Source organism: Haliaeetus leucocephalus, unplaced genomic scaffold (genome assembly GCF_000737465.1).
Source record: "Haliaeetus leucocephalus isolate CR32 unplaced genomic scaffold, Haliaeetus_leucocephalus-4.0 Scaffold362, whole genome shotgun sequence".
Lineage (NCBI taxonomy): Eukaryota > Metazoa > Chordata > Aves > Accipitriformes > Accipitridae > Haliaeetus > Haliaeetus leucocephalus.
In genome coordinates, this window is record NW_010972798.1 from 2,487,641 (window position 1) to 2,559,381 (window position 71,741).

General features: G+C 40.4%; 2 protein-coding genes across 2 annotated transcripts in view; one reads left to right on the forward strand and one right to left on the reverse strand.

Moving 5' to 3' along the window:
* Positions 1-3,243: 3,243 nt before the first annotated feature.
* On the forward strand, positions 3,244-33,993 carry ECT2 (epithelial cell transforming 2). The gene is made up of 24 exons (XM_010572905.1): positions 3,244-3,382; positions 6,255-6,408; positions 7,464-7,543; positions 8,695-8,877; positions 9,440-9,529; positions 10,584-10,691; positions 11,906-11,979; positions 12,128-12,258; positions 13,239-13,354; positions 13,550-13,612; positions 14,001-14,223; positions 15,786-15,922; positions 16,609-16,728; positions 18,471-18,539; positions 19,526-19,636; positions 20,678-20,774; positions 21,514-21,595; positions 22,534-22,612; positions 22,801-22,920; positions 24,282-24,420; positions 25,943-26,097; positions 28,078-28,185; positions 29,315-29,461; positions 33,218-33,993. The coding sequence occupies exons 2-24, from the start codon at positions 6,279-6,281 to the stop codon at positions 33,305-33,307; spliced, it is 2,652 nt and encodes an 883-aa protein (XP_010571207.1). The 5' UTR covers positions 3,244-3,382; positions 6,255-6,278; the 3' UTR covers positions 33,308-33,993.
* An 11,459-nt stretch (positions 33,994-45,452) lies between these two features.
* SPATA16 (spermatogenesis associated 16) overlaps positions 45,453-71,741 on the reverse strand; it is an 84,455-nt gene continuing 58,166 nt past the window's right edge. The window contains 5 exon segments of the mRNA XM_010573090.1: positions 45,453-45,569; positions 58,948-59,028; positions 63,513-63,677; positions 70,762-70,874; positions 71,111-71,257. Of these exon segments, the coding sequence (XP_010571392.1) occupies positions 45,453-45,569; positions 58,948-59,028; positions 63,513-63,677; positions 70,762-70,874; positions 71,111-71,257 (623 nt within the window).

Consider the following 71,741-nt stretch of genomic DNA (forward strand, 5'->3'; position numbering starts at 1 on the left):
AAAAAAAGAATGAGCGCTTTTTTGACAATAACATTGCTTTTAAAAACAAATTCGTAATACTAAAAAGTCACACGGAAATCTAAATAGAGTCCTGGAAAGGACAAGTTTCCTTTAAAAATTGACATGAAAAGGTAATAAAAGAAAAATATGTTTCTAAGAAGTAAAAGGTCAGCTGTTAAGACAGCTTTACTGAAATTGAAGTAAAACCTCGCTGATTCTAAAGGCTGCAGAAGAAAGTTTCTGGAATTTGTGAGGAACTAAGACTCTCGAGCATCTTTAACCTTTTTTTGTAACAACAGCAGATGGAGTTTCTGTAATTTTCACTCAGTTTTGAGTAGACTACAGATGTGAAAGGGCTGTTTGGAAAGAAGCTTTGTGAAGAAGGCAGCACATGGTGAGATTCCTGAGGTCTCAAGCTTTTTATACTGAATCATCCCTTTGTGCATTATTTTGCGCTCACACCTTCTCTTTTACCTTGTGCCCTGCTCCCCTGCCTCCTTTCCTTTGCGTGCTCCCGTTCCCTTGCTTTCCCAAGCATCTGCCCCTAAACTCCACACCTAGGATCCCTGACTGTAAGAATTTGTACCTGTCTCTTTCAACAAAAAACAATGTTCCCAAACCTCTGGCGAAACTGGGTCTAGTCCCACTCCTCTCTCATCTACTTACCCCTTTGAAAAAGAGATAAACAGGCTAGATGGACTTTTTCTGAGGTTTCTCATGTTCCCACTGACCCCCACATACATCTTGTGCTTGATCTCTCCCCTTCCTTGCATTTTGAAAGCTACTGCTCTGGCTAAACTGAATCAATAATAGCTCTTTGACAAAGCTGTTTTTTTCCAGGCACTTATAAAGAAGCCAGTTGGTTGAAAAAATAAAACACTGTGGCCCGAGAAAGATTCCTTTCATTAAAAAAAACCCAACAAAAAACCCAACAAATTTAAACCCCCAAACGCTTGCAAGGTATCTAGGGGACAAGCAGTCTACCGACATAAACTCACACCCTGAAGAAACAGTTGCTAGACAGCCAGCTTCCAGAGAGGAAGCAGGGCACCAAGGTCTCCTTCAGGCCCCTTGGGGTCCCATCAGCTCTTCTGATGTGGCCTCATTGTCTTTTTCCACAAGGTATGAGATCCCCGCTCCCACAAAGCTGATGTGACAGGATTCACATAATGATTTAATCTCCTGGAACGTTCTCCCTGTGGGTGTTACTGTGAGAGGGAACTATTTAACTATTAAAATAAATGCTATACTCCTGCGTTACTGATGTCTAGATAACTGGGAGGAACAGCAAGTTTCAACTGCATGTTACATTTCACACAACAAAAAATAATAGGTGTTTCTATTTCAGAACCTTTTATAAGAAAAACACTTAGACTTTTAAATGTCAGACATATAAAGAATAGTAATTAGTCTTGTCATCAGTCCTGATCTAAACTTCAGTGAGAATAAATGCACTTGATTAAAAAAAATCTTCCCCTCTTAAGTTGATTACTACCTAAAACAGACTTGTCTAAGTTCTGTCGGTCCCAGGAAGGATAGCTTAAGATGGTTCATCAGAATACCCTAATTGCTTTATGAGATTGTAATTCTGGATCTTCAAGTATATTAAGAAAATGGCTAATGCCCAAGCCACTCTCCATATGCGTAGTGAGCCTCTATTTATGTACCGAACGTTTAGGTATCACGTTCTTTTTAAACTTTAACTGAGAAGCAATGCATATATATCACCTGTTAATCCTCAGCCCCGATAAATATGCTTCTCCTGTCTTTGCAGGCACAACATTTTATATAGCTTTTTTGAGGATCTCGAGGTTAAGTGGAAATTAATGTACAATAACCAATACCTTTCCCAGAAACTACACTGCAGAAACAATGTTGACTCCAATACTGCAGAACTTGTTCCAATCCTAGGAGAAACCTGGTCCGTGGTTCAGGGTGTGAGGGAAACTGAAGACCTGGCTGAAAAGGACTTTGTAAGAGTGCAAAGAAAGGAGAGAACAGGGGCAAAGCCAGCGAAGGTTGGCCTGACCTGGAACTGCAAAATGGTGGCCCAAACTGGTACTTCAAGGTGACAAAAGGACCTCGGGTTAGGCTGTGTTTTGACTGTAAGTCATTGTTGCAGTTACTCTATGTGAAATAAAAGTAATTGTAGGACTGTGTAATAATTGGCTGACTCAAGTGTCAAAATAGAAATTACCTCCTTGGTTTGCAGGATGTTATTCTGAAATCTTTTCCTCAAGAAAATAGTCCTAATTTACATGTACATCACCGGCAAATCTTTATTCACATAAACAATGCTTCTTCCGCTCTTTCCTATTCTGCTTTTCTTCCAGATCATAAAAAGTCAATGGACTCTTACTGGCAGTAACCGCTGCTGGATCAGTCATGAAAACACCTGAACTAATAAAAATCTGTAGTATAAAAAAAAAAAAGCAAGATCTACAGATTCAGTTTGGCATATAAGAATTTAGCATATAATAGAAAATTCTAGATATAGAAAATCTCTCTCTCCTTCTTTTTACATTGGTCCAGTGGACACTGCTACATCAGGTGTCAGAGATGCTGAGCCCCTGTGAAAGAATTCCTTTCCAGATCAGCAAGTTTTAGTACGTGAGAAAATTAAGAAGGACGGAGAAAGCATCTGGTATAATTAATGTGTTTTGGGATTGGTGCCACTGAGTCAGCTGGTTGACTGTCATCTTGACCAGTCATATTTTCTCCTGTCAGCTCTCTTCCCTCGTTTCCAATGAACTGATTATTCTGAAGCTCAGCATAACACACGCACACAAACACCCTCGGCAAGGCAGCGCTTACTGACTTATTAACAGCATTAATATTTCTACGGTGGCCACAGCAAGTCTTTATCCTCCCGTTTGCGCGGTGCCCAAAGGTGGTCGGAAGGCCAGCTGGACACGCTGTGCACGACACGACGGCCTCCCTCAGGAGGCGGTGAGGGGAGCGACGGACAGGCAAGGCAGGCCCGGCGGGCTGAGGGGAGCCGGGGGGGGGCCCCCCCCCCCGCCAGTCTCCGCCGAGGGACGAGCTTCCCCCCGGCACACGCTGCGGGCCGTTAACCGCTGTCTCCGTGCGGCCACGGGACGGCTGTTCAAGCGGCTCCGGAGCTCCCCGGCCGGGATCCGGGCAGCGCCTCAGACCGGCGGAGGCGGCGGGGGAGCGCCGCCGCCCCCCGCCGCCCCATCCGGGCCGCCGCCGCTCCATCCGGGCCTCTGCGCTGCGGCCGTTGGAAGCGTTCGAACCCCTCCAGCAGCCAATCAGCGCAGAGCGCCCACCCGTTCAGCAACCGGCTCCCCCAACGAGGCCTGTTCGTCTGCCTAGGAAACGTCCCACCGCCAATGGGAGACCGCCCAGCCGTGAGCGCCAGGTGCGCTAGCCAGTCAGAGAGGGCAGGAGGCGAAGCGCCGTCCAAAAAGGGCGGGGAAGGGGGCGGGACATCTCGGAGAGATGCCGAATGAGGTAGTGGCTTACAGAGGGGCGGCGTGGCCGGCAGCCAATGCTTGGCGCGGTTAGTCCGGCGGCTCGCTTTTTGAATTGGTGGTGGCGGTCGCTCATGGCGGAGGCTGGTTTTGCGGTTGGCGGCAGGTGGCATCGGCGGTGAGGGGAAAGCTGGCCCTGGGCACCGGGAACGGGCGGGAAGCTGGCCCTGGATACCGGGAACGGGCGGGTGTGGCCGGGGTAGGGCTGGGGGAGGCCGAGGAGGACAGCGGTGGGTGCGGGCGGCCTGGGCCGGGGCCGGCTGAGGGGGCCCGGGGGTTGTGTCTGGGGGTCTCTCGGGGCAGCCCCGCTGCTCGGTGCTGCTCCGGGCCCTCTTTAGGCCGCTAGCGGTCTCCGCTGGGCAAGGCGGAGGCCCAGGCCCTCTGGCACCTGCGAGCTCATGAGGTGAGAGTAGCCGGCGGTATCTAATCTTGCCTCCGGCCACCTCCCAGCAGGGCAGCTCGGTCAGGCTCCTGGGTGGTTCCTCGGGAGGGAAATGGGCAGCGTGGGAAGGTTCTTAGTGTCGTCTCCTTGCTTTTAAAAACGTATTTTGGCGTGTGGATGTTTTGTGGCCTTCAGGCTTCACGGAAACTATTGGGAGGTCGTTTGTAAGTGTAACGCTGTTAAGGGCGTTCAGGTCGGCCTGAATGCTGTAGTGATGGTGTTCTGCCTTTTGTTCTTTTTTATGTGAGGGGAAACTGTTATGTTTGTATCTTCTGTGTGCTGTTTGTTCTCTTCCTTATCTTGGCACTCCCAGTGTGTAAATCTAGTGACTAGGATTATGTTGTTAATTAATATGTGACTATTAAAACAGGGAATATATTTTTTAAAAAATACATCCAGAATGGAACTCCATAAATAAATAAATTGGAAAAGCCATAAAGAAAATCAATGCCCAGCCCAAAGTATGGGCTTCTCCCAAAGATACTGTGAAGTTCTGTGTAAGTGTGCGTTCATATACGCGTTGTTAGGTAAAACAACAGCAGCATGACAGGAATGATAATGATGTCTCAGTCTTTTTAAAAATAATCTGTAGGATTTACTTTTAATGGTACCCTTAACTGGCGGGTTTTTTTTTTTTGTCTCATTTGACTTATAAATTATGTCTGTGTGGTAATCATTATTAACAATATGGTTTGACTCTTCCAAGATTATGCTTCTTTCCACCCTTACTGCCAAAGAAGAGGTAATTGTGTGACAGTTCCCTGTGGTACCTTCATAACCTTCTGGATAGGTGATCCCTAAAGACTTTCCGGTTAAAGTTACTTTCTCCTCTTGCTAGGTCTCAAGCTATTCTGAGATAAACTAGCTGGGTGACTGGGACTTACTGCTAGGAACCTTAATTCTGTGGAGCCTCCACAGCTGTGCATGATGTCAAAATGGCAGCTAAGGTGGCAATTTTGATGACTGAATATGCTTAGAATTATGATAGATTTGTAGTGTTGACTTATTGCTCATCGCTACAGTAGGAACTTACTTGATGTATTAGGAAGATGTGAATCCTGTCCAAGAGTCTCAGTCATGATCTCCTAAAATCTAGAAGATAAACTCTTTTCTATATTGCTGTTATGCCAAAACACCCATTGTTTTTTGTCTTTGGATTTTTACTTTGCTGTGTAATCAGACAGGCATTGCACAACTTGAAAAATAGTATGTGCAATTCTCTAGGGGTTTTACTACCTTGTCAGTTCTCTTTCAGACAGTGCTTTAATGTGTTATTTGGGGGGCTACTCTTTTAAAGGGGCATTTACAGTCATGAGGAGAATGACTTCAGCTCAAGTGATACAGAGGGTTGTTATACTGCAGCAGTTCAGATACAGTGCGTATTCTAGGTAACTTCTGATATCACAGTGCAAATATTTAAATGTGTGTGAATGATGAGTCACAGGAAATGTATGTTTCTTGCTTCACGCACAAAAGAAAATGTGCTACATGTTGGCCAGGTGTCTTGGAACAAATTTTCTGGTACAAGATTCAGGTAGCTACCTGTCACATACTGGAAAGGCAGAATTCTTTTTCCTCTCATTTTGTACAAGTTTGTTTGCGCAGGGAGAGCACAGATATAGTCTATCTGAGAAGACAGAAGACCTCTTTATCTGATGATGAATGGATACTTCTTCTATATTATAGTTAATCTAGGACAAGAGACTAGATCATATGAATAGACATATCCTTATTAGCTTTGCAAATACTCATGCATTTTGAGAAACCTAATTTTTCTTTGAGTAAATACTGCTGGCTTTACTTCCTGGGTGGTCATTTTTATGCAACCACAGTAACTCTAGCCAGTTGACCTGAAAAATCAAATTTTAGCAAGCTGCTTTGTGTACCCTAATTCTTCTGCTAATGTTTCACTTTAACAACGTTAACCTTGGTCTCAAATCTAGCTTATAATAGTTTATCACTGAAGCAAACAAGTGCTTTTAGTTTGTTGGTGTTTTGTGATGAAACTTTAAAAAATGAACACTAGAGTTAGTGCTTCCCTGCTGCTCAGAGTTGAAGTATCCTCTCTGCAGCTTTCTGTGTAAATAATTTCTGTGCTAGGCAGCCTGCTCACAACCATTTCTGTAACAGGTTTGTTGTCAGTCTTTCCTACCAATTGTGTGACTCCTAATACTCTTTCAGAACCACTCTTATCAGTGTGAGTGGTCTAAATGTTTTGTTTTCAGAAGTCTGAAGTTACTTCTGACTACCTTGGTCATAGGGCTCTCATTAATGAGCTTTTTGCAACTGTAACTTAGTTTAGCACATCCATCTTCTAGCTGTTGAAGAACCAAGACATAATCATGGCTGACAACAGTACGCTGGTGTCTGAAACTGGGAGGAGCCTCTTGGCTGATTCTTCTGTTCTTGATTCAAAAATTATAGAAACCTCCAAAGACAATGCGTTTCCTGGATCTGTTTTGGATGTTGAAGGTAATGGGAGAAGCTTATTTTAAGACTACTATGTTTTTGTAGTGACTGATTAATTTGTACGTATTTAGTAATTTTGAAAGACCAAAAGCGCTTTGCTGAACTACAGAATTGTATGTAGGGTAGCCAGTATGGTGTTGGTTTGATATCCTTTCAACAAAAGAAAGGAATTGTCTTAATTTTTAACTTGTCTTGTTATAGAAATTTGGGGTTACAGCCATGAGGTCAAATACAGAAGATGAGTCTTCTGGCTGATGTATAGAAAACTATTAGTTCCATTTGATGACTCTTCTGTGGAATAAATCATTCCAGGTTATATTTTGACACCGGTGTTTGGAAACGACAGCTGCTCCGTTGTGTATGGGTAGACCTTAGAGAGATGAATAGTCTTGAGCTTGAAATTAATTCAAGAACAAATCTTGAAATTAAAAAAACAACAGTAGCCAAAGTCCAGTGGCAGTCTTCTGGTGCAAATGACGTGGAGCAACGCTTGTCCCTTCCTCCTAATACTTTGAAAGCTTATTAATACATGGAGAAAAAGAACAAGATATCGAACTTCAGTTCTGATCTTCCTTGGTGAAACTGAGCAGTTACTAGGAAGTAATGAGCATTGTCAGCCAGGAACTCAGAAACTAGACGAGATACCAGCTGTCTGTTTTCCAGCAAGTCTTGGTATCTAATTCTGCTAGAAACATTAAGCCAATAATTTTGGTGGTGTTACGTCTGTTTTTTTTTAAATTTTATTTTTAATTTTTTTTTTCCCTCTCACTGCCTCTCCTTGCATGTTCTTGCTTTGACTGTGAGGTAAGTGGTCATGAATTGCAGGATCTTGTTTCACCATATACAAGAAAGTTTAGGCTCTGTGGTCAGTTGGGTATGCCTTAATTAAGGGACAGGCTTTTTGAGGTAACATTTATTTTCAGGCTTGTTTCTGATAAACAGGGTATCTTGAAAGGATGCAGTCTGCCTGTATTCTTCTATATGTTATTGCTTGATTTAGACCTAATGTGGATTTTTCTATTAAAATACGAATATTATCCTTGTTTCTCTATAAACAGAAGAAATGCCTCAAATAGAAACAAGAGTGGTTTTGGTTCAGGAAGCAGGGAAACGTGAGGAGCTTCTGAAAGCCTTGGAGGTACGTGGGTCTAAGATAAAACAATCACTGGAATGAGACGGTATGCTTTTAGACTTCTAGTAACCAATTTGGTTCTGTACTAAAGTTCTGCTCTTCCACAGACCATTAAGATAATGGAAGTACCAGTTATAAAGATAAAGGAAACTAGTCCTGGTAAATCAGAAGAAAAACTAATAAAAAGTATTATTCATATGGTATGTCATGCAATTAAGCACATGTGATTGCATGCAGCATGTTGTACTTCACTGGGACTGAAATGTGCACACGCTTTAATTTGTATTAATTGGGCATAATGGTCACAATGTATGTTAATCTATCTGATGGTGTCACTTAAGCTTGTCAAAATTGGCCTTTTTTACAAACACTTTCTCGAATATGGAAGTACTATCTGCAGCTCTTAATTAGTGGTGTTTTCTAACAGGGGGGTAGAAATATTGACGGAGACTTTCAACTGCATGCTTGTATTGAGTCAACACATAAGTTTTTGCTATGAACTGACTTCGTAATTGGTTAATTGACTTCTCTTTCAATTGAGAGCTCCATTTAAACTTAAGTGTAAGAAGTGGTTCTCTGTTTCTTGATGTGAAAAACCTAGAAAATAAAATTTGGAACTAATGATTGTAATTGAAACAGACCAGATTTTTAGAACCCTTAAAAAATACCAAGCAATGAACAAAATTGACTTCTGTTCTTTAGATCTTATGCAGCACGGAGCTTGCTGTTGCAAGCTGGATACTACTTTTTAGTAGTATCTGGAAGTACCTTAAGCTGTTCTGACAGTCTGAAATTTCATTTCTCTTTTGTGCTTAGTTTGGTGCTTTTGTTGTGTTTTTTTCCTTTTTTCTATCTGTAGATATTTCCAATACTATATTATCAGTGTGAACTGATACATAAACTACTAAAGTAACTAGAATTCTTGTCCTTCAGAAGCAGGAATTGCTTGAAGACATTTTTTAGGTGCAGTTCATAGCTATTCTTATGCTAGCGATCAGTGCATCTCATTCCGCTTTCACAAATTCTAAGAGCCTGTCTCTGTTTAAATCTGAACTGTACATTTTTCTAATGGTCCAAAATAAACATCAGTTGAATTTTAACTTTGGTGTAAGTATGTTGCCTGAATAATGCTTTCCCCTTCATCCCCATACATCAAGGAAATTAAAGTGCCCTACATAAAGACAGACACAGTAGAAGAGCTTGGAGATTCTGATTCCCCAGAATTTGAGACTATCTTCATTGTATCAGACTTCCAAGATTCTATCTTTAACAAGCTCTGCAAAGCAGATTGCCGTGTCATTGGACCTCCAGTAGTACTGCACTGTGCACAAAAAGGAGAGGTATGTGCTTTCTGTTGAAATCAGCTGAGTAGCTCTCTGGTGCAGTGAGTTCTAAACACGAAGTGTTCAAAATAAAATCTATTTTGCTTTGTCAATCAATCGTAAATAGTCTTAGCAAGAGAATTTTAAGAAAAGCAAGTTTCTAATACCATGTTAGAATACTGCATGTAGCGAGAAAGCACAGGCAGACAGTAGTAAGGCTGCAATTACTGCAGTAGTTGTGGGAGTTGTTGACCTGCTAGTTGGGATTGTGCCATTAGGAGAGGCAGCATACAAATGATGCTCCAGCAGATGCTTGATATTTCCAAAGGTTGTCACACAGAGGGGATGGATTGGGGAGGAAAAAAAAAGGATGGAGTGCGACCTGTGGAATTTGGGGATGCTCTGGTTACTTTATTAGAACACTGGCAGGTCTGGAGCTGCGGTATAACTGAGTACACAGACTTGGAGTAGTGTCTGATGCATTTTAATACTAGGAACAATAGTACTGTATTAAAGGTAATGATAAAACTTTAACAGAAGCAGTATGCTTTTGACTAATAAGCTTACTTCTTGCTTTCAGCCTTTACCTTTCTCCTGTCGTCCACTGTACTGTGCAAGCATGTTGAACTTGGTACTGTGCTTTACAGGATTCAGAAAGAAAGATGAATTAGTAAGACTTTTTTTCCTTTGGATTGGTAAAACTATGTTAACTTTATTTTCAAAATACTCTTCTATTCTGTCACTCATAGGGTTTAACCATGACTGGAGCTCGTATGGGAGGAGTGAATTGTTTGTTCTTTTGTTTTGTTGCATGTGCACAGGCAGTGATATTTGAGGATGGGAACAAAACTGTTTCCATGTCCAAGTCATTTTGTCCATGCTGGGTTTGGTTACTTTTTTGCTGGGTAACATTAAACAGGTCTAATTTAGCAGGGCTAAAAGATTGGTAGATTGAGGCTTCAGCTAGGATGATATTTACCCAATAGTGTCCACTTATTTGTACAGCTAGTAGTGTGGTCAAATAAAGCTTTGTAGTCCTGTTCGGAGCATTTGCAGACAAGTTACCTTGCTGCCATGCTATTTTGCTATTGTGCTATCAGGACTTTGGTCTTGCACTATCTAGGTATGAAGTGGTTTGATACTCTAGCACTTTGCTTTTCCATTCCAGTGATGCAGTTGGCACCTAATTTCCCTGTTGGACACCTGGGAATCAATAATATGGCTCCACATCTTCATCTGGGGAAAAAAAACCAAACCCAAAACAAAAGCCTTTGCCCAGTGTTAGGTATAATTAGGTCTGATCTGCTAGATTCACACTGAACAAATGGCAATTTTATGTAAATTCTGGCAATTGCCCCTTCAGGTAGAATTGACTAAATCAATGAGGAAACCATGCTTCAAATCTATTGTGTGTGAAAAGTTGAAGGCATTATGTATGATTATGACGAGAGTGCTGGTGGCTTGGGTAGTCTTCCTCAAGCTACGTAGCAAGGCTGTATTAAATGTTAAGAAAAAAAAAGTTAAGAGTTCTTTTGCTCTGTCAGCTATATCTTCTCCTGTAGATGTAAACAAGTTGTTTTAAGAAGAAATCGGAGCATTACTATTCCTAGACATTTAATGTAGCCTCCTGTAGCTTGCTGTGTGAACTATTTTTGTACTGCTCTCACTCTGCACTGTACACTTCAAAAGATATCCTGAAAACTTATTTCATTTTTATTTTTCAGGTTAAGCTAGTGACCTTGGTCCATCATATGGGTGGAATTATTCGAAGGGACTTTAGCTCAAAAGTTACACATCTGGTGGCTAACTCAACGCATGGAGACAAATTCAGAGTATGTAAGCTTGAGCTGGTACTTCATGGAAACTTTAAGAATTTGGCTCTTGTAGACTAAGTCTGTAATTTATACTTCAGCTTGTAAGTTGCTGCATTTTCTCCTGTACTAACAACAATGACTTGTAATGGTGAGCTCATCTCTGGTGTTGAGCTTTGACATGTTTTTGCCTCTGTTAGAGATCTAAATAATATAAATTGCCTGAATGCAGAGATTTTGAAATAGACAAGTATAGTAAATAACAAGAACCAAAATGTTTCTTAAGTACTGATGTTATCAGTACTTAAGATACTTAAGCCATTCATGTACTGATATTATTGGTACTTAAGATGTTGATGAACAATCGTTCTTCAATGAACAAGTGTTTATGTATCAACATACCTGCTTTTTCTGTCCCTCCAAACCATAAACTTCGAGGTAACTTGCAAAAAACTTCAGTACTCAATTTGTGTGCATCTTCTTTCAAAAATTATTTTTAACTTGCTATGTATAAGTGTTCAAATCATCCCTTATGTATAAATATATGCGAGGTTTTTGTTTGTTTGTTTCTGACAACACCAGAAAGGAATCCTTCAGGATATGTATGTCCAGTTGACAGGTAATTACAAATTTATAGGTTTTTGTACCATGGAACATGACATAGCAATGCCTATGTCCCTTGACTCTCCCTTGTTTGAATTGTTAGTAGGCTGTTGCTTTTTTCTTAGTCTGTCTTATCTTCCAGTTGGAAGAGAAGACCAGCTTTCTAACTCTGTTCAAACACTCATTTCTGCCAACTCAAAGGGAAAAATTAAGAAAACTTTACAATCTCTCAAGCAGTCATGGAAGTTACCTTTGGAATAGTTGCTTCCTCTTTGGTAAAAGCATGCTAGGATATTTGTTGTCATACAAAGTATCAAAAGCAGAAAAAAGATCCCATATTCCACTGCAACAGAGACTTGGTTTTGTGGGTGATGAAGGTGATCAGACTAACAAAATGGTGCACTTTTGAGTAAGTGTCAAAATAGCTATTGATCTGATCTCCTAGTTGCTGAAGAATTAATACATTCTAACTCTTGGGAGTTACAGTTGGACATGATTCTTGAAGGAATATGTTCACTTTTTGTAGTATCTGTTTAAAAAAGTAAAAGCAAGGTTACTAATTTTTCTTGGCATGGGAAAGACTTAAATGGAAATACTTACTTGGTACAACCTGTGCTTTTCCTGTTTTGTAGATTGCTGTAAGTCTTGGTACTCCTATTGTGAAAGCTGAGTGGATTTATAAGGCTTGGGAGAAAAGGAATGAAATGTAAGTGTTTATTTTCCTTCAGCCTGAACCTTACATCCTGTTCACCTGTAGTGTTGTGAGCTTTTGTTTAGTGATGTAGCACTGATTTAGTGACCTTTTTGTGCATCTCTATCTTTTTTTTTGGTTTTTCTTTTTTTTTTTCTTTCAGTGACTTCTGTGCAGCTGATGATGACTTCAGAAATCAGTTCAAGGTTCCTCCTTTCCAGGATTGCATGTTAAGTTTCCTTGGATTCTCTGATGATGAGAAAGCTAACATGGAAGAAATGACAGAAATGCAAGGTTATTGTTTATGAAAGTAGACCTGTGGAAAGAATGGGGTTTATAGCTGATAAGTGCTTCAGTGAAGCTGAAATGCTGGATCATGAATACTCTTCAACTTGGAGAGCTATAAATTAATTTTTAGGTGTCGTGTGCATGTAAGTTCTGGTAGCTGTTGAAGACTTCAGACTTCCTAGGCTGATTGAAACTAGGCAATTTAAAAAGAAGTAATTATGGGATGCTTGAAGATATCCTGGAGAACTTGCTACGTAATGTGTATATTCTGCATCAGTTTTCATAATCACTGTTGTGGTATGCATCTTTACATAACTCACAGAAAGCATCCACAACTTTGATATGAATCATCACTGGTAAAACACTTGCTTGGAAGTGTTCCATTTTTTGATAGTGTAGTACAAGATCAATAATCATATTGACACTAATGATGGAACAGATAACTTTAAAGTCTCCAGCCTTGTATTGCTAGAGTTGCATGTAACAGAACTGTAGAGATGGGAATGGGGCAAACTGGTAGGCTTTGTCTAAGGAGATGAAAGTTGACTGGGTTTGCTTTTTTTTTCTTTTCCTTTCCCCTCACCTGTTTGCTTAAAGCTACTTATAGTATTGTGACATGCACAGGGTCTAGCTTGGGGTTGTCTTTAGGGTAAGTATTCCTGGCTTGCTCAAGAAACAAGAAAAGCTTTCCAGAAGAATATTGCATTTATTGCCAGACAGGTTTAAGAACCCTCTGAACTCCAGGCACTCTTGACTTTTCAGTGTGTACTGTACTACTGCGTGCTACATCCTATTTCCTAAAAGCTATCCACTGCTGATTATATCCAGGGTGTTATGTAAGCCCCACAACTGATCAGCTCACCGAATAGTTCATCTCTCTTTGGCTCTCCTTTCATTAATGATAGGTGCCACAGAACTATCAAATGAGCTACTAATTTCTAACAGTAATATTCTTCAGTCTTGCTAACTTGCCTTTTTTTATCTAGGAGGGCATTATTTACCAGTTGGTGATGAAAGGTGTACGCACTTGGTGGTTGAAGAAAGTACAGTAAAAGATCTTCCATTTGAACCTTTAAAAAAACTTTATGTCGTAAAGCAAGAGGTTAGTGCTGACAAATTTTTGAAAGAATATTGCTATGTAATACTCAGTATGTGAGATATTTTTCCCCTGAATAAACCACATGTTTGCATTTAGTATGCAAGCTGCCTTAATATTATATGTATTATTTTGAATATTTTTAACTTTGGGTGAAGCACTGTAATGTGGTGTTAATGCGTGTTTTCTTTTTTCCTTTAGTGGTTCTGGGGAAGCATTCAAATGGATGCCAGAGCTGGAGAGTCCATGTATTTATTTGAGAAGGTATGTTGAACTCTCTCACATAATGTGTAGCATGTATTTGGTGGTAAAATTAGCATACATGGTAGTATGCATGGGGCCAGAGATAAAATGTTTTAAAGTAGCATTTTAAGTTCCAGTTAATTCATTATAAATTCTATACATAGAATACTAATTTAGAAGAAACTTTTTTTCTGCTTCCCAAAGGTTGAACTTATTTTTCGTCAAACAAAATATTAATGTGGCTTCCAGTTTCCAGGAAAAAAAACAAAGGAGGGCTTTGCCCTTTTTCCCTTAGCTTCCCTAAGAAGACTGGTGTTGTGTGCTGGTCTCTACAATTAACTTACCTTTGCACTGACTTGAGCTGGACCCAGCGGGTAAAAACGCTGAAATAAACCTTCTTTTACTACAGTCGGAGAGTCCTGGCCTCAAGAAGTCTGTGTCATTACTTTCTCTGAACACTCCAAACAGCAATCGCAAAAGACGCCGTTTGAAAGAGACTCTTGCACAACTGACCAGAGAAACAGACATGTCGCCATTCCCTCCTCGGAAGAGGCCATCAGCTGAACATTCGCTTTCTATTGGGTCCTTGCTGGATATTTCTAACACTCCAGAGTCGAACACTACCAGTGGAGGTAGAGCTAAAAACTTTCATCCAGATACACTTGCAATGTTTAAGAGCTCTCTGCATACAAGTGCTAACAGTAGTGGTAGGGAAGTCTTGCAAGTTTTGCTACAGATCTGCTAAGTTATTCCAGGCTTTCGCCTTTTCGAAGTGTGCAGAAAGCAGAATTGGAGTGAAGAGTTCAGACAGAGGCCAGGCTGCCTCTTGTCATCACAGTAAGCATATTCATATCTGAAGGAAAAGATACAGAGTTGATAAATATGAAGTACAGTATAGTGTCACTCTAAAACGCTTCAAACACTGTGCTGAAAATCTGTAGCAAAAAAGAAATGTAGTTAACAGTAAATCATCTAAAAACCTCTTCGGTAAGATACTTGGAGAAAGGAGGACAAAGATTCTTTCCTAAAGGAATTAAAGGGAAAACTCCTGCAAGGCCCACTCCCGGGTCTTTGAAATGTTCTGTTGAGGTAACACTGTTTGTGCCAGCAAATTGTCATGTCTAAAACTTCACAAGAATATAAATTGCCACCTGATTTTGAGTTAACTAGCAAAGAGCTTTTAATATCTCTGCACATGGCTCTTGTGGAAGAGTGGGCACTGCAAAATTTTGGATAAGTCAAAAGCTAATACCCAAGGCTTTAAAAAAAAAAAAAAAAAAAAAGCCCCAGTTCCATTATATAGAGGAGGTAACTGCAGTTACTACTGCTTTAAAAAGGCCCCTATATACAAGTCAAATAAGAAATCTCAGTGAGGCACAACCTGTAAGTGATAATTCAGAAGGAATACAGGAAAAATCTGCTTAGTCTCAAAGATCAGCTTTCTTAGATTGTGCTAGCATACTTGTAACCCCTGGGACGGAGTTTTCTTCTAATCAACATCAGCAGACAGTTTCAGAAAAAGTGCTATTTTGAAAACAACAGGTAAGGTACTTATTTCATATTAACTGTGACAGTAATGAACTTTGACATCAGAATGAGTGAGTACAGGTCTCTGAGGTCCAATACATGAGCAAATATTTAAAGCTAATGGACTGTTCCAGATCCACCTTGGCTTTAGCTTTAAGAGAAGTTACTTCTTTGTGTCTTCCCCCCCAGGATGAAATGTAAGTGTTGCATGCAAGGACTGATTTTAATAAATGGTTTTGAGCTACATACCTAATGCAAGTTTGGTAGGCAGCTGAAAGGTAATTGTTTACATAGCAAAGTGAAAGTAGAAAAGTATTTTTGTACATAGTGTATGTATAAATAATCTTAGGCACCTAATCTTCACTTCCTACTAAACATAGTAGGGTTAAGTCATTGACCTGCCCATGAATGGCTTATTAGTTTCAGACTAATTTTGACGAATAATATATTACTGTTGTTCTATCATTAAGCTGTAATAAAGCAAGCCATTTTCTAGAAAGAGCTGTGGCAACTATAGAATAACCTACAGAATAGCCTTTAAAAAAAACAAAACAAAACCAACTATCTTTCCTTAAAAATTCTGAAGGTTTTTTTTTTCCTGTCTTTGAGGGTGAGCTTTTCTATTGTGATAAAGCTCTATTTTCTTTTGGGAATATCTCTTCATCAGAAACACCAAAACCCTGTGCAAGGCCTTCCAAAAACTCAACTCCTCTTCCACTGAAGCAGTCTGCAAGATGGCAGGTTGCAAAGGAGTTGTATCAGACAGAGAGTAACTACGTTGATATTCTAACGACAATCATTCAGGTAAGCTGGTTTTAAAGCAGTTGTAGGTCAATTGTAATAAGACATCTAATGTTTACATGAATGATTATTTTCAGCCTGTGATCTGCAGGCTTTTGAGGCCTTGGGTACATCAAAGGTTTGTAAAAAGATGACAATGTAAACAGTCTCCTGTAATTTTACTGACATAAAAATGTTTAGTATCTGTTAATAATAAAGGTTGGAAAATACCATTTCTAATCTGGGATCTGCAGTGGAATTGCAGTTTGTATGGAAATTCCAAGCTTCAGGAAAATGGGATCTTCATGACTCGGATTTTTAAGATATTAGTGAATAGAGAGAGATGGCAGGGGAAAAAAACTTGTTTTAATTATTCCAAGAAGAGCAGAATAGCAAACAGCTTACAGGAAGAGTGCAACTTCTAGAAAGTCTGTTTCCATTGCAGCTGATAATCTACTTAAAGAATGAGGTAAGATGTGTGTGAGGAGAAAGGTAGATGAAAGAGGGTTATACTGTAGTGGTGTATCAGACTCTGTGTTTGTATCTTAAAACGACTCCGTTGTAACCCACTCTTGCTAAATGGGAGTATCTCAAGATTGTGACTGCACGAAAGTATGATCTGGAAGGAAAACACTGTTGCTTTCATAACTATTTCTAACACAATGTGTGGTGGTTGGGAGGGTATTAACTTTTTTTGTCTAATTCATCAGTTATTTCAAGTTCCGTTGGAGAAGGAAGGACAACTTGGAGGACCAATCCTTGCACAGGAAGAGATTAAGACCATATTTGGCAGCATTCCAGATATTCTTGACGTGCATACTAAAATCAAGGCAAGCTGCAACTTCTCCCCTGCAGGGGAAGCTTTGATACAGACTTTGAATCTTTTCTGCATGCGTTAAGTTCTATCTGCAGGATAGGTGTAGAGCCATCCTGGTGCTGTTACATACTGTTCAACCTGTGGAATTATGTGCAAATCAAAAGTATGCTTTAAGATTTAACGCTTATTTATAAATATCTGAGGTCTGAGTATTGTACATGTAACTAACATTGCCATTCGTGAGCTGGCTTCTCCTTTTCACATTTTAATACCACTTCCTGTAGGAGGTTTTCTGTAACTGATATAAAACTGGTCAAAAGGGCCAGTGGTATCAAATGGTAGTCTAACTCTCACAAGTGCTTATAAAATACATGTTTCTATTAAAGCAGTAAGCAAGGACTCTTGGAAGGATAGCTAAAGCTATGGAATTCAAAAAAAACAAACAAAACCACAAAAAACCCCAAAAAAATAAATCACCCCTGGTGTTTTCCTGGGCTATAGACATGTTCATATAAGGACACTTCTACCGTTCAGTAGGAAAAACTAATCCCTTGTTAAATGGCTTTGAACCAATTGTCAGAAACTACCAGCTCATAAATCTGGCTTGCACTTCAGCCTGTGAAGCAGTTGACCTGGTACTGAGGCCTAATAATAATTGATTAGAATTCCCTTTGAGATTTGCTTTCTTTATTTTATATTTTTATCTGGATTGCAAGCACTCTCTGAAGTCATCTCTGGGTCTCACAATAGACTATGATGCAAGTCTTCCTCAAATATGAAGTCATAAAATCTTCAAATAATGGCATATGTCTGCTGCTGTCTGCATTTCATGGTAGGCTTTTAAAATAGCGGGACTTGCAGACTGCCTGTAACTCAGTGGTTTGGGTTTTTTGTTGTGTTTTTTTTGTTGTTATTGTTGTTGGGTTTTTTGTTTGTTCTGGGTTTTTTTTTTTCTCCAACCACTAGGATCCAGTCCAGCTAATCACGATAGATATTGATATGCGCCCACTGAGACTGAGATGAAAGTAAAGCGTGTGTGTCCATGTGTCAAGTAGGATTCACCTGCAGCATGCAGTGTAGACAAAGTTGCTTAAGCGTAGTGGTTGTGTTTTCCTTCATCTTCGGTGTAATAAAGAGAAGTGGCAGCAACAAACCAATATTAATGGTGAATCCTTTTCACTTAAGGTGAATCGTGAACCCTTGGCTGTGCCCTCCTGTCCCTGTTATTAGCTGACAGTGAATAAGCTTGATCCTTCTCAAGCTGATATAGGCTTAACAGCTTGCTTGCACTTTCCTTGACACCCTGGTGCAGCAAGTGAGGGAAATCTATGCTAGTTCTATTTCAATCCTATCTTATGGACTTAAGAGTCTTATATTAGCAGTGCACTCTTAATTAGAATTGGTTCAACTGTCTTCTGTGTATGCTTTTTAAATAATCATTTGGGAAATGTTCTGTAGTGTATTGGACACAGCCGAGTCATCTTGTTGCAGAGTTGGCTCGTGCCGATACACTGCTAGGCTCTGCTTGCGTTGATTCAAAACTATATATTCAGTAAGCCAGAGGTCTTGCTTTCAGCTTTCGGTAGATTGAAGGGGTTTACTGTGAAATTGTACAGCTTTTAGGATTGCCCGTTTTGTCAGCATGGAAACGCACAGCTAATTATATGTGTTTGGCAGAACACTGATCCCATCTTAAGCTTTATGCAGTTCATTTTCGTCTTATTTTCTTCCCCTCCATCCCTGCATGTATTCTAGGAAGACCTGGAAGATCTTATGATGAATTGGACTGAAAGTAGAAGTATTGGTGATATCATTCTTAAATATGTAAGTGTCTATTTCTTTTTTATGCATTAGAGCTATTATGAGCTATTACCTCACCTTACAAATAATCCATTTGTAGGAGCTAGCAAACACAAGAGAAGCACTACTGAGCGAGGAAGAACACTAACTTGTATCGTATATTCTGTTTAGACTTCTAAGTTGAGTTAGATGATATACTTCGTATAGGTAATCCGTGTCAAGTTTAAGTGTATGTGTCTCTCCACTTGAACGAGAGTGTAAAACTCAAGATAGATACAGTTTGAGAACTGTAATTTGCAAAACTACAGATATGCTTTTTACTTGGACGTTAGAAGGGGCTTTTCCTGTAACCTTAGCTATCTGCTGCCTCTGATCAATAGTAAATAACTAAGAAAATAACTTTTCACGGAAATTTCTTGTGTTCTTCCTTCAAGACTTGACATGTGTGATTGAATAAGGAGTTGTTGTTTTCCTAAGTACACAATGTGCAGAACAGGAAAGCTAGATCGGGACTGCAATGCATTTTAAGATAAGTAGTCTGCTAGGTATCTTGTGCTTTTGCTGACCTGATCATTTTGAGGCAAATCATGTTTGGTGTTCAGAAGTTTTCAGTCTAAGGTATTGCTTCTGGTGGTTTGGTGTCTTCTAAAGGTGATAGCAGTAACTGGAGAAAATACCGGTCTGAAATTTCCAAAATTCTCACCAAAAGCATCTTGCTAGGTGAGAATCTGCCTTCTACTTGACCTACTCAGCAGCTTCTAAGATTGGAACATGTGTACTTGATGTTTCTGAGAGCAGTCTGCATTTAATCAGCAGCATAGAATCTTGGGCATCTGGCATGCAAAAATGTCTTAACTTGTTCTGTGAACACACATGGGTTTACAACACATTTTTTTATTATTATCTATTGAAATGTGCCTTTGAGCAGTTTTGTATGGCTCAGGGCATATGAACATATGTACAATGCTACATAATATGTAAAGCAGAGCCATAACAGTTGTTTCTTTCAGTCAAAAGACTTGTTGAAAACTTACCCTCCATTTGTGAATTTCTTCGAAATGAGCAAGGAGACTATTACTCGATGTGAAAAACAGAAGCCAAGGTTTCATGCCTTCCTAAAGGTAAGTGTCTGCAGAACTAAGTTTTCGAGTAGAACATGGAGACCATTACAAAGTAAACTACTTAATGCAGTAGATGTAAGAATGTGGAATTTTGGAAGCTTGGAGGAATGTGAACGTCTCTTGGTGAGAAAGAAATAGGAAGGATTTGATCTTCAATCCCTCGAGCTCCTTGTAAGACTCTTGGATAAGTCCAAGTTACTCCTCTGTTACACAACTTTCAAGGTAGTTTAATTATATGCATTTGTTGCTGGAAAAAGTGCATTTTGATTACTTTCTCCCAAATAGGTGTCTTCTCTTTTCTGTAAAGATAACTAGAGCTTCTGCTTTTTATTGGTCCCCCTCCCTGTGTTTAAAAGACTTGTATTTCTGAAATAGCTTTTAACTTGCTTTCAGCAGCTGTGAAGTTCCAGGGAGGTAGAATCTCTTAACAGTCTTGTGACTAATGAATAGGAGCATAACAGTGGAGATCTAACAGGAAGATGGTCTTCAAAGAAAGAGTTATCTGAAGATGAGTCTTAAGACTCTTGAGCTCTTCAGATAAAGGTATATAGTTGATTATTAATGCAGTGTAGCTTTAAGTCCTCTTCTGTACCCAACAAGTGTGTCTCAAAAAGTGGAGTAATCAAATGACAGATTTCAGCTCATGTTTTCTGAGGTACCAGGAATTATATTCAAATATTGATATCTAAAAGATGGGGAAATGAATAAGAGATCAGGCTGTCCCCTGTCCCACTCCACGTTAGCATTAGCATCTGAAACAAGGAATGAGGGGTTGATAATATGAACAATTTAAAACTAGAAATTCTGAGAACATGAATCATGTGATAAATACTGCGCAGATTTGAATATAATGTGTTTTTAACATGATCTGTTAATGACTGAGTATCTGTGGTAAATGATTCTCAAACTTTTACTGTGATGCTAGTTTCAAGGAAGACAATCTTTCTCCTAGTTTGTGATTTTTTGGGTTTTTTTTGTGTGTGGGGGGGGAGAAAAAAAAAAAGTAAGAATTACTTCCTTTCTCCCCTTTCTTTTCCCCAGATAAACCAAGCTAAACCTGAATGTGGCCGCCAAAGCCTAGCTGAACTCCTTATCCGTCCTGTTCAAAGGCTGCCTAGTGTTGCTCTGCTACTAAATGGTAATCTAGTGATGTATTTATTTTTTTAATATAAGTTTGTCTGTGAAGGTGTGAAGACCAAAATAATGTCATAATTAACAACAGGTTTTCTCATATAAAACAAGCCTGATTCTGGAAGTTAATCATGCTTAATGGCAGTCAGCAAGACCAATTACTGAAGAAAGCATACTTTTGGCTAAATTTCACTTGTTCATATATTTGTCTGCAGGATACAGGTAGAGGAAAAGTTTTCTCTGACAACAGTTTTGTCTCTTCAAATACCAAATATAACTGAGATTCAAATGCAGCTAGCATAAACTAGAGAGCAGTTAGTATTGACAAGTCATACAGCTTCATGTGTTCCACCTGGTATCAACCACTTGCTGTAATAATGACTACATTAATAAAAATAATGATTAAAAAAACCACACCACCACCTCCCTTTGCTTCAGTTAGAAAAAGACTTTTATGCTTGTCTCTGCACTTCAACACAAAGAGCTCATGGTCTTGTTGATTTTTTTTTTTTTTTTAATAGTTTGAGGGTTTGGTTTTGTGTTGTAGGTGGTTTTTTTCTTAATGAGATGCAAGGACAATATTGCTGCTCAGCCTGCTTCCCCACTTAATTAAGGCTATTTGGACTCCAGGATAGCTGTGACTTCTTCAGTCATCTGACTTACAGTTTAAACTTGAATTTTTCATATTTTTTTTCAGGTGCTTATAATGTGTGTGGGGGTTTTATTTATTTATTTTATAATCGTAGATATTAAGAAGCATACAGCAGAAGAGAACCCAGACAAAATAACTCTAGAGAGAGCTATTGAATCATTAAAGGAAGTGATGACGTAAGTGATGCTCATTTTATGCACCATACTGTTATACACTGTTTAGATCTCTGTTCCTTTTAAATTGCTCTTAGTGTGGTGTTGCCATAACTTTAGTCTCCATGTAAGTATGCATAATTGTATGTGTTCTTAAGTCTCTTTGTCCGCTGTTGTCACTGGCATTTTGTGACACGGCATTTGAAGCGATCTGTGGTGTTGTTACCCAGCACTTCTACCTGGACCTCTGCTGACTCCCTGCCTCAGCATGAAGCTGAACCTCCCGAGTCCTCTCTTCTGTTCCAATTCTAATTTCTATCTATTCCCTCCAGAGTGGAAGAGATGTGTTTTGTCTTTAAATCTTACTTCTATGCATATATCCACTGAAAGGACTGGTTTTTCTTCTGGTCCTGTATTAGCTATTCTTGGCACAATTCCACGAGTTAATTAGCTTAAAGCTGAAGCTGTTTAGATTGTAAGTCTCGCCTCTTTTTGAAGTGTAGCGTATGTCTCCAGCAATGAGACCTCCTGTATTAATTGGGTAAATGTTTGTCTGATTTCAACAACAACTTTTAAATTGTAATTATTCTTGCATCTGCTTCTTGGTGAGCTGCAGTCCTGACTTGTGGGGATAAAATGCAGGCTGTGAAGAACTGCATTGGGTTGGTCTGTAGTTCAGAATCTTATGGGGCAGGGGAGGGGAATTATGTATTAACTGAATGGTGTGTCAACTACTGATAACATGACAAGAATATTGTTCGAGGTTCTGAAGTTTCCGATGTGCTTAGCATATGGTATTTGGACACTTCAGTGAGCAAGTGTGGTTAATTTTGTGTTTTCCAGTGCTGCTGTGTGAACTGTATCTCTGAATGTTTAGCTTCATTATTTTTGTATGTCTTAAATGCAGTGCACTCATTTATTGTTGCATGATGTTGAAGATAAATATCATATGCTTCCCTTAGACATATTAATGAAGACAAAAGAAAAACAGAGGCACAAAGGCAGTTCTTTGACGTTGTCTATGAAGTTGATGGATGTCCAGTAAGTACTTTCTCTGAAGCTGCAGACCTGTAAAATGACTGTGCACTAGATTGCTCCCTTTGCAAAAGTATGTGAGGTTAAAATGCAATGGTGCTGGTTTAAACAGATTTCCAGTGTTAAGTTGTAAGCAAGCAGTAATCCAGCCCTTGAACTAAATGCTTAATGAGCTTTTTGCTTCTGTTGCTTAGGCCAATCTCTTGTCCTCTCACCGAAGCTTAGTTCAGCGTTTGGAAACCGTAGCACTTGGTGATGACCTCTGTGACAGGGGAGAACAGGTCACGCTCTTTCTGTTCAATGACTGCCTAGAGGTAAGATGGCAATATAAGTATGTCTCATAAACTGAATTACAATAGGCTTGACACTACATATGAATATAAACAAATAAAATTTAAAAACTTTGAAGCAGAATTCTAAGTCATGGAAGGCTGATAGCTCAACACATGCTGATGTTGCCTTTCCATTAGCTATTGTATAAGCCAACACAAGTAGCTAGTCACTTCTGGATGGTTGAGAGGTATTAATGTAGCCTTTAATGTCTTGCAGCCAGACCAAAAATTAAAAGCAGCTTAATATGTTAAGAAATAAATGTTTATCTGAATAGCATTTTGAGTAGTACCAATGGATGAAAAAGTGCTGGAGTTTGCTCAGCAGGATGCTTGTCCTTTTAAAGTTTAGTCATATTTAATATGAGTAAATCGTGGACCTCTGGGGTAGGTCTGTCTGTATTTAGGCCACAAAAGAATAAAAAAAAAATTCACGTATTAAATGCCTTAGACTAACAGTATGTTAGGAAGAACTAGGAGGGAAAGGTAATCTAACCGGGTTTTGGAGACTTACGTGGAGAAACTGAGGTTGTAAAGGACACTGTATGAAAGTACTTTTTACTGTCTACAGCAGTAAAGACCATTGTCTTCATAGAAGACTGACGCTAAAATAATCAAAAATTAGTGCTGTCTTAAGCAGCACTTAGAGACAAAAGTGTATTGTTGTGACTAGTGATGAACTCTTCCTGGGAGTGAGGTTGACGCAGCTTCATCACGCCTTGGAAAGGAAGGAAAGGAGAGTGAAGACACTTTTAATAAAGCTTCTTGGCTTATCTCTTGTACAAGATACAAGCAACCAAAGATACCTTACTTAAAAAGCATGTAAGATACTTACAGGTTAATGCAAAATAAAAACTGACTGACCAACCTCCATGGCAAAACCTGCTTGATGGGTGCATGCACAAGCAACAGCAAATGATATTTCTAGGACATAACACACCACAGCCTAAGCTGGCTCATGCACATAGACATTGTCTTTTCTGCTTAAATCTAGACCACCTTGTGGTAGGTTTCAAAGGGCCCTTGCTTGTTATGCAGGGTAGAATTAAGGTCTGTAATGCAAAATTATTTCTCCTCTTGATACATTTTTTAATTTTTTTTTTCTTGAGGTGAGTGTATTGATGTTAAGTAACAAGTATTGCTGGGCTGCAGACAGTGAATAGTGAGATAAATGAGTTCCGTCAAGATTTATGTAGTAAATAGAGTAAAATACTCTTTAGAGTATCTTTCTGTAGCAAGGCTTTCTGTGCCTTCCTGTATACTAGAAGGTAAAAGAGTAGAAGAGAAACAAAAAAATGGCAATAGACCTTCTAACTTTAACCTCTTTGTCTTCTATTTTACTGTAGATAGCGAGGAAGAGGCATAAAGTTATTGGTGCTTTCAAGAGTCCACATGGCCACACAAGGCCGCCTGCATCTCTCAAGCATGTTGTTCTCATGCCGCTCTCCCAGATCAAGAAAGTCCTAGACATCAGGGAGACAGAAGGTCTGTATGTTTTGAAGTGCTATGATAGCTGATGAAAGAGTATAAAGGATGAGGGTCTGCTGTTGTGAGATGGAATGCTAAGGTATATTTGTTGTATAGTATGTTAGGCATGTGATTTTATTATAATCTTCTGTTGGAAGTTCTGTATGAGCTTGAGAATTCCTTACATTGACACCTTTTGGCTTTTCAAGAATCTCGGTAGGATGCTGAATTTAGCAGAACTACTAGATGGCATTAGCATAAGCCAGCCAAATGGCAGTGTGAGTTAAACAGACTATACTTGACAGCTCTGGATTTACAAAATAAAAACAAAACCCCCAAACTTCAGTCCAGAGCATTAGACTGACCAGAGACAAGTGCTGTTGCCATGAAACCAAATCTTCATTTAACTGGTGATAATGATGCTCAGGAGGAGCTGTGCTTAGCATCTTAAAAGAAAGATTTAGATGATTTAATTTCTCTGGCTGCTTTGCCATACTGAAACTGTAGGGGTTTCACTGAAGTAATGCATTGCTACAGCAGCAGAACTCATGCTACAATATTGTTCCAGCCTTCATAGTGGTGTCTAAAGAAGTCTAGTCAGACTAGTTTCTAGATCTATACCCTAGGAGGATAGATTTGATATTTCACTGTAGGTGATGGTACGCACATCGTACTCGTTCTGCTTTATGTTCTCTGAAGCACCTGAACATAGAAACCCCATAAAAAATAGAAATGGCAAAGAGGGTAAGTGGTAAATGTAGTGCCTACCTGCATTTTTGAAAGGTACTTTAGGATTTCTCTTTTAAGAATTCTCTTTAAATTACTGTACAACACTTAAGTTACTTTGGGACTTGGGTCATGGGAGCCGTTTGTAAGGATACCATTTAATATTTGCTAAGAACTTCAGTATGCAAATCTTGGGAGAGGTCAGCTACTCTTATATACACTCCCTTATAGGACTAATTTTCTAGTGCTGCTTTTCTAAATTGGTTAGCGTGATTCAGCTGTGTCTGCTGTAAAGGGGTATCAGCAATGGATTACTCTTGTGCTATCAAGTGAGCAATTTTTGTCAAGTTTAAACAGTAAAACTGTTGTAACTTGCCTATTTTAATGTGTCATATATAGTACTGATGTCTTTGTTGTTTTTTTCTGCTTTACAAAATAGGGTAAATGCTGTTTTCTTTGTTCTCTGTTGATAAAGAAATGATCTGTCCAACATGTCATGAGTTAGAGAACGAAACTGATATTTACTGCTGTATCCAGTAAAGACTGACTAGTCCACAGACTAGTTTGGTGAATAAACAGCTGTTGCATGAACAGCTGATTGCAGCCTCTTGATGAAGGATGCAGACAGAACTCAGTGCTCTGGCAAGTAATACAACAGCTATCATGTAAATAAAGATAAAATCCTTGCACGAAATCATATTGTCCCTAAATCTAGCTCCTGGCAGATGGAGGGTTAACTCTTCTGAAGGTTCCCCCCTGAATTATAAGAAAAATTATTATTCTGTGTCTTGCCTCTTTTTTTAAAAAACTGTAGATTGCCATAAAGCTTTTGCCTTAGTTGTGCGGCCACCTACAGAACTCAACAACAAACTACTCAGTTTCCAGATGACAGCTGAAGAACCTCCTAAAGAGGACTGGTTGAAGATGTTGTGTCGGCACGTGGCTAACACTATATGTAAAGCAGATGCAGTAAGTACTCTGGAACCGTGTTGCTGATTGGAAATATTTCTCTCTTTTTGGCTTGAAGCATATGAAGCTGAAGAACTTGTTAATAGTGGACATGCTTGAGGTCAAGTAGAGCAGAAAACATTTCTGCTAGCATGTCTGCAAATAAGTGGTTAAAAAGTGGAAAAGGAAACAGCCTGGAAGTTATCTTCTACAGAAGCTAATTACTTAAAAATCAAGAATAATGCCCTTCCCCTATCAAAGATTAATTATAAATAACTTAAGCTCTGCACTGCAGATCTAAACAGAATTGTCTTCAGCTTGCTGCTTTCACAGCTATGTTTCAATTTACAATCCCAGCATTGTGGATCATATGTTTTGGTTTAACTGTGTTAGGCTGAATTCTTTGTTCTATACCTTATTTGCATGGGCACCATAATGTAAGAGACATGAAGCATCTTCCTTTTGTAGACAGAGGCCTACAACCTTAAAACAAGGAAATAAAGAAAACAATGAAATAAAGGAGACACTGGCCGCCTCACATTTTTAGAAGCTTAATGTGTGGGCTTTCTGCAGCCAGAAAACTAATAATTTGAGGAGGAGATCCTCTCCAATTAGGGCAAGAGACTTTCAGCTAATATTTTAATTATGTAAGAGTGTATGCGTGTCAATCATCCAAATTTGCTGAAAATGTGAAGTACATATAGCTGAAACAACTTGGGTTTAAGCTAGAAATGTTTTATGTTCTGCATTGTACTCTTACTTGTTTGGTTGTTTGTGATTTTTCAAAGACATGCTTGTTTCAGGACAGGTAGTTAAGTAATCAAAATAGCATCTTAGTTTTATTTTGTTTGGCTTGTTATCTAGGGACTTACAAATAAGAAACTTCGCTTTGTGCTTTTCCTTCCTTTTTTGGTACTGAGTAGGAAAAGTACTGATTCAGAAGAGTTAACTTTGATCTGTCTGTCACCTATCTTTAGTCTTTTGTGTTAAGTATAACACAAAGGGATGGAAAAATGTTGGGTTTTTTAATATAAATTATATCTTTGTGTAATAAATGTGTCATTCCCTCCTGCCCCAGGACATTCACAATCATATGCTGACAACTTGTAACCTACTATGCTGAATCCCATTAGCTGCAATTTCTGTAACTGCTGCTTTGTACCAACTATATAATACTTTTTTCTTGCCGATTTTAATGTCAAATTGAGCTTCAATTTAAGCACAGTTCCCGTTTTTGCTGGTTTTCAAGAACTCTGGCATCATGTGAGAATGAGCTAGTGTTGACTTTGCCACATGGTGGCAGTAAAGGCTTTAACTACTCTGTTAAGACACTAGGAATAGCTACACAGCTCAGCTTGCTGTCTGGTGTCCTTATGATTTTTTTTTTCCCCTAAAAAAACTTTTTTTTTTTTAGGTAAACTGCCTTTTCTCAAAATAAAACCCCAAAACAACAACTACCCCCCCCCAACTTCCCACTCCCATGCGTGCCCCCTGCCCCCATGTTTTGTAAGTAGCTAGCTAGAGATTGCTTTGCACATGTTAGAGTTTAAGAATGAGGCATGAAAAAAACCCCAAACTTGTGGCTAGTCTGAAACATTTATTTGGCTTAAGCTGAAAGAATTAGTCTTAATGTTTGACAGCTGGATCTATCAAGATTTCACCTCAGAAAAGAGATAGATATGTTAGTGAAACTAAGAGGTATGTGAAACTCTCTAGGTATACTTCAAAATGATTGCCTTTACTTTGGTAAAGCCTGAATTTGAAACTGAATCAATCAAAACAAATGTAGAACTACTGATGAAGTGGTTTCATAAACTGATTGCACCAGCAGTTAATCTAATGAAATGGCATGAAAGCAAATAGCTACTTAACTGTATATTGAGGTAAATATGGAGGCGTACGGCAATTAAAACATCTAAATCTGACCTACTGAACTAGAGAATGATATTTTGACAAGTGCTGATGTTTGTTGACCATTATTAAGACTATTTTTGTCAATAGGAAAATCTCATTTATACTGCTGATCCTGATTCAGTTGAAGTAAATACTAAAGATATGGACAGTACTTTAAGCAGAGCGTCCAGGGCAATAAAGAAAACATCAAAAAAGGTAAGATACTACAAAGACGGTACTTTACAGTAAACCCCATTTTAGTCAGGGAGTTGTGCTACTATTCCTGTTTCAGGTGTTTTGTAGTACTTACAGCAGTGACAGGAAAAACTTAATCTGAACTAAAACTCTTAAGTATAAGCTCCTTAAAGAAAGAAGGTGGGGAGCGTTTGAGGTTTTGACTGAGTAGTTTTGGAGTATCTGTATATAGTATTATGGTCATAAGTATTATGTAGTCATTTTTGAGTCTGTTACAGAACTTACTTTGTTTAATATTTTGAATCTCTTAAATATATTACAAAAAACCCCCAACCCTCTGTTCTAACTGTTCTTAGCATATTGAATGGAGTTTTAAAGCTGCCTGCAATTATCTAAATACAAGTACCTTCAAAAGTAGGATGGGTGTGTAGAGCATGCGTGTCCTGATAATGAAACAGACTTCGAAATAGCAAGGAAGTAAGCGCTGAATGCTGGTGTCTGCCTGTGCATGCTTTCCCTTGTGTATGGCTTAGATACTTTCAACTAATGGACTGAGAAACTGTGCCCTCTTCTGCTCGGAGGACCTGGCTGGGAGGCAGGATTAAGGCTGCCTGTCTGCTCCGTCATGTTGGCCGTGCACTGGGTTTGGTTCTGCTAAAGTTTGTGGCATGACAGAACGGTGCAGCAAGGAGGAATCTGTTCCCCATTCTCAGCAGCCTCGCAGCAGGCTTAGTATGTTGAAGGTGATAATACTGTTTCTTAGAGAAAACTGTGGAGGCTGCTGTAGTTTGGAAGCCGTTGAAGACGAAATTTGAGAGTAACTTAAAGGAGGGGAGACCTGACTTTGAAGAACCCAAGGGATGTGAGGAAGCCTAGTTGACTAGACTTTATTTTGACTTCTCCCTGAATCTCTGTTTTGCCCCCTGCTGTGTTGTCTTCATATTTGGACAGAATGAGAAGAGCAGGGCTGATGGGAAGCATTAAAAGTCAGATCATCTTGTGGGTGTGTTTGCTTGCCTAGTTTTGATAGAGTCATATTAACATTTGATGCACACCCTACAGATGTTCAAAATTTGAATGCTAGCCTATATTGTAGTAGTTATTACAGCCTGATTTTTGTCATTGTATAACTGCTTGTCAAACTCTTCAGGTTACAAGAGCATTTTCTTTCTCGAAAACACCAAAGAGAGCTCTTCGAAGGGCTTTAATGTCGCACAGTGCAACAGAAGGAAGAAGTCCCAGTTCAGCTAATGACAGTTATATAGGCAGCCGACTGACTAGTACATCGTCATTAGCGGTAAGTGATTTGGCTGCGCAGGCCAAATAAGTAACCTTTTTAAGATCACAGTTATTTTAATGTCTGGTGTTGATCTTGCTTTAACAATTTAAAGATCCACAGTGGAAAAATTTATTTTTAACTACACTCATAGACGTGTTATTTTCTGAGCAAGAGTTGTTTAATGAGAAGGCTTACTTGCTGAAAATGCAGAAAAATCTGCTGTATGTACTAGAAATTGGGAGTTGCCTTGTACAATTAAGTTTGGAAAAAAAAAAAAAACCCAGCCTCTTTTGCCAGAGATGGAGTATGTATCCTCTTCTGGGTGAGAAGCTTCTAGCACACTATCTTGTGTTAGCTCATGCTTTTGATTTTTGGACAATATTTACAAATGTGGTGTACAACCCTGAATAGTATGATGAAAGTGTCAATGAGAGTAGTGAGATGGTAGACATCCTGTGAAACAGACTGGGAAAGAAGGGTACAGAAATACAGATGCTGCCCCCTGAGAGTTTTTAAAAAGGCAAGAGAATTATCTCCTTTTACATGTTTAAGAAAACTTGGTACAATAACGTATTGTTCTACATACTGCAACTCTTCTGCTATGCTTGGCTAACTGTTGCAGCTTTCTTCTGCTACACTAGGTCAAACTCAATTTCCTACTACAGTCTAGTAAAGCAGACTAGATTTGGAGGAATTTTTTCGTTATCTTATGAATCTCCTATGAAGACAGGCTGAGAGACTTGTTCAGCCTGGAGAAGAGAAGGCTCTGGGGAGACCTTAGAGCAGCCTTCCCGTACCTAAGTGGGGCCTACAAGAAAGCTGGAGAGGGACTTTTACAAGAGCAGGTAGCGATAGGACAAGGGGTAATGGCTTTAAACTGGAAGGGGGTAGATTTAGATTACATGTAAGGCAGAAATTCCTCACTATATGAGGGTGGCAAGGCACTGTGACAGGTTGCCCAGAGAGGTTGCCCAGGATGCCCCGTCCTTGGCAATGTTAAAGGCCAGGTTGGATGGGGCTTCGAGCAACCTGGTCTAGTGGAAGGTGCCCCTGCCCCTGACACGGGGGTTGGAACTAGATGGTCTTTCAGGTCCCTTTCAACCTAAGCCATTCAATGATTTGATGACCTTTGCTTTTATTCTAGTGTTTGAGTAAAACTGTATGCTAAGTAAGCATCTACTTGAAAGTTTTGTAGTTTGTAGAACAGAAAGCTAAGAACAGTATTTCCTGTGTATCTTTGTACTACTGCTTCATGTGTCAGTACCTTAAAATAGAGATAATTCAATATGTTTGAGTGGCCATTAAATTATACAACATAAAGATATTGCCCTGCTCTCCCACATGAGATAGGCATGAGAAAATATGGATTAATAAGGGAGGAAGTATCACAATAGACTCCCTTGCTTTAGAGGAAATAAGAAAATCTACCAGTGTGGCTATACCCCAGCTCTCTGTAGAGATTTTCTTCCTTCAATTATGATTGCTCCAACGATTGTTTTTGAAGTCTAATATTCCGTCTTCATTTTGATACAGCACTGTATCTCATTTCTCATGAAAATGCAAGTCATGCGCTTTCCTCTTTGTGTGTGTCTACGCCATACAAAAATACTTTTTTCCACAAAATGGTAGGAACTTAAAGCGGTGAAAAATATTTTCCTATTTTAAATTGTTCCCAGAGTCCTTGGACCCCTGAGGTAGTAAGCTGCAGCTTGGCAGCAGATCATATGTTGTGTGTGATGTGTGGGGTTTTTTTAACCAATCCCACACACCGCTGAACTTGCATAAAGCCTTTTTGGTTGAATCATAAGGTTGAGGGGGAAAAGAGAGGTTTGGATTCCAGCCCCTCAAGCTGGGATACCAGTGCAGTTCCTGAGTAGGAAACTAAAGCTGCAGGAAACCTGTCTGAGTCCATTGAGAGGCTCAAAGCTGTTATTCAGAGATATTGTTTTATTTAAATGAAATCCTGGCCTGTGCTTATGTGGAGATTTTTTGGTGTAGAAAAACTATAGAGTAAAAATATCAATAAAGCTTGGATGCTTGGTTTTTTTTTCTTGTTTGGACTAACTCTTGAACCCCTGCCTAATTGTAGATTGCTCGTTCATCTTCTACGTGCAGCCTAAATGGATCTGTCAAATGTGCTGTTAATGTTCATCGCTCCAGTTCTGTTGATTGGAGCTCTCAAAATTCCAGGCCTCGACCTGTGCTGTGCTCTGGCTCTCCAAATAGCCGTCTTTCAAATGCTGTAGAAGGAAAAACCTCTTCCAACTTGGAAAGCTTAAATGGTCATGCCTCGGACAGATCACGTCCTATCCTTATTATTACTACCACTTCTGGTGATGCTGGAGATAATAACCAATGTGGTGCTGAAAAATTCTGTACATCAAATCCTGACTGTTAATGCCAGTCTTGCATGAAGTGAGCAAAAAATCTTGATTCCTCTAAACTAAGACAGTACGGTACAACTGTATAAAACACTAGAATCCACAAAGTGTTTTAAATGGTGTTGGGTGTTTCTTTGACTTGTTCTAATGTATGGGGTTGCAGTCAACACGCACATGTGGTCTAGTTCTACTTCTGGTTCTGGCTGCAAAGTTAATTCTTTCACAAATCCTTTTAATTTTTCTGCTTTTTTTTTCTCAATTCATTTCTATACAATAGAATTAATTACTGTTTCAGTTCAGTTGTCCAACTGGCAGTGTAGCTCACTGGCCAGAGTTCTGAGGACCTTAATAACTTGGTTGCAGAGGAGTCTTGAGCAGCTAATTTTACCTGTGGTTTTAAGTTTTTGTTCCCCCACCTGTAAATAGAAAAAATACCCTGTATAAAATACTTTAGAGTCTAATAAGAGCTGCTATATAGAAGAGTTTAGGATTTAATTTTCAAACATTGCCTATGACTGCAAGTAGAAGACATGCCATAAACAGGCATTAGACTTCGTAGTGAAGTGGTATATCCTTACCTGCTCAAAATATCCCTATTTAAAAGGTTCTCGAAGCATGCAGGTGCAGCAGGCTGCCTAACTACCATGACCTGTTTATACGCTGAAAAGCTTGGCTGAGCTATAAAGAGCAAGGGAAGATTGCTTGTGAAAGTATCTTGAGGTTTAATGTAAAAAGAATATAAAAATCTCAGCTGATCCAAAGAGGTTAACTTTTAGTGCTACCACTGTAATTTTAAGTCCCAGAAGCAGGCTATGCTGCTAGCACCAGAAAAGTCAGCTTTTTGCCTAGTTTGTGCCCACCCAGGCACAGCTAAAGCAAGCTTTGACAAATCGTTATGATGTCTCTTGCCTTCTGTATCCAAGAAGGCATGTATTCAGTGTCTAAAGTGGGGCTCCAAGCTGGTAAGAACACAAAGTTGTGGCATCTGAGGGGGAGCTCCATTTCTCTAAGAGATTATCATAATGTGTCTTGCCTTCAATTTGGAGGGAGAGTATTATTGCAAAAAGTGTGATGCAAGTTGTATGCAAATACTTGGCTAACAGCTAGTCTTCAAAACCATGTTCTTTCATTCTTAATCTCTCAAGGCTGGTAACAAGGAAAAATCTTTCCCTTGCATTTTTAAAAATATATGCATTCTACTCATTTGGTGCTGTCTAACTTTTCTGTTCAAAATCTAGAAATGCTGAATCATTAATTTCAAAAGCTGCCAGTCTTAAAGATATTCTGTACTGTTACATTCTTTATACTATGTATCAGGGTTGAGAAATGACTACTGCACTGTTGACAATGGCTAATAAATGATCAAATAATTTTTTTTTTTTTCCCCCAACAGGGTATTCCTTCTCCTTCCTTGGTCAGTCTTCCCTCAATCTTTGAAAAAAGGAGTCATACGTTAAGTCGATCAACAACCCACTTGATATGAAGCGGGTCTAAAATACAGTGCTGTATTGTAGAGACTGACAAGCAGCTGGCTGTTCATATGACCTGTTACTGACATTAATGGTACCTTAGTCATTAGCACTTAGCAATGATTAGCAAAATGTTAGGTAACACTAAGTTAATCATAAGGGGGTTTTAGTTGTATTGAAGCAGATCAGCTAATCAGTGGAATAAGTAACTGGGTCTTTATTTAAGAGACAGTATTCCCTTGCACAAATTTATTTTCTCACCAACATAGTGGAAGCATTTTCTTCCATGGTAATTGTTCCCTCTAGGCAATAAACTAGTTTGTCAGACTTTTAAATGAAGGTGGTGATCAGATAACTTACCACTAGTTTGGGTGACTCTTATGCTTGCCTAAAGTCATCAACTAGCAGAGCACTCTGATGTTTGAATTGTTGATTTCTTAAATGGAGATGCATTATGAAGTACCTGACCTTTCAAGTATGACAGTTAACCTGTTGTACAGCTGCTTATTCCAGATATTTTATAAATGTAGTTGTTTATAAAGAAATAGAATTGAGTTCTGTGATTATGGTCTTCTGCAGCCTCACTGTAACACAGTGGTCTGTTATATGGGTTTATTAGAACAGTAAGTTTAAAGGCTATGACTGGCATTGACCACCAAAAATTATTAACTGAATTCTTTGAATTTCTTTGAAGTGGAAGTCTGAGGAAAATAATTACACTCCCTTTTAGCAGGGCTGTTAAACCTCCAAAACCCCACACCTTCCACATACTTGGTTAACAAATCATTATTTAATGTATGGGGTTATTGGTGTGGCATTGTAACTTGAAGGCCCCATTTTGGTGTGTCAAACTTCAGGTGTAGTACTCCTAAGGCTTTTACTTGGCTTTCTCATGTATTTGTGTCTTCCTTCAAAACTATATCTTCACTTCTTTCATCTCTGAACAGTTAGTATGATGCGATGCTATCTCAGGAACTATCTAAATATGTATATTTCTGCATTTCATTAACAGTTTAACTGTGTGTCTGTATTAGCAGGAGTTCTCAACTTCTGGTTTCTTTTTAACCACCAGTGTCTTGTCTTATGTTTATATGTAACTAGTGATGCTTTTGAATGTGTCAGACTTAACTGTTTTTTATATCTCTTTATGCCAATCCAAGCAATGTAAATAAACTGTTTAAAATAACACTGCTTGTGGCTTTGCTAAACAGGCTTTTATGAGAGTCTACTTTGTCTTTTCACATAAAAAGCGTTGTGTTGGGCTCCAGCCTACAAGTGTACTCTGATTAGCTGTATAGCTATTCCTAATAAAGCATTATAAGATGGTAGGCCTGAATCTGCCAGACCAGAACTTATTTTCTCTTAATATATTCACCATTCTCCCCTCTTCCCCTGGGTATGTGTATCCATGGGTATTTTGTCCTTATCCATTCAAAATAAACAGCTGAGCTAAATATGCACTGACACTTACATAATAAAATGGCTCTAGGAAATGAACTATTCAATAAATGCTGTGCTAAAAAATCAACAACAGTTTTTGGTTTCTTTGTTATTTTTGGAAGGACATCTTCAACCTTGTTCACTCCATGAAAACTTATGATAATATCAGGCTATCATTTCTCTGGTCATCTTTAATTTCCAAATTATTTATATTTTAGCTTCTACATCAAGTTCACTTGCACTCAAAACCAATTGAACCTCTAGTGCTTACTGTATTGCCTAATCTTGTCATTACCACTACTGCACAGCTCTGTTGTTGCTAAATGAATGGAAAATGATTGTTCAGAGGGCTGAGTCCTACTGCTCTTCATTTGTTGCATACAGCTTTCTAATGGAGGAACTAGTTCTGCTCAGTCTTGCTAACTCTCAAAGGAGGAGAAGAATGAGGAAGACCATGCCTGCCTCCAGTGTGACTTGACACCCTCCTGCATTCTGGATGCATTATTATCTTAACCCATTATGTCAAGTTTCAGCATGAGATGCCCCTATTTTTATTAAAAAATAGGTGTACTGTTAAAAAAAAATCTTACATTAGCATTAAGAGGAAAAGGGCAGCTCAGTCTCCTTGTAATTAAATGAGATGATTTTAAATGGTCAATGTATTCATTACTTTGTCCACAGCTCTTTGACTACGCTCTATGGTGATGTACTCCAGCAGCAGTTAATTGAAGGCACACTCGGTCCCAAACAGGTGAGAGGATACACTGCCTGTGTGTATCTTGGGATTGTACTGAAGCCCTTAACTGCTCTTTGGATATTGACTGTCAGAGGACCAGAAGTTTTTCAGTGAGATAGAGAGAAGTGAAAACAGTGACATTTTGGGTTAAAATAACAAGCTGATAGGTAATAATTAACACCGAGTTGCTGATTTGACCACTTGCTCTCAACCTAAGTACCTAGAGCAGTGTAACAAGTCTTTTGGATACTGGAGAAAATAGTAGCAATTGTCTGACCCAGTTTTAGTAAGGCATTGTCTTGCATGACAGTATTAAGAGGTTGCTAGCAGAGGGGAAGCTACTAGTGAGCAAATACAAAACTGGCTTATCTGTACCCATTGGACAGCAAATCTTATTAGTATCCACTGTGGTCATATTGAGTGGGGCTCCCCGGGGGTCTGTTCAGCATTTCTATTGACTTGAGTGGATAATGGAGTGGGAGAGTGTGCTTATTAGTTTTACGACTGTCACACAGCAGCAAGAAACTTGAGTACATGACAGAACAAGATTAGAGGGGGAAGCGAGCTTTGTAAGTGAGAGAGGGGCTCCAGAGTAACAGAAACAAGCAAAAATAAGGAATTTTTACAAATGAGAGACTTGCCTCCACCTTCTCCATTTCCAATAATATGTGCACATGTTGTAGCATTAGAACAAGTATGTAATTTGGGGGGAGCATTTTTATTGGTGTTCTTTTGAATTTTAGGTGAGACTGGTTCTCAAAACTAAAATTTTAAACAATAATGCTTTTACCATCTAGCCGCTATGGGATGTGCCTTGTTGAGTAACAGTAGTCATCTGGTTTTGTACAATACCTAGCTTCAATCACGATACAAACAATTCAAATCTCCTGAATAATTTTTTAAACTTCAATTCAGAGAGAGTTTAGTTGAATTAAGTATAATTTCTCAAGTTTTTATGCCGAGATTTCTCTATCAGTAGAACTATAGGATCTGTTCTGCAACTCTTTAAAGAACAAACTTTGGGATAAAAAGAACATTTCTTTCTAACCTAGCTCTCATTCACTTACCACTGTGCTAAAGAGTTAGCCAGCACGCATTCAGCATACGATGAAGAATTGTTTTCGTTCAGAGAGACTGGAACTCTCTGAAGAGGAGGTCAAAAGATGATCTTTGTTTAAAACACAACCTTCTGTTCTTGTAGGCTGCACAGAATCAAACAGTTCAATGAGCTTGTGCTCATTGCTACAAGAATCCTTATTCTTAACGATTGTTCTAAATTGGTGTTTCTTAAACTTGAAGAACAGCTATCAAAGGAAAGGGTCTTCTGTTGGGTGGGTGTTAGGTGGGGATGTCTCACTGTTCTGATCCAAACTTTCAAGGAGAATGCAGTTTTCTAGCAGCATGCTGGCTCGCTTCTCTTTTTAGTATGTGTATCTCGAAGTTCCGGGTAGTACTGCTCCAAGAAGAAAATTCCTTTGAGTAGGTGTGCTATATGTACATTGCCATGGAATTTATTTAAGTATGCCCTTCGACATTTTGAGAAAATTATGTATTGTGTTACCCATCTCTCTTTGTTACTAGTTGAAATACAGAATGGTGCTCTGAAGTTCACACTATAAATGGTGTTAAAGGAGCCTGTATAGCTCTCAGGTGGTACTTTGGAGGGAGTACATGGACTAAAGCTCGTACTGAGGCAGGGTGATGCATAAGGAAGCAATAGTTGGTTTGCTTGCTTAAAAAAATGAGAAAAAGCCCCACTGAGCTACTGAAGAAGCCAGAAGTGGGCCAAGACACCGGAGGAAGTCTGGAACACGGGTTGGAGCTGAACTCTTCTCCTTATGTCGATATTTGAATCACATGAACTTCCTAGCTGAGTCCAGGCTTGAGTGGTCCAGCCATTCACAAACCTGTACCTAGAATTCATAAACATACTCTCATGGCAAGCTATTAAAGCATTCATGGACTTAAGATGGTTAATCTTTTATAGGTTATTTTGTTCAAAGAGAAAAGGTGGAGAGATTACAGGTGCTTGAGAGCACCTGTTTGTGAATTTGTTGCAGATTCAACAGGACGGCTTGACCTGTATTTTGCAGAAAAATAGTTGCTGTTTCAAAAATAGGAACTGAAAACTCCACTGTGAGATGGTTGTTTACAACCTCTGAAAGCCAGCCATCAGAGACAAAACAGGGGCTAGCTAGAATGTACTTTAAAAACACAAAAGCTGTTGAGAGCCTAAAATGTTGGCTGAGTGCTCTGTGCAGCTGACATTGGAAGGGTGAAGGCAAACTGGTGCCACGTTCTTTGCCTTGAGACCGGTTTTAAGCACAAAGCCAGAAACCTGCTCTTTGCCGTCAGTAACGAAAGCTAAAATGCAAATGAGATCACCATGAAAACAAACTAATTAAATATCTAGTGAAATACATGTAACACTGTCAGGCGTTAAGCAAATAAAAGTAATTTTTAGATAAGAACATTACCACTATTCAGGGCTGAATTTTCAGCTGGCACAGAGTATTCTGTCAGCCTCTATACAAATGCAACCATGCATTTGTATGCCTAATTTAGGCAGTTAGAAGGGCAATTACCACCCTACCTGCAAATTGTAATTAGTTTAAGCTGTCTCGGTGCCTTCAACAGCTGATCCATACAGTGACACTGACTTCAAGAAGAGCGACTGTAGTAGGAGCTACCCTCTGTTGTTGAAGCAAGTTATTATATATAAATACATATATGTTTGCAGTAGTGAGAAAACAATGCTTACAAAGAGATGTGAAGCCTCCTTTTATTTTTACCTGACGTAGGGAGCCCTAATGCAGGTACTTTATAGTAGTGGAATTAAGCAATTGAAGTTCTGATATTTCTATGCATATTGGTAGAAAGAGGAGAACCTTTACACCTCTCGTTCCCCCTCTCCCTCCAGCACCTCAATTTCTTCGAGGGCTGAGGAAGAGGGGTTTGGCCTAATGCTGGAGAGCCCAGCTTTGCTGCTCAGCTTACCAGGAGCACTGTAGAGCCCGTCCTGTTTTGGGGCAAGTAAAACCTTGTGCCCACCGAAGCCCAGAAGCAGGCTGCGTTCTGCCTCGCCAGCTCAGGTTTCCCTGGCACCTGCGAAGATTGGGTAAAGGATGACTTTTTGCATTTCTCTTCCGCCACCTCTTTCTCCATCCAGAGATCAAGGAAAGCGCAACAGCCTGGTAAGCACGCTATCAATTTATTAATGGATTCTTTAAAATAGGATTGACTGGAATATAAATTGTATTACCTGAGCTCTTGGAGATTTTGGTTCGTGGAAGGTTAAAAACGGCAATGTTTACTTGTCAGTGTTTGGAGATGCTAACTACCTCTCATAAACACTCAGCTTCTGTCTCTACCCAAACAGTCAGTAGTTTATTGGCTATGTTGGATTGTAAGCTCCTACATGCTTTCTGCTGCTCTGTGATGGCGAAGATGATATTTCAGTAATTTCTCCAATGTTTCAGCCTGGAAGGGATGTAAATATAAGCATAAGTGATTTTGAAAATGTGCCTTTTCTCTGTGTTTCAATGGCTCGTGCATTAGAGTTGGTATGGCTGACAAATCAGCACTGATTGCTAATTAAAAAGCTGAATATATTAAGGAGTTTCATACTTCCATTTCTTCCTCAGATTGAAACCCTAGCTGTATGAGTGAGTGCTAGTGAAGCTCTAATGGATACAGTCTAATTACTTGCCATTTTTGTTTTGACTTAACAGTTCATGAATTACAGTAACTCTGACTGATCATTGCTGATTACTAATTAAATGGCAGAATTTGGGTTTATGTACCTCCAGCTTTTAGCCCCACAAAAAGTGGCAATCCATCTCTTAACAAAAACCCCTTGCTCTCTGCTTGTTTGTTGAGATGTAAAAGCTGATGGTCTCATCCCTCTGGAAAATAAAAATTCTTAGGGCACGTTTAACCGTAGTGGTGGATAAATATATTTCAAAAATAAAGTTACTGCTGCGTTGCTTATAAAGGAGGCTTTGGAAAGAAACTGTTCAAGGCAGTATAACAACTCAGCATGTTTCTTGGCACTCTTATGGATCGCCTCAACCCTCATTTAGTAAGTACAAAGACCAAGACGATTTTTAGTCCTTTATCTGCGGGAGGGGACAATTTATTCACTGCTATAGGTACTCCCTAGGTCACTCAGACACTAGAACAAATGCAGCCATGGATTGTCTTTCTTTTTCTTCCTCTTCATTTGCCTTTTGTATTCAATGTACCCAGAATTTAATCTGGTTCTTGACAGGATTACTACTCTCCTAATCTGTGATATGTTTTAATTTGTGATAGCGATCTGTAGAAATGAGCTGTTGAGGTTGGGAGTCCTTCCCGTGATGATGGTGTCCCTCTAGTCCTGAAAGGCAGTGGGTAGAGTTAGGGACAGCTGGTAAATGGTATAACTGCTATAACTTTTCTCACTAAATGCCCAGGAATATTCGGTTCTATTCCAGACTTTAAATCGCGGATAAGGGCTCATTAAAATTGCTACACATCTTTTCAGATCAACACGTTAAAGATGTTGCAGCCTGATAAACTTTTCTTTGTGCTGATTTCACTGAAATTGTTACAAAAACACTGCAAAACTTTTATCCTAAAAAGAATGACTGCCCCTCTGAAGGGAAATTACGCTTCTCTAATCATTTTGAGTTTGTGTGCATGCCCCTAAGTGTGTGAATATTTCAATGCATAGTTTGTAAAAATCCATCAGAGATAATGCTCAAGAGCAAGGGTCAAAAGAAATGGTATGTTACTTGAGATCTCATATATCAAAAAGCACAATGTAAAAATCCTTGGCATATAGGTGATCTTAATGGTCCCTTCTGGACTTAAAATGTGTTACAGACAGAAACCATGAAGTCATTTTTATAATTTAAAGCTTTATCTTTTCTTTGTTAGCAATTCTTCCTGCCTGAATATCACCGTTCACCTTAAGCAAAATAGAGATTATATTATTACTGTGAGATAATAAAAAAGACTCTGCATTACTGCGGTCAATACCCATAATAAATGTAAAATCTGGCGTTCTAATGGGTAGCGGAAAGGTCCCTTTCTCTTTGCCACCGCTTCTTCCATCTAAAGTAAGTATTTCATATCATTGCTATTAATAGCAACTCAGAGTAACACGTTTGTACAAAGACAAGAATATGGCAGCGTCTGAAAAACAAACTATTCCAGGTCGTCGTAACGGAACCAGCAGAGTAACGTTCAGAAAATCTTTACGGGCAAAAGAAGCTCATGTGAAGCCTTGAGATGAGGTCTTTTGACTACAATTCTTCAGAAAACATATTCTGATACTTGCTTGTGTAACTCTGTGTCATTCATGACAGTGTGATCTTTCAAAAAAGAAATTGGAAGATTTTACAAAGACGTATGGAAACCCAGGGAAAAGGCCAGTTGCTTTCACCAGGCAATTCTGAAATTCCACTGAGACCTACCGTGCCTCATTTTCTACATGTGCCTGAGACGTGTGAGATGTGCCTGCCCTGGTAGTCTTGGTGAATACTGAGATAAAGCTTTCTGCAGCTGACAGCCCACAGGATGCGAAAATTCCATCATTTCCTCTCTTTGACTAGGAAATGACTGGAATGACTCAGCCGGTGTAGTTAGTGTAGCATGTGTGACCTTTTTGAAGACGACTGCCGTATGGAGCTTTTTCGCCTCTACTTTCTCCAATTTTCCTTTACTCAAGAATGACCAGCTTCAAAGAAAAAGTTCACCGCTCTAATTGAATATTCTCCATATTGAGAGGGGTAAAAATAAACATTCTTCTCGGTTTATTCACGCATAAACTAGAATCATCCAAGTGTGACATCTGAAAGGAACTACATGATTATAATCTGAAATGAGAACAAAGTTCATCTTGTGCGATTTCTTATTTTTTCCCTGCAGACTTCGAAAGAGATTGCAGAATCTTAATACCCATTAAAGCTCAAGAAAGCCAGGGCTGTGCGTTCCTGTGTTAACCTTTTTAGTATTCTGCTGGTTAATTGTCCGTCCGTTCCACCTTCTCCTCCCAGGTTAATGGGGTGGTTAACGGGGGAGGACAGGAATGGTTGGCCAATCACACCACAAAGCAAACTGAAAAGGTCAAAGTAATGCGCTGTATTATTCATGGACTATGCCTTGCCGAGGTATCTTAGATCTCATGTCTTCTCGTGATGAATTGCAACAAGGACAAGAAACAGCCCAACATGAAATTGGCTCTTGTGACAATGATTGTAGTTCAAATGGGGAAATGTAAAACTGTGGCTTGCTGTTGCTCTGGTTTTTGAGATTAAACAGGTGTGATCACATCTAGCCGCTGAATAAGCAACAGGTTACATTTGTACAACTTCTCAGCTGGGTTGTTAGTATAATACAGTGTATATGTATATAGATCTTTCGTATTTTAGCCACGGACTTTGTTTTGGAAGTACTGTCTGGTGCCTAATACCCCTCCGATGTCTTCTATGTCAGTAAACTCACGATTATTTTATGGATTTCTCAATATGAGAGTCCTTTTGAAGTCGCATTTTGTTTAGAAGTATTAATACGCTAATTCCTGAGAGGCCACCTAGAGAGGACCTTAAGATAGTTCTTGTTCTCGGGAGTTTGCAATCTGTATAGTCAAAGTTGAAGGAAAGCTTGATGTAACTATTCTTTTCTGCTTCACCTTTGATGTGAAACAGAGGTAGAGGGAGATATTTGCAGAGGCAGGAGTGTGACTGAGGTGTTCCAAATTATTTTCTGAGTACTGTCCTTCTCATTGACTACAGAGGGAGATTAGCAATAGCAGACTACTGATTTAATCCCTCGCAGAGGATGCCATTAGTGCGTGTCCTCTTTTAGTCCCTACCACTGGATGTCACGACTGCATCTCATCTTCTTCTTCTGGTGATGTGTTTAATTTGGTACTTTAGCTGTAGACCCATTCTCTATATCAGTTTGACTCAACCTTGTATTTTTCAAGCGTTTGTTACCATACCCCTTTGACAGAAGAGCCTTCACAAATAGTGAAAGTGAAAAATGTTTTTTTAAGACCAACCGCTGTCTGGTCTGCCTTCTCTGAGCTGTAATTAGTGTTGTAACCCAACAGTAAACATATACCTAACACCTGAAGGGGCTGACTCTGCTTGTGCTCGTTGTCCCTTCCAGGGATTAGTGCAGACATTCTGGCATTTTCAAGGAAGCAAGGATTGCAATGGCAAGCAGAAGAGTTACGAGGCAGTCTTAGGGGAGAGGGTATTTATATCTCCCCTCCCCCTTCTTTAAAGTGGTATAGTGTTCTTTGCTTTTCATTGAGTTGTTTCAACTGACATCAGTTGCCTGGGGCCAGTGAACCTAGCTGTCAACAGATAAATCATTTTTGTGACAAAAAAATTCTGTAATGGAGAGAAACCAACCCCCATCATTCATTTGGAAACAAGTCTTTGAAGGAGAAGTGACCTAAAAGTGGAACTCTTGGGGAGTGGTCTCAGATGTGTCCTTGTGTACGGGCCTAAAATAGCCACAGCGACTATGGGCCAGGCTGTTTTTAATGTGCCTTAACAAAAAGGAGGATGAGGAATGAAGTCCAACTCGTAATAATGTTTCCTGAATGAGAAGAGCCATGGTGTATGTCATCACCCTACAGAAATCGCCAGCTACGAGGCCAGAGAATCATTATAACACAGTCTCCAATTTCTTCAAAAGGCAAGTTAATTAGTAGTATGTGTTTTAATTTTTGTAGGTGATCCTAGTGAATCTCATGCTTTAGAAACTATACTGTATGCAGCAAGCATCAGAAATCCCCCCCGCCACTTCTTCTACCTTGTCGAGCCAAAACGTGGTATATTCACGGAGTAAAGTTGACTCTCAAAGGGTCCTGAATAAAATACTATGCAGATCTGGGCCTGGGAGTCTGTGCATTACAGATGGGTATTTTTGGAAAATAGCAATGCCCTTCTCCATCACAGAAGCTCCTTTCATGTTTGCTCTGTGTTGTTTCATGGCTGACTTCATCTCCTGACAACTGCTTTAGTCTGGGGCTTTCTGGAGGCTAAAGGGCTCTGTAGCCAGGTGTTGGCCTAGATGTTTCCAACACTTTACGGATTGATTTGGGCTGTGGCCCCTCTCCTTCTCTCTCTGTGGTGTATTGATCTGCAGCGTAACACAGGTTTTCCGCCCTACCTGATTTCTGAAAAGTGAAATGTCACGTCTTATCTCGGATCTGGGTCTCTGGCAAAGCTCCGTGATGAGGCTGGTACATCTTTCTCAGTGCGCTCGGCTCAACTTGTTCATGTTGCACAGACAACTGTTTTTCACTGGCAGTGTTGCTTTTTTGTTCCCAAAGATCACCCGTTTTCAGCGCACTTTATTCTTTTTCATCATTCTGGCTAAAAATACCCAATTTTGCATTAAATATTGCGGAATTGTAAGCCACCTTGCATCAAATCAAGAGTATTTGCTTAAGAGCCTCATGATTTACCAAACTGTGTGTTGTCTGTGACTTGATGATCCGTGGGGAGCAGTTTTTCTGATTTAGTGTGTGTCTGCTCATCAAAGATGGATGATTGCCACTATGTGTCATAAAACTTCATCTGACAAAACCAACTCCATAGCAAAATAATGCCATCTCCGAAGGGCAATAATTCTTCGTTTCTCTGTCCCACATGTTTAAGGAGCTCAGGCTAGCTCAGATTTTCTCAAAAAGATTTCTTTATACTTACTCTGTTAACAATGAACAAAGGACCATCAAAGCTTTTGCCAGTTCTTTCTTAGTTTTCAAAAATCTTTTATGAGGGCCTAGGAAGATGGTCTCTAGAAGCTAAAAATCTGTAGGATTTAGACTTCTATCTGTGATAAATAGAGGATGGGAATTAAGTGGCTAAATACCTTTGAGGTCCTGGATTTTTAATTAAATCTTAGGGCTGGGGAGTGGATTTTTCCTTTCTTTCGATCTTTTTGTTTTCAAGTCACCCTTGAATGAGAAAACGTCATGAACTGAATGCTGTTTTCATAGGGTGAGGTTATTTTCTTATAAAGAAAACACAGCGAACAAAAAGGAAACGCCAGCCTTAGAAGAGACTGCGCGTGTCAGCTGGGGATGCCTGTCAGACGCCATCTGATAAGGTGATCTCTATTGAAAAGTAGGTGCGTTGCTTTGCTCACTGATGACAGCTCTCCGGGGATTTGGGAACCCGTGCTCCCTCGAAGACCAAAGCGACGTAAGATGTGCCTACACGACAGACTGCTGCTGTGGGAGTGCAAGACGTGTCGCTGATCCTTAACCAAGAGATTTGCACTGGGGAAGGCAGGTGCAGTTATTCTCTTCCCTGGAGTGTGTTTGTTCATTTTTATAAAAACAATTACCAACCAGTGGGGGGGGGGGGATGTCATCCTTAGGGCACAGACAAGAGTGAAGGACTTCACGTTCTTAACCACAGGGCAACAGCTGGGCTCTCTCTCTCTTTTTCTTTTTTTTTTCCTTCTCTTTTCACAGCATTGTGTCTCTTGCACTTGTAGCTGTCGCAGCCGTAAGGTGCATGATGCCGCTTTTCACCTATAGATTGTACCAATATCTGTACTGTAAGGCATTAATCTGGAAAGAAGGCAATGTAAGGCTGAATTCTTCTGAGGATGGAGGGATCCTTGTTTTCAGTGCTGCTTGGGCGATAATCAAGCCAGCAGGATTTTATAGGCTTTGGATGCAGAATATTCTCAGAGCAGAAGATACAGGCCCCTTTTTGGCGGGATGTTACTATTTAAATAAACAAGACAATTTAAAATAAACCTTTCACAAGGCATTTATTCCATCCAGTTAAGACTAATGAAGTGCAGGAGTGTCTTGCTAAAGACAACCTATAGTGAGGGGAAGGCTCATTAAATGGAAAGGTGGTTTTGTTGACCTATCTATCAAATATCTACAGTGTTAATTTTCTTGTTTGCTGTGTGACCATGTCTTTAGGGCTGGTAAGGGACAGTTTTGTATTTCCTGGTCTCTAATGTTGCTGTGTACTTTGAGTCCTCTTCATTTTTTCCCTCCTAGCTGTTCTCAGCCTTTTGTTCTTTAAGTAATTGTCTTCTACTTGGTATAAGTAGTCTTCAATTAGTCCAATCTGCAATTATAAAGAAGTGGTGTCAGAAGCATGTCCCTTGCCCTCTATAGAAACTTCAAAAGCTTTTGTAGTTAGTTTATTTCAAAACTAATTGTCATCAGAAAGAAAAATACATGAAGGCACCTCTCATACAATTGGCTGGAGTAGCAGTACCTGATTGCATAATTTTTTTTTTTGTCCTTTTCTATTTGGATTCAGTTACTTTACTGCCGTGCAATAGACTCTTTCATTGAAATCTGTACATTGAAAACGGGAATTTATCACAACTCTGTCTTTAAATGGCATTGAGAAACAGCCACTTTAAAAGGAAGGGATGATGAGGAAATTAATCTCAGGCAAGTTTTTCTTGATAAGGAAAGAGAACAGAAGCTTCTGGCATTTATATGCCGAAAATCAACACATGGAGAAAAATGAGTATTCCACACTGCTGTGGCAAGAACCATTTTTCTATTAAATCAAAATGAAGTTCTGAATAAATATGTTTTCCCATGAATATAATACACTAGAGAATAAAGTAAAAGAATAGATGACCTCAGTGTACCCCCAGAATAAAAACGTAATTATTCTAATAGAGAGTACATTCAGATAGACACATCTTCCTTGCAGGGGTGACTTCAAAGCAACCAAAAATATAAATTAATAGTGCTGTGTGCAGGTACTCTGTAACTACCAGGCATTCATAATTTTATGGCTATCTTTCCCCATACCTTACCTTTATTCATACCCTTTGTCAGCTTTTGCGATACGCAGCGTTTCTGTAAGGTGAAGATGAGAATCATCTCCCTTCGCAATGAGTTATACTCAAGACCTAGACCCTATATAATACGAGGATCTAAAGAATCAATCTTCCAATTGCGTTTTAAGCCGAAATATTTAAAAAAAAAAGAAAAAGAAAAAGTCTGAATCTATCATCCTGACACGCGTTCAGCGGAGCGTTGCTTCTTTAGGCACAACACAGAACAGCTGACTGTGAATTAATCTGAGCGTCGCTTCCTATTGTATTTATTCATCTATTGAGCTGTTACTAAAGTGCTCCTCAGCTTGGAGCCGGGCCACGCGCTCTGGCCATGGTTTGTGTTGGTAGGGGCGTGCGTGTGTGTGAGAGAGGAAAAGAGGCAAGCAGAAAAGTTTATGGGCAATTACATCTGGCTCCCTGGGGTGCCGAGGGCTCAAGAAGGTCTTTGGGAGAGGAGCTCTGCCTCCTCCTCCCCGCGAAGCGTGCGGGGGTGACGTTTTCAGCGGGTGGGCTTTGCGTAGCACCGCGCGCGATGCCACGGGAAAGAGTTTTCTACCGCGCTGGTGAACGTCGATGGGCGCTTGCTCTTGGCCTTTGCCAAGAGATCCATCGCGAGAGGAGCGCGGGGAGGTGGGGGCTCTCTGAAGGCAGCCTCGCGGGCTGGCTCCACTGTGACATGCTCACCATATAAACGTGCGGAGTATTAGAGAAAGGAATCATTATGCTAGCCTCATTTTTAAGAAGCTGAAATAAAAGCTTAGGAAATCATTGATCTGGCCAAAAGCACACGGGAAGTCTCAGAAAGACTAATCACCTAGTGCCAAGCTCCAGTCCAGGGGCTTAGCCATATTAAAAACCACCACCAAACCCCCAAGACTCTTCTGCAGCAGACCAAATTAAAATGTCTACGTAAGTTTCTTCTGCAGATAAAAGTCATCTTTTCTAGTTTGGGGGTAGTGCTTGCATTTGAGTGAGCACAAAGGGTGGTAAGAAGAAGGGAAACGGGTCCCGGGAGATGGGTAGGGTGTGGGATGAGGGCAAAGGGGGCACCAGAAAAGCCACAAGTTTTACAGCGGCTCCTTTTGGACCATCCAGCGGTGCCCGCGCTGCTGGTGATGCCCCCAGAAAGCCCCAGTGGAATGATGTTCCTGTCTCAAACCATGGCTCGGCTGCTGTTATGTGCTTTTCATGTTTATGGAATACCTGTCAGCTCCAGCCCCCAAAATAAGTTCTAATATGGCATATCAGGGGTGGAAATAATAGTTGCTTACATAATTGCAATGTTACTGACACAGCTGATGAGTTGATGATGTTATTTGCGCAGCAATGATGGCATTCAAACCCTTGCCGACTTACAATTACACTGTATGCTCTGAGCCCTAGCATGATTTAAATTACCATACGAACACAATGAAAATACAGTCTCTTGACAAGATAAAGGAGCGGGGGGGGGGAGAATGGCTTAAAAATCTCTTTTTCGTGGCTGCAGTGTTCAGTAGTGCTTATTCATGGCTTTTTAGCTCGAACATTTCATTTTAAGAAAGTAAATTGGAAGCGTTATGTTCTGCCTTTTGGACTTGATTTAAAACCTCCCTGTGCCCGCTCTTCTGCTGTCAGACTGCGGTAAGCCACCTTTGGGGCTCTCATTGGGAAATGCAAATTTTTTAAATCAATAGCTTCATTTTTTTTTTCTCCCCCCAATAACATTAAATAAGAATCCGTGTGGACGGGAGTAGGTAGAAGGATGCCGTTTGTAGCCAGCCCAAACGTGATTAGTGCTACAGCAACAGCTGTTGCAGGAAAATGGATTTTGGAAAAGACTTGTGACTTATTCCCAAGCAGAGCAATAGCTGGCTACAGACTGATGCTGAGACTGAATCCCAGGGCTATATAGCTGAACCCTGCAGCGCCTATATAGCTAAAGCAGCCCTGAAGCCCAAGCGAAGAGCTCTGCAGGACTTGGCTCGCAGCAGACCATTTGCTACTGGTGTTGCCAGTGATTCACGTGAGGTTCATTTTGGGCCGGATCCCAACCTGCGCAGAGACCGATGACGTTGGGTCAGTCCTTCGCGCTAGTTGGACTTTGGGTTATGTTTCCCCATCTCTAATCCCCTGATGCGCTTACGTCCACGTGTGCCACGGTCTGTGCGTGGGAGGTGGTCGGCAGCGTCGCGTCCCGTCTGCAGGGGCTGTGCTCAGCTCTCGGTAGCCGAACTTGCTGCTTGACACCCTTGGAGTGAAGTCCCTTAAATACTCTCCTGAGCATATGAAACCACTCTTCTTCCATCTACCCAGCTCTACAGTGTCTTTAAGGTCTTTTTCTCAAGTGCCTGGTGACCTGAGAACTTATGAAGACAAATTGGGCTTCAACCTATTTTTAATCCTCTGCTGCTATGACATCTTACTTTCAAGATATCCTGAGTATTTGCCCCCACAGTTACTCCCAGCAGTGCAGTGGCAGCATTTCTACTTTGAATCAATGTCTACAGCCCTGGCCCAGCTAGAGGCTGCTCGGTGCACTACTGCCCATCTCTTCAAGTTCCTCCTGTTTCTTCCTCATTAGCTCCCGATTTCAGGCTGCTCCTGACCCTATTTCTTTCGCTGGATTTTTGTCTCTGTCTTTAGTCTGGCCCCTGCGATCAGCTGGAGGGAGCAGGGAAAAAAAGGGAATGGACAGAATGAAGACCAAATGGAAAGAGGGAAGAAATAGAAACAGAAGATACCTTTAAAGCGAATTACATGCTTGGTCCACAGCACATCCTTGTGGTACCTATAGGTGCTTTGGGATCAAGCTAAGCGGAGAAGTGTAGGGGTCTGAGGGCAGAAATTTGAAAATGAACCAGGTACTCAGTAGAGTTTATTCTGTGCTCTTTACGTTCATATTGCATTTATTTTGCATTGCCCCAAAATTCTCCTTTGTGCTTCCAATTCTTGAATCGATAATATGTTGTGGCAGGTATCAGTGGTGGAAATTGTTGATTTGGGGAGGGGCAGAACAAAAAGCAAGGGAATTAACACCGAGAAAGCACCTGGGCTTCTGCAAGAGTACGGATATATACTGTTGGCATTTCAACTGTCCGCCCATGAAGCCCACGAAGGTACCTGGGGAATCAAAGCAATGGGCCGATGCTGGGTCTGCATGCCTAACGCTTAGGGGAAATAAGTTAGGATAGAGAGCTCTCTAGGCTGGTGGCTGAACGAAAACGGGAAACGGGACAAGAAGAACAAATTTGTTTGGCCCACCTGAAGGAAACGACGCTATTTTTTTAAGCCAGGGGAATGAATGGGAAGGACAAAACCTCTGTGTGTGTCCTCAGAACAAGAAGCTGCTGGCCTCGATGGCACAGCCTTTGGTGTGCTGCTGAGACACCAGCACAGAGCTGCGGCACTGACAGGCCTTGTCTCAAAAGTATTTCCATTCTTTTATTCCTGGGGAAAATCAGCCGAATGAGTGAGGTTGTGTCTGCCTTTCCTCAGTGCCACACATGAAGGCATATTTATTCTGATGTGGAGTGAGAAAGTGAAAAGCAGAATTAGTGCACCAGAAGTACCTGGATGGACTATAAGTCAATTAGCCTGCTCTGAATTCCAGTTACGAGTTTGCTGCGAGAAGAAAACAATCTGTGGTCCATGCGAATACTGAGGTCATCAGCCGTTCTTAACTGAAATGGTTTTACATCGTTCTCTACGGTTGGGCAGAATCTGTAAATACTTATGGTTTTGGTACGCTTATCTAATGCAGTTTGTCTGCAATGAAAACAAAGAGCTCTTTGCATAACTGGCAACGCAACAGGATTAGCTGGAGGGATAAACTGTGGAGGGTCTAATCAGGTGAGGCAATATATGGTTTCCCTTTGGCTTAGGATTTGATTTGGACCTACGGGAGTTTTTGAAAATGACATTATATGGAACCACACAAAGATAAGGAACAATACAGGTCTTGTTTGGAGCATATAAAAATATTTCTAATCCTGCCCTTTTGTACATGTTGTCCGGTGATGGATAAAGGGGAGAGACTTGCTGCTGTGAGCATTCTGCCCTGCTCTCTGGATGCCATCCTGATTGATTCGCTCGCGGTGTGGAGGGATATGTAAGCAGCATCGCTGGCTGCAGCTGAATTACAATCATCGAAAGATTTCAGTGTAAGGGGCCTCTGGGGGTCATCCAGACCAACCTCCTTTTCAAAGCAGGGCTTTATGGGAAGTTCATATCTCCTTTTCTGAAAAATTTACTGCGTTTCTGTTAATGCCCTACCAGTCGCTTCTGAACTTGCCTGGATGTGTCTGGTTTTGCCCTGAAACACCACAAGGCAAGTATATTCTTTGCCCTTCCCATGCACTCATTGGGATAAGACATCCCACATACGGTTCCTAATTCCACGATATGTACCAACTACAATGAGGGAACACTGCGGTACTATCCATCATTCAGCGTGGTTTTGTCCAAGTCCTGATGGGCCACAGATGTCACGAAACTTGTCAACCTTTGCTGCAAGGGGGCCGTTCCAAGGAACAGATGTCCGCGTTTGATGGCTTACTGACTGTCCAAAGGAAGCTTCGTGGCTTATCCAACAACGGGGTAGCTGTTCCCGTCACAAGCTAACTTGAAAGCACACATGCCTTTTAGAAGATCGGCATGAATTTGAATACAAATGCAAAATATCAGCTATAGTACCTGCTAAAGAGTTTAGAATCGAATGAGAGAGAGCCAGGATCCTACAAGGACAAACTCCTGTAGGAAAATAACTTTGTTTAGAAAAAAAATAGAGATGGCTAAGCAGCAGACTCTGTAAACTGTAAAATCGTAAAAGTATGTCTCACATGGATGCCTGCATATGCATTCTTTATATGCCTAAACATCCGAACTTCCTAAATCTCAGTACAAATTGGGGGAGTCGCTCTCAAATAAGAAACAGGGGCTTTTGAAAATATAGGCAGGAGCTATAAATAACATGTAACGGCAAAAAGGATCTTCTGGCATACACAATCTATTTTTATTACTTGGGAGCTAGCAGTAAAAGAAGGCAAATGAGCGGCCTTTAAACACGAAGTACGTCTCAACATTTTCCTTTGTCCCCCAGAGCTACTGGCTAAAGCAGACTTTGGAGTGAATATGACCAAAGAAACAGTACTTGAAGGGCCTACGAGTAAGTAGGGATGGCTGTATACAGTGTGGAGGAAAAGCTGAGCGTATGCTTGAGAAAAGCTACCAGTATTTTAATAAGAATGAAACCTCAGTCTGTACATTCCATTAAGGTCAGTTAGAACAAAGATTGCTCAGTATCTGGAAAAAAAAAAATCATGATTTCACTGTTTGTGTGTTAAGTGAAGTGCATTTAGAGCTGCTATGGTTGCTTTTGGAAGGGAGTGGGTTTGCACAGTAGCAAATGATCTGAACTGCCACGGGCAGGCCAAAGTCACTTCCCTATGTTTGTTTGGCAATGTAACCCGACTGACTGCGCAACTCTTGCCTTGGACCTGCTTCTAGAAATGTTCATAGCTTCAGATGCCGATGCCAGAGATAAATATGTTGTCCCTCATGCTCCATTTCTGTATTTTCACATGCCTCATTTGTATGTATTGCCTTTCTTTAAAGAAAGAAGTCTGACAGACAGCTCCATTGCACATTTCCATCGTAAAGGAATGAGTTCAGTGAAACACTGAAAAACGGTGTTTGCCGGTAGGTTCTTAGCACACTAGCGAAGCTCCAATGCTAAAAGCAGATGGAGGAAAGAGTGTTTGTTGATGAGGAACTGAATAAAAATAATATTGATGCTGGTGATGAATTATACTTATTAACTACCTTACAACTCAGACAGTCCTTTTCTACTTTATAAGCTCTCCTGAAATCACTGTCCAGCGCAGTGTTTGCTATGAGCCGTCTTGTTGACTCATGCTATTTTTCACAGCAGTAACCATACCTGGTAGCAAGTGTTTATAGGGCTGGAGACCCTCTCTGGTAGAGGGCAGCAGGTAAGCAGACTCCTCATTTATAACTGACAGCATGATTAGCAAGGTCTGGGAAAATGTTGATCTAAATCCTTACGTGGGGACTCTTAATGCCCGGAATTGCCTGCCATTTAACTGTCAGGCGGCTACAACCAGCTATGTTATTCTAATGTTTAGGACACTTACTGCTCAATTGCTAGATTTGCTGCTATTTAAAATTATTCCAGTGACTTATTGCACCCTATAGCTTGGTGGAATAGATCAAAGCCTTTTTCATCACAAAACACTCCTTCCCAATAGCATTAGCAGTGTTTTGTTGTAGCTGATGGCCTAAGCATTATGGGTGTAGATGATACTGGTTATTAGACCAACCGATTTAGCTGTGAAAAACCATGCTTTTATGTACAGAAACTTTCCTTCTGTACATAGAAGGCAACAGCAAACTTAAAACTTCCTGCATCTGCTTCAGGCTTGAGTAAAACCTTGTATGCCCAGAAGCTCGCTGTTTCTTAGTAGTCATAGCCTCTGTTTCTGTATTGCAATGCTGGTCTAGCTCTGGTCAGGAGGTATAGCTGTTTAGTGTGTGGTCACTAAAGAGCTCAGCTCTGTAGTAGATGCTGGTGTCTGGAGCGTGAGTAATAGGCAGGATGCAATTGCTTCTTCCAGTGAGGCTGAGGGCCAGGTAGGCATCTTGCTGGGGCATTTTTTTCTTTTGTATGCAAGACCCAAAGAACCAGAGACTCACAAGGGCAGGAGTTGGTTTTAGGGACCAGGAGTACTGGTAACTGCCAAAATCCCATTGTCACCTCTCTCTTACACAAAGAGCTCTGCGAATGCGGTCACACTTTTATTGTCCCTACAGTGGGGCTGAATTTATTAATGGGACTTTTTGCTTGCCTACGTTTCTTTTATATCGCCTCAGATTCAATGGGGCAGATCTCATTTTCTGCTCACATGAACTCTCGTAACTTCCTCTGCCTGGTCTGAAAACTTCGCTCAGTGCTGGGTTAGAAACCTCTGCCACAGTTACTTCTTGTCCCTCTCGAGGCTGTCGCCGATTCAGAGTTAATCCTTTCCAGAACGTCTTAATACGTGTTCTCTAATCTTAGCACGAAGCCAATCTTTCGTTAACTCTAACAAAAAGTTTTGCATTTCTATCTGGTTGCTCTGCTCTTAGTTTCCTTCACCCTCAGTCTACCTGAATCAGTGCGACTGACATCATTTTGCTTTTGCATTTGCCCTTTTCTGACTTCATTACACATAAGGCATTACACATTAGACTTCCACTCCTGTTCCAGAAAATGCGCTTTTCCTCAACTTTCCCATCCTTTGCTTTCCCTTTTCACAACGGGTCCATGCGTTCATGAAACACGCGGCTGCATCGCAGCCCCAAGACGTGAACAAACCAGGAACTAATTTCCTTCTATTAATTCAGGAATAGCCAAGTTGGAGTGGAGAGAGCGCACCAAACCGCAACGGCTTCTGAAGCCTGCGCACTCTGAGAACAAGCGCAGTTCCCAGTGGCTGTGGCGTGGCCTTGGATGACTTTACAAGACGTTACAAAGTCATATACATCAAATAACTGTTGTAGTAGCCAGCACAACACTATTCAGCAACACGTCCCCTTTCCATCAGCATACTATGAATCTCCCTCCTTGCTCCTCTGGCTGACCGAAAGCCTAGCAAGTCTATGGCCCTTTTCCATGGCTTGATTTTCAATTAAGAGATAATGTCAGTGGAAGAGCACAGTTCATCAGATAGTGTTCCCCTGCTGTTGCAGAAGGCAGAGATGTAGTAGGTAGAGGTCAACTACTGAAAATCTGTGTGCCTGGCTAAAAGATTATATAATATGTCAGGCTAATTTTACTTCATTTCATATTCACATATATTAGTGCAGCTTTTGTTATATGCTTATCCTTATGTAAGTTACATCTGTTCTTTTATTCACTCATCCATGTTTGCTCTGCTTTCAGATTTATGAAACAGGCATTCCACTGAGCTCAGCAAATGATGGGCATAATAACTTATCTAAATTGCAAAGTACGTGATGCCCTTGAGGTAAACTCAGATGTGAAGGTTTTATGAAGTGTCTCACATGTGGAAGTGTAGGGAAGTGTTTATTTGCCAACTCCTGTCTCTCCTTTGGCTGTTCAGATGATGTTAAGAGGATCCTATGAAACTGCTATGAAAGCCTAGGGGCTAAATGGAGGAGAAAAGTAGAACTACATTATTAACTTCATAGGGGAAGAAGAGCCATACTGGCACTTGCACTTATATGGCTCTTCCTCTCTTTGGATGTCAAAAGTTTCTGGCTGATAGGCTCTAAAGTATCTATTTATTTAATGAAATGCCTCTCACTGTAACAATATTGTGGGGCTTTATTAATGAAGTTACTCTTCTGCGATAGGAAAGTAATCTCTTTTCATTTCTTTATTTTTTTTATCTTACGAGACTGCCGGGAAGCAAAGGCCCTAGAGAGGAAATGGGGACCCTCCCTGCCGCTTTATGTATCTGAGATACCCTAAACCCCTCTGCCTGTCTGTAGCTGCTGTGAAGTCCTGCAACGGCCACGCAGGGACCTGGTTCCTTGAGTTACTCGGGGCCAAGCTCTACCACGAGTCCCAGCATTCGTGTTCACGTTGGCCGTCACCTCCATTGCATGGGAGTCTGTCGGCAAAGCGCCTAGTCGATAACGGCCAGACCTGGCTGTCCCCATCTGCTTAAGACCCAGTGGCTGGACCGAGCTTTGTGGGGCCGAGCTGAATTACCAGATTAGTTCTCCTCAATCTCTCTTGGAAGTTTTCTGTTCATCGCTGCTGACCCTTGGGCATCGGAGGTCATTGCTTAAACAACTGGGCTAAATCAGTCTTGTTAAAATAATAAATTCAAATGTAATTTGAATTAAGCGGAGAATTTGCACTTTAAAATCCAGTAAGCAAAAATAAATTTCTACCTCTGTTCACTGGTGAAGACTTAAGCCTCTTTAAAAGAGAGGGTTTGATGCCCTTTCCCGTAACATTTCCTATAGACTGCTTTAGGTGGGCCTTTCATTCATAAGGGTGGCTTCAGAGAAATCCATTCTCAGGTAATGCTGACGGTGTGATATTTAAGTACCTTTGCAACTCAACCTATAACACAATTTGGACAGAGCCAGTAACTAAAGAAAAAAAAAAAAGGAAGGTGGTAAAAAATTTTTTTAGGAATGCCCATGGTCCTGAAGTAGACTGGGACTCGGTCCCTCCGTTACTTGCTTGAAAGGTCTTAGACCCAGGTGTCTGTATCCCCAAATCCCTAATACAAAGCTCACATTTCAGCCAGGGGACTGCAAGGAAAAGTGTTGGTAAAATCCTGGAGAATAGGGATATTGGGAGACTGACCCAGCCCATTTTTCCTGCCTCCAAGGCATTTTCCAGGGATATCTAGTACATGGGTAAAGCCTCTGTATGAGGATGGTTCTTAATCTCCCAACATAATCTAGGATGCCCTTGTGGCTGGAAAGTCCATAGCCCGGTAATACTGAGAAAGGCATCTTCTGTGCAGTAATGTTCTCTTTTCTCCAGCTAATTACAAGGTCATTTTTCACTTCTTTGTATTTAAAGCTTCCAAAAATAATTAGCCCATTTGATAAATTAGATGGCTTAAAAACATAAATTTGTCAGTGAATTGGATGAGCAGCGCAGCACCCAAACCACTTGAAGCTAAACATATATTACTACTTTGTCAGTCCTGTAAATTCAAAATTGCCTAGATTAATTTCAAACTAATTTGATAAGCCCTCCACTGTGACAAAAGGAGAAGTGTTTGGGTGTCAGGCTTTGTGCCCTTCTGTGTCAGATCTCAGCCTGAATGAATTTTTTATGGCTGACTCTAGAATATAAAACTCTGAAAACAGTGGTTTGTAATGGCAATTCTGACAGACCCTTTAACCATTTGGAAAATAGGCACTGCTATAATTCTGCTGCATTAGAGAAAAATTTTGAGTGCTTTCATTAGGTGCAACAGCTGTTTCTATTGCAAGAGCCAAACTTCATTGGTGGTAGCATAGCTGTTCAGCTTTCCAGAGTTTTGCGTTTATAGCTGATTGTATAAACTCTTTTATGTTCTTTTTTGCTTTCCAATATATGTAAATGAATTCAATAGCAAAAATACAAATAACTACCTTGTAACTAGATCGGTGTGAAGGTTCTTTGTAGGCTCCTACAATCAGCATCATGTGATGAGCGAACTGAGAAATACTGAGTTTTCTGAAACTGTTCTAGCACAAGTGACGTGCGGTAATCCACACCACATCAATTTTTAATCATCAGATTTAATCCTCCTTCCTAGTAATGTGTTAGAGTTCTTTAATCTAGCGTAACATTCTTAATTAGAGCTGATTTAAAAAAACACAACCCAAACCAACAAAAAAACCCCAAGCTCCCTGACTGTTTTCCTGTCTCCTCTCTTTAAAGAGAATTTTTTCCTAAGAACATGTTGAATATTGCTAAAATGAAGTTTTGGAAAAAAGTAAAGTAGAAAAATATTTGATGATGCTTTTCATTTCTTTGTTCTGATATAATATAGAAAAATATTTTTGTATTATGAAACAAACAGTGGGTTCTGCTTGGAACAAGATGCCTCAAATCAGTTATCTGAGTTGTCAAAAATGAAATGCAAAACTGTGTTCAGAATGCAAACGAGTTTTGAAGCACAAAAATTTTACAATTGCGGAGAGCAGATTTTCATGGATTCAGTAAATTTTGTTCCCAAATATTGAATTATGCACAGATTCATGTGGCATAATGTGGGACACCAGTCCAATTTTAAATGTTAGCTTGGTTTCCGTTAAGATTATACTGAAAGTAAAAGTATCCAGAGAAATATAAAGGGTGTACATACATATATATGAATGCACCGAAAGAAAATACTGTGCTTTACAATGAAATATTAGCCACTGTCTGTTGAAATATGTGGGAATCTTTTTGGTACCACCAACAAACTTTTAATGAGCCTTTAATAAATATTTAGATACCTGTGTACTTGGTCTAACTTACAGCTGCGATCCTTTCTCAACAGCCTCTGAACTGTGGTTGTTCAGAGTTGTGAAAATCGGGCTGGCTATTCAAACACCTAATTGTGGATTAAAATCCTGACTTTGGGAAAAACTTTGGAAAACTGATATTGAAGCCTATTGTCTGAAAATGGGAAGGATAAGTGCTTGAGAAGTACAGGGACTAGGTTATTTGTAAATATGTCATTGACTCTTTGCATTCATCTAGTAATCAATGTTTATTATGTATGGCAGGAAATACATATGTAATTGTATAAATATATATATTTCATATCATACGTAGTGTTTGTGTTGCAAAAGATTCTCATATGATCTGTAGGCAGGTGTGAGAGTTTTAGAGACTACCCTGGCGCAATGTAAAAGCGGTTATGAATATTTATCCTTTGTTTTGCCTCACGAGCGTTTGAAAGAGATGAAACCCAGCCTGCCTATAATTTTGGGCATCTAGGGTTTGGTTCCTTTCTGAAAACATTCTGTACTTGGAGAACTTTATTAAGAGCACTGATCTGACAGCTAACCGAGGCAATATACCTACTCGGATTTTCTCTCGGAGGAGATGCCTTCTGAAATTTTAATTCAAATCACTTGGAAATACGGACTTTGAAAATACCTTGACCCGCCACCCCTGTGATTTCTGTCAGACATCTCTGTCTTACTTGCTTATCCTGGTTACACTGACTCAGTGCAGCCAGGGTTTGGGTTTTCAGTATCTTCCCTGAGATCTGTCTGTAAACCCTAAATCCCGACGAGGGCGAATTTCAAGTCCCACCAGTGCAGAATTTCAACCCCTCTGTTCCCCTGCCTCCCACCGCAGCCACAACCCAGAGCGAGCGTCCGTCCGCCTGGGATCTGACGGAGCCGTAAGACGCAGGATAAGACCAATCCTTTGAACCATTAGTACCATTTTCCCTTCCTGGTGCTGCGTTGCTATCCTTTTGTTCATAAGTGGCTGAATGTCGATGGTGTTGAATGCCCAGAGCTGTGATTTGCTCTGGCTGGAAAGACTTTGTAAAAATGTAAGATACTCCTATTACATCCCAGTCTGACCGATTAGTCATTACATTGGGTCAGATTCATCTGTACAGAGAACCAACACAAGACTCTCTGCAGTTCACAAATCCTTTAAGAATTAAATTGACCGGTTGCTGTGCAGAGACTCCAGAAAGGCATTTACATGTCTTTTACCTCTCACATCACCAAAGCCTTATCTGAGCTCCACTAAGGGACCTAATTTGTTGGGCTGAATTTTATTCCCCAACAGCTCCCCTCCACACCCAATTAGCACAAAATCTCATATGACAAAGATGGAAAAGAAGTATAACTATCAGCCAAAAATAAGCTATTTGGGGGGGGGGGGGTCGGGTGTTGGTTTTTTTGTTTGTTTGTTTTCCTGTTTGGTTTTTTTTTTTGTATTAGATAACCACATGAGACTATTAACATGGACAAAGATCAACCATAGGGGCTAAAGCAAATAATAAATACATATTTGTGGTTAGTGCCTAAGCACTAACGGAGTTCAAGGCACGCAGTCAGATTTCAAATGGCACCTACTTTCTTTTCTACCTTTTGAACAGATATGACTCAGGTGGACATTTACTCCCCAAGGAACAGTATACTCTCCTGCCCTTTGCTGCAGGTTTTTACCTTCTGAATTTTATTCCACACACGTCCTTTATCACTTCTTCCTTCAAGGGTGTCCATGGCATCTGCCATTAGCGACTGCAGCTGTGGCACCAAGATAAAAATTATCAGTGTGGAATTCACACAGAAATAACTTCTCTAAATACACAGATTAAAACCTAATTAAAAAATCATTTGTACGCTGATGATTTTATTACTCATCTTTCACACAATGAGCACTGCCACCTCATCTTTGCTTCAGCCATTACACTGTATTATTGTGGATATAAAATACTTAACAATGGGAAAAAATCCGCTGGAAAATTTGTATTTAAGCCTATACGTTTTAATGCAGTAAATGTTTATACTTAGTAAAGGAAGACTTGGGTTGTAAAGAATAAAGGCTCCATATTTCTTTCTTTAGCTGTCTGGGATATTCTGTGTTGTACATGAATGCTTTTTAGTAGTTTCTCCCAAGGCTAATGTATCATAATTTAAAGCAGCATGTAAAACCTCACAAGAGGACAACACTAAAGCTGAGATGCTTTTACTGTAGCTGGAAGTATCTAGCTCATTTTCCCTGCTTTTACTATCCTTTTTCTTTGGCAAACCCTCCCTTCTCCCCATCATTCAGCATAACGGAGCATAAAACCAAGGCTGACAATTTCTAGTGTAAACTATAAAAAGAAGCTGTAAGAAAATACTTGCTAATCAGTCCTTACTGTTAGAGGGAAGGCTAAAATTCAGGTTAGTTGTACTATTGCCTCGCTCCAGACCCTTCCAGGTTAGTCACAGCATTGCCTCGCTGTGCGCCCTTCCCAAACACTTCAAAATGTTTCAGTTGCTTTTAATTCAGTAACGGAGAGACAAGGGTCGGATCCAGGGTGTCCTTCCGTGAGCAGCCCTTGGCATTGGCATTTAGGAACAAACTGGGAGAAACTTGTATTTAGTATCTGTGATGTTGCTGTGCTCTATTAGGTCTGTTCCAGGATGTTTAGTTGGTGAAAGTGAATGCAAACAATAGGTTTTGATGCCTCTTCCCAAATTTGTTACTCATTACGAGTAATTGGACAGTGTAAGAGTAAGCATTCGTGTTGTCTCTTCTTTCTGTACCTAGATGGGCAGCCGTTTAATATAAGTACATAAGCTGATGAAACTTAAAACATCAGTGTTTAGGCTCATCTGCGCAAGATATAAAAATGCCACCTTGAGATTCGAGGAGCAGATCTGTACTTCCTCAAGTTTACCTTTGCATTCAGGTTTTTGAAGTTAAAACTTTTTGTCCGTGTCCCAACAATGGATAAATGATGGAGGAATCTTCTTTTGAATCTCTAAATAAATTTGCTGTGGTCGGTTCCAGCCTGCTTTCTCTGTGCTTGTGCAGCCATTAAGTTGAATCTTATTGGGCCAAACATTTGATGAAAAAATTTTTTTTTTTTTTTTTTTTTTTGTCATGCATCAGTATTCATGAAAAACAAAACTGCAAATTTCTGCCTCTGACTTTAATGCAAAAGGAGTCAGAACCTGTCAGAAATTTTCCATCACAATATTTCTATGACAGATAATCTCCTTCTATGAATCCAGAATAGACACAGCCCAGAGATTAAGGGTATTAAGGGCAGAATGGGCAAAGCACAGATCCTGTGTCAAACCAGGCAGAGGAGGAACCGGTCAGGGGAAGGGAAGGATTTCTCCATCGCTTTTCTTGGAGTGATTTTGTCTGAAGAACTGGTCGAAGAGCACCCAGCGGGGCAGGGACCAGGACATCAGTCTGTCACCCCTAAGGGGCCGCTCCGACAGCCCAACCAGGCTGGAGGTTTCACTGCTTTGGGCAAGAAGTTAAAACAAGAAACCTTTCCAATTAAAATATCATTGATATCGATACACACCAGTGAAAAGTGCCCAGCATATGTGCTCTGGTTTTAATTTTTATCACCCAAAGTTTTTCACCAGCTCTATTGGCAGACAAAATGTGCATGCTACAAGAGTGGGCAGTTGGCAAACCACAGTAATTCTCCCAAAGCTGATCTTTTTTGGAAAATCCCCTCCAAGGAAAAATGCTGCATTTTTAAAAATATCTTGTCCTCATTTGATTTTAAATTGAAAGAGATTTCTGCCTTTTTAACAAGCTTTCATCTTGATTTATGATGTACAAATATGGTGACATTGAAATCGTAAACCTTGGAAAGATTTTCTTCAGGGTTTTTCCCCACTTATATTCAACTCTTCAAGCTAATGGAAGTCTTTATTTTCCCAGGGTCTGTGAATAAATACTGATCTAAAAAGGCCTCAGTTGAAGTTCTCTGTGCCATAGATTAGGACTCCATCTATTTAGTTACAGGAAGACATTTACACAGAAGAGTTTATAACTGAAATGCCTTTGGGATCCTTCCTGTATCAGTGCAAATTGCCCTATTATAAATTCAGTGTGTTTTAAACTTTATACAACTTCTACTGTATGTGATAATAAACATTTGGCATCTTTAGCATTTTCTAACTCACACAATTTAACTGCCTTGCTCGGTCATAAAGTCTTATTTCAGTTTTACCAATGTAAAGTCGGAATGACCTCAGAGGAATTACTTTAAATTTTTATTAGTACATGTGAGATTAGAATTTGGCCAGCTCAGTTTTCTTCACGGAAAAATTTAGATATCTCTTAGAAAAGTTGCTGAAGAGCGAGAAGCACGTGAAGTCAGCATGGGTGCTGCGGTTCTGACCCCACGGACATGGTGGGGCTGCCTCTGTAGCATCCATTGAGAGCCGCTCAATCACACCAGTACAAGCCCAGTCCTGCAAATGTGTCATCCCGCCTGGACCCCGGTGAAATGAGGAGGGTGACAGGTAGGCTGAGCAAGCGAGGATCTTTCGCTCGCTCCCTGGATGGTTTGGGCGTGCAGACCCAACGATGGGCAGCAATGTTCTGTGCTTGATGCAGTTGTGATGTGGTAGGGAAAGGGCATAAAAGGAGCCTGTGCCATGTGGGCTGGTGCCACCGGGAAAGGTAAATCCCATTAATCAGTCCCCAGTGAAGTCACTCTGCAAGTTCTTGCTTGCAGTCCTGTGCCTTAACACCGTGGTGCCTGAAGTTTACTAAAATATTCTAGCTGCAAAGCATCTGAGCCTCCATTTGTGCACACAGACTAAAGATATATTTTACAGCAGGATGACAGGACAAAGAAAAAGAAATGAATGCCGAATTAATACATTTTAATGCTCTGGACAGGGTAGCTGGTAGAGATTTTCTGCCTTTATTCTTTTAAAAAACATTTTCATCTTGGGCTCAGTAAACAAAGCATACGTGTTTTGTTGAAAGATTTACAATCTGTCACTTAAATCTCCCAGCACAGACCCTTGTTCTGCCCAGTCCTACCCCTAAGAGACTGAAGGCCTTTGCCTTGGGTGGCCTAGAGCCTCCCCCAAAAAGCTTTCCAGGGAGGTCAGGCTTATGATTACTACATGACAAGATACAGTCAACAGCGTAATAGCCTGTGCCTAATGTGTGATGTACTGAAAATATTGTACCCAAGAGAAAAACCTATCACTGAAACGCATACCAATAACTCAAGACCCTTTAGTCAGCTTTGAAATGTGGTCCTGGTGAAGTTTAATACTAGCAAACTTGCATCAAAAGGAGAATGTCTTTTAATAACACAGTTTCTTTGCAATGTCGTTTCCCTTATCTCGAGCCCAGACTTCAAAGTCTGGCAACCACCTCCTGCAGTTGCAGGCCGCTGCTCGTCTTCCCTAAAGCAAGCTGCTGTGAAGCTTTAATTCTACAGAGCTTAGGAGCTTTGCAGGACTGCAAACAAATGTCAACGGGACTGGCTTTGGGAAAACCAGGAGTTTTTAGTGAACTGAAGTTGGATCATCAAAACTGGACTGCATTTAAATGCAGGAACTGGAGAGGGACTTTTTTTTTTTTTTTCTTTTTTTCCTAGAATGAAATACTTGAAATTTGCATGTACGTGAGCTCCCTCCCCCATCAGAAAACCTGACAGCCTCGTGGAAGAATAACCATACGGTGCTTTCTGATTGCAGCTTATTGATATACTATCAAGCTATTAATGACTCTAGTCTTGCAACAGCCCTGCTAGCATCACTGCCCTCATTTTACAAAGGGAAAACAAAAGCATAGCAGGTAGACTGGTTTATTCAGAGGCAGGGAGCAAGTGGTAGCTGGAGCCAGGAAAGAAAATCTTTTTTCTCTTTTCCCCCCCTCTCCTCTGCTTTAACTAGATTCGGCCTGTTTTGCTGCAGGTGGCTTCTGGTGTTAGATATCTTAAAGTAGCACGATCTGAATAATTGCAATCATTTTCCCAGACTGATTTGGGGAGGTTTGGGGGAAAAGAAGAGGTTTTAAAAATATGCCTACAGATGAGTCATGCTGGTTCTATAAAAGTCATCCTTGCAGGTGATTAGCACCTCCTCTGACAAGGCACTGCAGTAGGATTTTAAAACTACTTCAGGTCCACGCACACGAAAAATGACTTCCAGAGCAAATTGCAGCGCAGTGCTCTGCCCCAGCCCTTCCCTCCCTGGCTCCCTGCCTCTAAAGGCCAAAACAAGTATTAGAAATAAATACTTACCAGTTCGGCATCCTGCTGACTGATGTCCTGCAGGTAGGGAATGGTTGCTAGCTCAGCCATCGCTTGATTAATCACTTGGGACTGTTCCTCGACTCTCTGCAAACGGCCGAGGAAGCTGGCGTAATGCAACTTCTCTATCCCACGTGAACACGCGCAGAGATTGTCCTGTTTTCTCAGCAAAAGCAAGTAGGTTAGAGGAGAGTTGCAGGAAACGCACTTATCCTTTGAGTCCTGTGCCTTGAGGCTTATCATCATATATATTTGTGCTGGTGATACTATAAGCACTATGGCATTCAGCACCTTTAAGATAATGCTGCTGACAATCTTTATAGAGGGAAAAAAAGAGACTTTCTTGCCACAATCTCTCTAGTAGTACTAGAAAAATAAATATGCAGTCGTAATATATGTGAAGGGGAGACAGCAGATAACAAACAGGAATGCAATTTTCTCATTTGGAAGTGGCTTTTCCATAATCCCCTCTGTTAAATATTACCTGACTTTTATGGATTGCTTTTAAATTTTCAGTGAAGTGGTTGAGGAAACCGTGCAGTGTGTCGGCTTATGGCTTGTTTGCAGACTAGGCAAATCCATAGTTTTCAAATATATAACCTTGAGGGACTAAAACCTGCAGAGGTGGTCTCTGATCCTCCAGGCAGCTAGGCACGTGGTAAATTTTAAGCGTGCGAATACAGAAACTCAGCCAAGTGCTTGCATAAAATCTCAGCACCTGCTGAAGTACTTGATGGATGCCAGCCTTACCACCATATTTTCAAAAGTATTCTGGTGCCAAAAATGCAAATAAGCACCCTACTGAGATTTTCAAAAGCAATTTGGCCTAGATTCCTGACGAGATGTAGCCATTGCATATCTGAATGCTCAGACCTTCCGAGTGAAATTTCCATTCATCTAATCAGGGTTTTGAATGTATTTAAGTGCCTGAAATTCCAAGAATTGGCATCAATTTTCAAAACCACTTCCAGTATTTTTAGCAGACCTTTGTTCTAGCACTTACATGTGGTGGCACACTGATGCTGCCGTTTACATACGCTTCCAGATAGGTGATTCTAGGTCCAATCGTATATTGAACGGGGTAAAAGGAAAGTTTTGAATGACATTTATTTTTCAATAAATGGTGTCTTGTTTTTAAAATGAACTTCTCTTGGCAAAGAATCTCGATCACTTGTTTTGATCTTGATCTTGGTTTTGCAGAAATTTGCGCTAGGCAAGCACCAAGTGTTATCAAAATGACTATCAACATAGTTCTTGTACCAAGTCTAAGAATTTAATAACAATGCTGTTCTTGCTTTCTATACAACTTACAAGAATAATAATGGAAAAAAGCTTAGTTTTCTTTTAACTCCAGAAAAATACAACTAATTCTGGTACAGTTAATTTTACCCCTTTTAATATAAAACCTAATATAGTTGTAAAATAACATGAAGTGAAAGACCATGCACTGGAGACCAATGGCAGGAATGCAGCTATAACCTGGGAGCTCCAGATATGAAAACAACTGGAAAAGAAAGAGCTGAGCCAATGAACTGGTATTTCCATCAGCTGAAGGAGAGAATCAGGCACTGTGCAGGGAAAAGGAGCTCTGGTCAGCAGTTCTCTGGAGTATTGCAGATAGCTCCACTCAGCTGTGTTTGGAGAGGTTAATTTAAACCCAAGCATCGTGGAGCAGAGAAGCCAGCATGGTAGGAGATACCTCTTTTGAGAGAAGTGTGGTTTGATTAGTCTATTAATGAAAATGCCAAGAGCTTATTATTCTTCTCAATAAACATAATGCAGGCCTAAATTCCAAAGAGAGCAAACAACCGAAAAGGGAAGGAGAGATAAAAGACAATGATAACAGAAGGACCATTGTGTATAAATAGGTACAAATAAGACTGGGATGGCAATCTAGCTTCTTATAATTCAGGTTGAAGGTCTGCAGTGTGTTTCGCCACGAGCAGATAAGGCGGAAAACCTAACTAGTTCTGAGATGGATTTTACTCAATTTGTGAATAAGATATTAGGTGACACAAAGGTGTATAATAGCAGGTGATTTGACCAGAGAAGCTGGGAGAGCCCTTCCAGGCCTACCTTCTCATGAACTCCTGTTGACCCACCTCTAAGAAGGGAGAGCAGGACAGCTTTGTTAAAAACTGTTTTTATCATTTGATGAGTCCTTTTCTGAGGACCTGACCTAGTATGGGTAGGAGACATCAGCAGGAAAATAAGATTTCTGTGATCTATAATGTGTGACACAGTCTAGTCAGCATGGCACTAAAGCAAGGAACAAAATGGAGCCTCGTCTCCACCTGATCGTGGGTGTTTGAAAGCCAGATAGCTGTGTCCCCAGGTAGAGCTGTGTGCATTAAAATAAGGAGAAGCAATCAGTTAATGAGAGAGAACGAGAGCTCTTATCAACATGAAATAGTCTCACAACATTTTAGATGCAGCAAAAGGTTTTTCCCTGCTATTCTTGAAATCCGCCCAAAACCTTTTTGTGTAAGCACTAAGAAATGAGTATATTGAGTCATCAGCTAAGAAAGCAGGTAAAAAATCCTCCCTCATCATGCTGTGCCTGTTGGGGGCTTCTCCAATGATTAGGAAAGTAAAGGCAAAAAGAAAACAATTCTTCCTCTGCTTGACTCTCCAGAAAAATAAGAGAGCATGCCACGTAGCGATGGGAAACAAATTGGGCGTTTGTGCCAACATGCACTCTGTGGACATAGCAATGCTATTTAAGTTTATAGGAGGTTGGAAGTAAATAAATAAATAACCGACAGTGGGGTTTTTTTTGAAGGGATTAGAGGAGGTTGAACATTGTCAGAGGTGGCGTTCCAGTGACAATGAAAAATGCTGAAAGAGAAAGTAAATAACTGCTGCTGGCAGGAGAAAAAATTCCACAGGGAGCTGAACCACATGATGAGAATTACATGAACTATAGCAGAATTCAAGGGGCTACTAAGCTGCAGTAAAAAACATAACAAAGTGGCCAAGCAATCAGATGAAGATGAAACCAGCTCAGGTAGGCACGGTGAAGGTTAAGTAAAGAGCAAACTTAAATGGAGACTTCAGTGGAAAAGAGTTGATTCCTTTAACAAAGAGAAGAGACACACATTTGAGGAATCGGGTAGCAAAGGAACCAACAAATGCAGTATAAGGAGTCGCAGTTGCATCCCGGTTAGAAATGCAGTAACATATTAAGACAATAAATGATTAAATTATGATGCTGTTACTTTCTGGATGGGCCTCACGCCTATTGTCTGGTATTCCAAGGAGAATTTAAAGAGAAAAGTATAAAACGAGCAAATGATGGACTTTCTCTTGACGCCTTTATTTATAATGGGCAATGTCACCTGAGGTGGGGGGCCTCCCAAAAGAGAGCTTTCCCCAGAAAACCTTTTGCTGCACAAATTCCCTTTGAACTAAAAAAAAAAACCAATCCAAACCCAAAAAGCTGTTTACCCCCAGAGGCGTCTTTGAAAACCTTCCTTCTAGGCGAGAAATAAGGTCTTGATGCCCAAGGATCAGCCCTGTCACATCCTCATTCCTCTGACCTTGGGATGAAAAAGCACCTACAAAAAGCAGACCAGCCTGTTCTGGGTGGAGCTTACTTGCTGCTGCTAAATACCCAGAACTATCAACCAGAGCAAAGATAGGACAGGCTTGCATCACAAAAAGCAGCTGGAGAGCATGTGAGACGAGTGAATCATGTGTCCTTTCTGTATTGAGAATTTTGGGATGATACCCCCACTTTTTGCTTTTCTATATACTCAAGAAAGGAGTCATCCCTTATGCCACTTCTATTTATAAATAAAGTTTAATTGCTGAGTGCTAAAGAAAAAGAAAAGTGAAGTGGCTGGTCAGCCTGGATTTAAAGAAGGATTTGTCATATCCAATACTGTGGCATGTTTAACTGTCAGCTTTAAGAGCACCACTTTGCAAAAGTCCGGAATGCTCCCCAGTAGTTCTTCTTTTCTACCGTAGAGTCTTTACCACTGTTTTTCAGCTCAAAATCTGAATGAAGTTGTGCCTTGCAAGCAGCTCTGTAGTGTATTGCAACGACAAGTGGAAAAAATCCATCATAATGTTTCTTTAATGCCCTTGGTATCCTCCAGAAAAACGTGTATGCTGAAATCCGTATGTAGTAAACACTTTCCCTCTACTTAAAAAATAGACAACAAAACAGCGAGATCTGTAAATGTAAGTATCATGCTGTGAGTCATATGGTAGGTTTTGTTCACCTTTATAAGATGAGCAGTCTAATAAGACCCTCTGGCCACTGTTTCTCCTGTTAAGTATCATCATGTGCCCATGACATGGAACTCTGGCAGGAGAAAGGCAAACTTGGTGTGTACAAAGCAGCAGAAATTACCCCAGTGAAACCACTCGATAGAATAACCACTTGTCAGCGCTGGTAATCTTGACCGGAATACGAGTAGCTAAAGGTCTGACCGATATGTATTTTTTAAGGCAAATAAAATAAACTTTGTGTCACGGTATGTATTTCTGGGTAGATGAGGTTTATGGCGTTTCCCTACCAGCAGCAGATGATGCCGCGCGGGGACCAGACTGCGACATTCTTTCTCAAATGCTTTTTGCTTTACAATAGGCAAATGTCCCCTTGATTTAAATGGGACTGGCTGTTCTTTCTGAAGAAGGGGGACTGATAGAAAATGCTTCACTTTTTTAACCTTTAACTTCATGTCTTACCAACAATGGTGTGTGTATAAATCATATAATTAACTCTAGGTCGTATAGCTGCAAAGCTGAGGTGGCAAAATTGACTAAGTGTTGCCATAGCTTATCAAGCTCCGCTTCAGCACTGAGATGTTTTTGTCAAAAAAATTCTGATTAGGACAAGCATTTTGGATTGTATGTTTTCACCTGCAAATGGAGAAGAGGGCAGAAAGGAATGTTTGTTCTGTTAAAAAACAGATATATTCTTTTATCTTCTTAAAGGAGGTGGTAAAGCTAGAGTCTTTGTATCTCTGTATCTGAAGTTTGTCTTGCAAAAGTTTTTAATTTAGTTTGTGTGTGACACAAATACAACGGAATCATATTTCTAGCTTGAAGAAAATTTTGGAATACTTTCAAGGAAGCAAAAGTGGCCAAATCTCTGCCAGGCCCATAAAGAGATTTTAATCACCAGTAGCAGAGCAGTTCTGGCTCTGTGCCTATCTGTATTATCAGGTATAACTGGCTTTGTCATTTGCGCTTTGGGTCAGAGGTTTTGTCTTGCCTGGATCATGCGACGCTATGAAAACTGAAGGGAAAGTGAACGTGTTTCCACCGATAATGGATGTAGAATGGGCAGCTGTTTGTTCTAACTCAGTGATAATTTCTTCTGCCTCGGGGCTTTCCTCTTCTCCATTAAAGCTCCCATACTGCCCCCCCGGTGGCTGGTTATAAATCTCTAGGACCACGGTTCAGACCTGTCAGCCCATTCTTGTTGCTGCTGGAGGTGGCACTGGGGTAGACCTTGCCTGAACCACGGGGACGCTATGCCGACCTCCCCGAAAAAAAAGGCAAGTTTGGTGCTGACTTCAGTGGTGCTGGGATTTCACCCTGTATTTTTGGGAGCCCTCCTCTGTTTCAGCAAGAATATTTAAATGTATGAGGTGAGGTCTAGAGCTGGTAGAAAATATTACTGTGTAGGAGCAGTGTAAATTCATACAGCTAGTTGGGACTGGCTTGAGCAATCCTAACGCACCACTCTGCTCTCGTCTCTTACATGAGGAGTTTGTTTTCTTTTCCCTATACCCTGGATACCAGATTCCGCATATCCCTGCGTGGACCACGTGGTCCTGTTCCTCCAAATTCATTTACAGAATAGGGTAGTTATGGAGAATCCAAAAGATAGCCGATTTCAAAACTTTTCTCTTCCTGATACTCTTTAGAGACTGAATAACTGCAATAGAAGACTCCTACCTCTAAAAGCTCTATGTTATACCCAAAGAGAGAATTGTGGGGTCAAAGAAATTTTTTAAAAACTGGAGTGTTACTGGGGCTTTTAGAAAGACCCAGGGTTTTATTCTGTATCCAGTACCCAAGCCACTGTCTGTTTATACTTCTAGCTTCTTAAATGTTTGAAGTGCAATGCACCCAGCGGTAACAGATACTTCACTCTCCCAAAGATGCCACTTCCATTAGTCTGCACATCAATAACTCGGGCTTTTGGTCATCCAAAGCCAATAGCACATGGCTTCAGGAAAGAACTGGAAAGAAGCGGCTGTGTGTTTCCTCGGGGATGTCTGCCCTCAGCCTGCTCCACCTGCCTCCCACCGATGCAGAAGCTTTATGAGCGCCCATTTTGGCGAAGCACTAAGCACCTTTACCTCCCACTAAGCATGTGAGTTCAAGCACTTACTGTTGTTTCAGCAGCTGCTCTCTGAGAATAAAGGAGATATAGCTTCCCCAAATATCTAGTTAATGTTTCTTCCTTGCTAGGGGTTGCTAAGTAGCAGTTTTTGTCAACCTTCTCTCTGGTATCAAAACCTAAGAATATAAATCCTGTGATTTGCTAAGACACCCCTGACGAGGAAATGGCTCTGATTCCTTCAACATACAGAAAACTGAAAAACTGTTATTGCTAGGGAAAAAGCGTTAACATTAGCATTTACAATCTGGGGAGGAGAGGCTTCTTCCACTTATTTTCAGGAGAATAATTTAAGAATTGCATTAAAACAGTCTAGTCTACATGCAAATTTGATTTTTGACCTTTTGTGCTAATCAAAAGCCATGGTGCTAAAAAGCTGTGTACATTACTGCAGAAAGTATGGAGTAGAATTAACTAATATACCTTCAATATGGTTGTAACAGATTTGAAGGTTATTTCACATACTTCACTACATAGGGATCAGGATCTAAATCACTAGAAATGCTTCAAGTACCAATTATTAACTCTTGATGGAGATCCTGGTGATATGTGTAGTATACTACAGGTATTAAATATAGCAAGTAGTTTTGCTGGTTATGTGAAGTAGGGACATAATATAATAGGCCATAAAGATTTGAGAAAATTGCATGCAAAGTGATTTTAAATAAACTGGGTACGCTGTTAAATAATTAGGGCTACTTTTAAAAAGTACCTAAACCCCATCTGAACTCTGTCCCTAAGGCAATTCACTGAGCATTTCTGGACACAGGGGGAGCATGTGCAGAATGAATTGCCCACCAAAAAGCACACGTCATTCACAGACGCGCAAACTTCTGCCGCCATACACGCTACACACCAGAAAGTGAAGTTTATACTCACAGTTAATTTGGTGCTTCGTATAAAATCCATTACCGGCACGATCTTTTTCCCAGTGTTATCCCAATATCTTTTTGTTTCTTCTTTCGTGAGAGGACTGAAAGGTGCTTTCTGGTCTAGAAAATGAAATAAAAAAAACGTATAATATGTTTATTCATATACATTTTCCACAGAGGATCTAGCAAGATGACAGGTAAACTGGAGGAGAGAGGAGGATGAGGAGAGCTGTCTGGACAGTCAGGGCTGCCAGTACAGAGAAATGGGTCCCGAGAAGCTCCCCAGCCCCGCTCCTTTAGCAAGGATCATGGAGGTGACCCCTGAACTACCCCAGCTATTTAGCAAGTTGGCGTACCTGAAAAGATCGGCAGTTTTTTACTTGACCACCTTTCCAAGATTTTTCCAATACGTTTGTTTCTGAAACCCAGAGTCAGTAAGTACCGCTGGGGAGGCAGGGACGGCCACCCAGCCGTCTGTGGCAAGAAGTGAAATCCGTGAGGATCTGGAATAGGGAAATGAAAATAACTTCCACTGTCACATTTCTTCTCGGTTGTAAGATAAGTTACTTTTTTTGGAGGAAAAACCACAAAGTCTAAGAAGGAGTGACAAGTAGTCCAGAAACCTTGCCAAAACAAAGGCGACCAAACCAACCCATCCAGCTATAACTGGGTGTTGAAATTCCAGACGTTGCAAACGTTTGCATCAACAGCTTAAATTTTGCTGATGCGTAAGATGAAGCACGTTCTTTTCATTTATGTACTTTTTGATGCTGCTCCTCCAAAGCATTAATAACTCAGCACTTCAGTAACATAACATCCCGATCTTTTAACTGCAAAGGGAGCTGTTTTGTTGTTCCCTGACTTTGCGAGGTTTGATTTCCTGCAGATTTGTGCTTTCACCAGCACCACCACCGTAATCCCAGGCTTCCTGCCTGTTCTTGCTGATCCACCCAGCCGGCATGGGAGAGCTTGTGCTGTGGCTTGTCC

What these genes read in the sequence shown, in the direction of transcription:
- ECT2 (XM_010572905.1), top strand. Translation starts at nt 6,279, where the DNA reads ATGGCTGACAACAGTACGCTGGTGTCTGAAACTGGGAGGAGCCTCTTG. An exon ending in TTTATGTCGTAAAGCAAGAG is followed by an intron (nt 13,355 to 13,549) that starts GTTAGTGCTGAC and finishes TTTTTCCTTTAG; the next exon opens with TGGTTCTGGGGAAGCATTCA. An exon ending in GGTTTCATGCCTTCCTAAAG is followed by an intron (nt 19,637 to 20,677) that starts GTAAGTGTCTGC and finishes TCTTTTCCCCAG; the next exon opens with ATAAACCAAGCTAAACCTGA.